Below are 71,319 nucleotides of genomic sequence, written 5' to 3'. Positions count from 1 at the left end.
TTCACACACATCTTCTACTCCCTCAACGAATCGGCTCATCCTCGTGAGGTGTGCTCTGTATACCACCTTCAGCTGTATCAGCCCCAACCTCGCGCACAAGGTTGAGGCATTCACTCTCCGTAGCACCTCACACCAGAACCCCTCCTCCATAACCTCTCCCAACTCCTCCTCATACTTTGCTTTGATCCCTTCCAGTGGTGCCCTCTCCTCTTCCAAAATAGCTCTGTAAACCGCTGACACTACCCACTTCTCCAATCCCCCTGTCGTCAGCCCGTCCTCCAGCAATGTGGAGGCTGGCTCCTCAGGGAAGTTCTGTATCTCCTTTCTGTCAAAATCTCGAACCTGCATGTATCAAACATTTCCCCCTGCGCACACCTAGGAATTTGAAGCTGTCAACCATCTCCATCTCATTTTTAGAGCGCAGTCGGGGGAGGGGGGGGGGGGGGGGCAGAGGGTTGGCGCTACCGAACTTCTGTAGCTACTACTGGGCGGCTAATGTAGCCATGATTAGGAAATGCGTAATGGAGGAGGGGTCGGCGTGGAGACGACTAGAGGCAGCGTCATGCAAAGGCACCAGCCTAGGGGCACTGGTAACGGCACCGCTGCCATTCTCGCCGGCACAATATACCACAAGCCCGGTGGTGACTGTGGCATTGGGGGTCTGGGGTCAGTGGAGAAGGCACAGGAAGGAGGAGGGGGCCTCAGTTTGGACCCCGATATGGAACAATCATAGATTTGTCCCGGGCAAGATAGACGGAGGGTTTCAAAGTTGGCACAGGGCAGGCATTAAAAGGATGGGGGACCTTTTTATAGATGGGACTTTGCCTAGCTTGAAGGCACTGGAGGAGAAATTCAATCTGCCCCCTGGAAACGTCTTCAGATACCTCCAAGTCTGCGCTTTTCTCAAAAAACAGGTGGGGACATTTCCGTTGCTACCCCCTCATAGGATACAGGAAAGGGTGGTCTCTGGCATCTGAGTAGGGGAAGGGAAGGTGTCGGGCATTTTCCAAGATCTGCAGGAGGCTGAGGAAGCCCCAGTGGAGGAACTGAAGGGTAAGTGGAAGGAGGAGCTGGGCGAGGAGCTGGATGAGGGCCTGTGGGCTGATGCCCTCGGCAGGGTGAATTCCTCCTCATCATGTGCCAGGTTCAGCTTAATTCAGTTTAAGGTGGTACATTGGGCACACATGACGACGGCGAGAATGAGCAAGCTCTTTGGGGTTGAGGACAACTGTGCGAGATCTTCAGAGAGCCCAGTAAACCATGTCCATATGTTCTGGTCATGCCCGGCGCTATTCTGGCAGGGTTTTGCGAAGGCTATATCCAGGATCTTATACACGCGGGTGAAGCCGAGTCCAGAGATTGCGATCGTTGGGGTGTCAGAGGATCCGGGAGTGCAGGAAGCAAAAGAGGCCGAGGTTTTGGCCTTTGCCTCCCTGGTAGACCGGAGACGGATGTTGTTAATGTGGAGAGACTCGAAACCCCTGAGTGTGGAGACCTGGGTTAGTGACATAGCTGGGTTTCTCAGTCAGTGACATGGCTAGGTTTCTCAGTCTTGAGAGAATAAAGTTTGCCTTGAGAGGGTCCTTGCTGGGGTTCGCCCAGCTGCGACACCGTTCCTTGACTGAGAGGGGGGCGGTGAGGTGGGGAATTGTTCATTTAATATGGGGCCTCACGGTAGCATGGTGGTTAGCATCAATGCTTCACAGCTCCAGGGTCCCAGGTTCGATTCCCGGCTGGGTCACTGTCTGTGTGGAGTCTGCACGTCCTCCCCCTGTGTGCGTGGGTTTCCTCCGGGTGCTCCGGTTTCCTCCCACAGTCCAAAGATGTGCGGGTTAGGTGGATTGGCCATGCTAAATTGCCCGTAGTGTAAGGTTAATGGGGGGATTGTTGGGTTACGGGTATACGGGTTACGTGGGTTTAAGTGGGGTGATCATTGTTCGGCACAACATCGAGGGCCGAAGGGCCTGTTCTGTGCTGTACTGTTCTATGTCTATGTCTATGTATATTCTCTTTTTGTATAACAATAACAGCCACCTTGTTTTGTTAAATATCCGTCTTTTTTTTCATTGGTTATGTAAAAATTCTGTTTGAGAAAAAACTTCCTGCCATCAACACACATTTTCCACAGTCTCTCCTGGAGTTTGAGACAAAGCTGCTTTCAAAATAATGCAGGGTTTCAGCCAATGAGGGAGATCCGGGCTCAGCCCAGCCCCTCATTCACTCTGATTGGTTGGAGGACCGGCTTCTGCCACTCGGTCCTCCAGCCGCGCCCCCTCTTCCTATTGGTCAGGAGCTGCCGTCAATCAACCGGGCATTGTGATGGAGAGCATGCGCAGTGCGGGTAGGAGCTGGGCTCGGCAATCGCGGAGCTCCGAAGCCGATGAGAAACTGCGCGGTGAGACGAGAGGGATGGAGCCGGCGGGTGGGTTGGATATGAGGGCTTCCCAAACACCCGCAGCACGCTCCAAACCCCCAATATGAAGCTCAAATTCCTGCCTTTGCCTCCGAATGAGAAATAGCTGAGTTCGTTGCCGCCATTTTCGTAGGGGCGAGGCTGAGCCGGGCGCATGCGTGGTCGCCATTTTTATAGGTGGCAATCTCTGGTCAAACAGCCAATGAGGGATCTTCCGGTACCTGCCCCGCTGCTGCGAGACCTGCTTCCAACACACATTGTGATTGGTCGGAGGACCTGATAACCTATTCGTCCTCCAATCCCGCCCCTTCGCAATCCAAACAGAAACAACTGATTGAATTGTGGATGAATGGTCTCTGCTTAACCCCTGACTCTCCCACCATCTACCCTGTCTGTTTCTCTCCCTCACCTTGGTCACTCTTTCCCAGTGTCAATCCCACAAATTATCAGATTAATTCAACTCGATGTGTTTTATATCTTTGTTTTTGTGGGTTCTCTCTCACTCCCTTATTTCTGTTTTAAATCAATCTCACAGGTTACAGTAAAGAGAGGATTTGCAATCGGGAAAGAGAAACTAATCCAAACATCACATCAGGACCTGACAGACTCAATTCATCAGGAGTGACGATCACCAGCCTTCGAACATGGCAGCAAAAATTACTATTCACCCAGGGACAAAACCGTGTAAATGTGGAGACTGTGGGAAGAGATTCAGTTACCCGTCTGAGCTGGAAATTCATCGGCGCAATCACACCGGGGAGAGGCCATTCACCTGTTCCGGCTGTGGGAAGGGATTCACGAGTTTCTCTTCCCTGCAGAAACACCAGCCTGTTCACGCTGACAAGAGGGAGTTTAAATGCTCTGACTGTGAAAAGAGATTTAAAAGCCTAAATGTACTGCGGATGCACCAGCGCATCCACACTGTGGACAGGCCATTCAGCTGCTCACAATGCGGGAAGAGGTTCAGGGCATCATCTGAGCTGCTGATGCACCAGCGAGTTCACAGTGACAAGAGATCTTTCAAATGTCCGGAATGCGAAAAGTGCTATAAAAGGTCAGAGGAACTGCGGCGCCATCAACTTGTTCACACTGATGAGAGACCGTTCAGATGTTCTCAATGTGGGCATGGATTCAGGCGATCAGCTGACCTTGTTCGACATCAGCGCACTCACTCTGGGGAGAAGCCTTTCACCTGTTCTGAATGTGGGAAGGGATTTGCTCAGTTATCACACTGGCGAACACACCAGCAAGTTCATACTGAAGAGAGACCTTTTAAATGTCCAGACTGTAGGAAGTGCTTTAAAAGTTCAGAGAAACTGCGGATCCATCAACGTGTTCACTCTGACAAGAGACCGTTCAGGTGCCCTCACTGCGGAACTGGGTTCAAGCAATCAGGCAACCTCATTATACACCAACGCACTCACACTGGGGAGAGGCCTTTCATCTGCTCAGAGTGTGAGAAGGGATTCATTTGTTTATCCAACCTTATGAGACATCGGCGAGTTCATCAATGATGCAGAGTTTAGATTCTGACAGCTGGGGTTTATTTCTGATGTCATTTTCACCCATTAGACTTATCCTATACTCCACACCATGCTTCATTCATATCGCAATAGACCATTATAGCTGTAAACATCCTTTTAAAATTTAAATTTCTTAGTAACTGTATTGAACTAAAGATGAACAATAAACAGATCCCAGTCCAATCCTGCAGCTCCATATTGACAGGAGAAAGTTTGTTCTGTAACTTGAGGTTGAGGTGGTAAACTCTGAATGTTGGTAATCTCATCTGTAGGCTTCTTAGACAGGCTGTTAACTTCTCAGATGTTAAAGGGATCACTCTTAAAGTATAATCACCAATTTATAACCTGAGACTGGACCCTGCTGTAACTAATAGCATCTATTTGTGCTGATTTACAGTGAAAATCCTGTGGAATCTTTGTTCCTTGTTTTATGAAATAGCTCCCTCCGTTAGTGCTGAAATTCTGGATAACTCTGATTACGTTCAGATATGTTTACAGTCTATGGAAAATCTTGTGGCTCAAGCATCCCTGCCTCTGAGCCAGAAGCTCTGGATTTGAATCCCACCCCAAGACTTGATGGCCAAGGAAGGAACGTTTGTAACACAATCAAACAGGTTTAGTGTCAACCTCCAAAATTCTCCCAAACCCGCCAATGGCTGGCGGTAAGAGTGGGAGAGAATCCTGGTTAGCCATGCTTGATGTGGAGTGGCACCCCTCAAGCTATAAGCCTCTGGCGATAGACTAGCGAGTTGCTTCTGGAATAATTAGCTATGGAAACAGATTAACAGATAACAGAAGAGAATTGGAATAAATGGTCTGTGTGCTCAGATTTAATTGTAATGTGGAACCAATGGACAAGTCAGTCTTTCCTGACTTGTACTCTGGTGTCTTGGCGATTTGTGAAGATTTAATTCACTCACTCAACAGCTTGAGAGGAATCACACTGAGGTTTCAAGAACATTAAAATAGGACTAGAAATGGGCCATTCAGACCTTCGAGTCTCCTCTGCTATTCAATACAATTATGACTGATCTTCACCCTCCCCATGATTCTTAATTCCCTTCGTATCCAAGATTTTATTGTCCCCTCTCTTAAATATAACTGAGGCTTTACAGCTCCCTGGAATAGAAAATTCCAAAGATTCAGAATCCTTTAAGGGAAAGAATTCCTTCTCATCTCCGTCCTAAATGGTTGATCCCCGACTCGGAGACTAATCGCCATATTATAGGTTCCCCAGACACAAGAAACATTTTCTCCGCATCTACCTTGTCAGGCCGATTAAGAATTTAAAATTTCAATCAGATCACCTCTCAATCTTTCAACCTCCATCAGTATCAGTCCAGCGAATTCAATTTTTCCTCTTGGGTCAATCCCCTCCTCCCAGGAACCAGTCCATAGAACTGCTCCTCAAGCCCCCTCGGTAAATATGGCCTTCCCTGGGTAAGGAGACATAACCTGTGCACAGTCCTCCAGGTGAGGCCTCACTAATGCTCTGCATAATTGAAGTAAGACATCTTTACTCTTGTACTCCAAGCCATTTCACTGAAAGCTAAAATACCATTTGCTTGCTGTGGCTCCGTGTTAACTTTCTCTGCTTCCTGTACAAGGGCACCCAGGTCTCTGTCAATGCCAGGGCTGGTTTAGCTCACTGGGCTAAATCGCTGGCATTTAAAGCAGGCCAGCAGCACGGTTCGATTCCCGTACCAGCCTCCCCGGACAGGCGCCCGAATGTGGCGACTAGGGGCTTTTCACAGAAACTTCATTGAAGCCTACTCGTGACAATAAGCGATTTTCATTTTCATTTCATTTCATGCAAACATTTCGCAGTCTCTCACCAATCAAACAATGTTCCACTTTTTAAAAATTCTGAAAATGCCGGTGTATTCTCACTCTCTGTTTTCTGTCAATCAACCGATCCACAATCCAGTGATAAGTTATTAACCCGAATCACACGAGCCCTAATTTTGTGTAATAACCTCTTGTGTGGCACCTTCTCAAATTTTTTTAAAAATCCAAATACACGATATCCACAGATTTCCCACGTTACCCATTACATCTGCAGAAACATTTCCACACATTTGTCAAATGTGATTTCTCTTTCATAAATCAGTGAAATCAGTTGGAGTGCAGCTCCAACAACACGCAAGAACTCAACACCATCCAAGACAAAGCAGCCGGATGGATTGGCACCCCTTCCTCAAATATTCACTCCCTCCACACCGACGAATAGTGGCAGCCTTGTGTACCATCTACAAGATGCACTGCAGGAACTCACCAATGTTCCTTCGGCAGTACCTTCAAAACCCACGACCACTACCATCTAGAAGGACAAAAGCAGCAGATACCTGGGAACCTCCCCACCTAGAGGTTCCCCTTCAAGTCTCTCACCACTCTGACTTGGAATTATATCGCCGTTCCTTCAATGTTACTGGGTCAAAACCATAAAACTCCCTCCCTAACAGCATGGAGGGTGCACCTACACCAAAGGGGCTGCAGCTGCCCAAGCAGGGAGCTCACCACCGCTTTCTCAAAGGCAATTAGGGAGAGGGCAATAAATCCTGGCCTGGCCAGCAATGCCCACATCCAGTAAATTAATTTTTGAAAAGTTAATCATTTTCTAAGTGTCCTGTACCCATCTCCCTAATAACAGGTTCTAAGGGGCACCACGGTGCTGCAGTGGTTAGCATTGCTGCCTCACAGCACCGAGGTCCCAGTTTCGATCCCGACTCTGGGTCACTGTCCGTGTGGAGTTTGTACATTCTCCCCGTGTTTGCGTGGGGTTCGCCCCCACAACCCAAAGATGTGCAGGTTAGGTGAATTGGCCACGCTAAACTGCCCCTTAATTGGAAAAAATGAATTGGATATTTTAAATTTATTTTAAAAAAATAACAGGTTCTAGCATTTGCCAACTACAGATGTCAGACTCGAGTTCCCATTTTATCTTCATAGAATTCACAGAATTTACAGTGCAGAAGGAGGCCATTCGGCCCATTGACTCAGCACCAGCTCTTGGAAAGAGCACCCTACTTAAGCCCACACCTATACCCGTAACCCCACCTAACCTTTTTTTGGACACCAAGGGCAATTTATCATGGCCAATCCACCTAACCTGCATATCTCTGGACTGTGGGAGGAAACAGGAGCACCCGGAGGAAACCCACGCAGACACGGGGAAAATGTACAGACTCCACACAGACAGTGACCCAAGTTGGGAATCAAACTTGAGACCCTGGAGCTGTGAAACAACCGTGCTAACCACTGTGCTGCCCCCCTTTTTTTGAGAAGTGAGATTATGTTTGTGAACTTCGGTTCATTGGGAACCGTTCTAGAATGCAAGGAATTCTCAAAGATCAAACCTAATGAATCCACCATCTTACAATCCCTGTGGTGGTCAAAGAACAAAAAGAACCACAGTTACCGAATGACAAGAAGAAAACCAATGAACAAGGTTTCACTTTTTATACATTTTACTTTCACAATCAAACCAAAAGAAACACACTAGATATGAATTTAAATTCAGTCAACATTAACTATAAATTACACATTAAATAGCAGATGTAACAAAGATAAATCTCCTGTATTTTCCAGGCAGTCCATTAAGCTGGAATGATGCCACTTTCTGCTGCAAAGTCCTTAAAGGCTCTTAAATTCCCTATGCAGAAACCCAACTCCTTTTCTTTGAGGATTTTGCCACTGGTTTCTGGGAACTGGTTGTTTTTCGAAGGTAAGATTTTTACTAAAATGACAACACAGACTGTGTCTACCCATCGATCTCTCTGGACTAACCTGTGCCTCACAGTCAGGATTACGTGTTTATGAAGAGGAGGTTATTGTCCAGTATCTCCTAACCAACTCTCGAAGTTATATGAAAATGAAAATCGCTTATTGTCACGAGTAGGCTTCAATTAAGTTACTGTGAAAAGCCCCTAGTCGCCACATTCCGGCGCCTGTCCGGGGAGGCTGGTACGGGAATCGAACCATGCTGCTGGCCTGCTTTAAAAGCCAGCGATTTAGCTGAGTGAGCTAAACCAGCCGATAATATATTGTCTTCCTTCCAGGCACTTCCATCTTCCTAAAGTCTCTTGTGTGGAACTTTATTGAATGACTTTTGGAAGTCACTATGATAACATTCATAGACATTCCCTTACCTACCATATTAGTGACCTCCAAAATACAACATGGTTAGTTAGACATGACTTAATCTTTAACAAGTCCATGCTGTCTCACTCTGATCAGTCCATATTTGTCAAAGTGAGAATGGGGTGAATGATGCAGATGGCATAAACCCCTGAATCTCCTGTTTATGACTCCATTCCAGGCTCCTGTTAAACACATTTGCTGAGTGGGTTTAAATTGGGTTTACAAGCTTGATGTTCCATTCACACATCGAAGGTGAGAGAGATGCTGTGGGATACACGCTCAGTCCTGTAGCTGAAAATGACTGGGATTTATGTCGAGAGATCTCGGAATTCCTACCAATACCTTCCCTGGGTCTCAAGGCGAGGAGAAAGACTCTGAAAGGTGTGGGGAGTTGGGACTTGTCTGAGGGAGCAATAAGGTATGAAAATGAAATAATCTAGAGTTGGACAGGAGGAAAGTCCCAGAAATGGAGCAGTGTGTAACAGGACATCAATTAGTTGCCTCTTTTCCTGGAGAAATTAAGGATCAACAAAGTGTGTGTCTGAAACAACATTAATTCATTTGACAAATATCAAAACATTACACCCCAACCAGTTACAGGGATTATCAGCAGAAACAAACTCCAGCTGTCAGAGGGAATGCGCTTCAGTCCCAGGTGTGATCACAGCAATAACAGCAGAATCCAATCCCTGCAGTCACTCGTGAAGTCTCTGGTGTCTCAGCAGATTGGATGACCAAGTAAATCTCTTCCCACACACAGAACAGATGAACGGCCTCTCCCCAGTGTGAGTGCATTGGTGTTTCAGCAGATCAGATGTAGTTTTATAGCTCTTCTCACAGTCAGAACATTTAAACGGTCTCTGATCACTGTGCACAAGTTGATGTGCAGCAAGGTTCCATACGTGAAGGAATCTCTTCCCACACTCGGAGCAGGTGAACGATCTCTCTCCAGTGTGAACTCTCTGGTGTCTCTGCAGGTTAGATAAATGATTAAATCTCTCCCCACACACAGAACAAGGGAACAGCCTCTCCCCCGTATGACCTTGTTGGTGTGTGAGCAGGTTGGCTGACTGAGTGAATCCCTTCCCACACTCGGAGCAGATGAATGGCTTCTCCCCGGTGTGAACACGTTGGTGTCTCAGCAGATCCATTTCGCTTTTGAAGCTCTTCTCACAGTCAGAGCATTTAAGAGATCTCTTATTACTGTGTACAAGTTGATGTTTCAGAAGGTGTGCTGACTGAGTAAATCCCTTTCCACACAGAGAGCAGGTGAACGGTCTCTCTCCAGTGTGACTGCGTTGATGAGCTTCCAGCAGGGATGGAGATTTGAACCCCTTCCCACAGTCTCCACATTTCCACCGTTTCTCCATGGTGCCGATGTCCTTGTGTCTCTCCAGGTTGGAGTCTCATCCATACACAAAACACTTGTACGGTTTCTCCCGACTGTGAATGGTGTGATGTTTTTCCAGGTTGTGTAACTGGTTCAGGCTCCACAGTCAGTTCACTGGAACATTCACTCAGGTGTGTGTGTCTCAGTGCTTTTCCAGTCACACTGATGTTTGAAATCTTTTCCCACAGATAGAACAGACAAAGATTTCTCCTTCCACATTGAGGGGTTGATGATATTCATATCCTGACAAATCAAAAGGCTCTCTAATCTTGAGTTTGATGTCTGCAAATGTTTCCATTCTAATACCCTGTAAAAGGAGATTAAATAGAATGATACTCAATATACAGCAACAGGTAATTGTGCCCAGTGCCAATGGGTCTATCGCTTCTCTCAGCAGGTCTTTCTATTCCTTTCTCTCTCGTGTCTGCAACTTGTTAAGTGCATTCATGTTTTTTTCCTCAACTCGTCCCTGTGGCAGCAAGTTCCACACCCTCCGGAAAAAGACAATGGGCTGGATTCTCTGCACCGCAACACTGAAATTGCAGCCGGCGCAAGGACTGGTGCCGGTTCACCGATTCTAAGGGCCCCGAAAAGCAGCGTACTCCCCGCCTGGGACCTACCTGGAGCCATTGCCAGAGGCCCGCTCTGCCCCTGACCGGCCAAAGTCCCGATGGCATGGAACTACTGTGCTCCAGCCGGTCAGGATACTCGCGTGGTGGTCACGGACTGAGTCTGTGGCTGCCCTGGTCAGGGGCGCTCCAATTGTAGGAGGTGGGGGGGGGGGGGCCTTATAGGCGGCTGGTAAATGCTTGTGCAGGGATTGAGCGTCGGGTGCGCGGCCGATTGGGGGTTTCTTTTTTGCGTCCAGCTCCACGGTCTGAGTTCACCATGGAGCACGGCGCGGCGACTTGAGGCCGTCATCGTGCGCATGCGCAGCCACTGAGCCGGAAGTGCGGGGGCCCGTATCTGCAGCAAAAGCTGCGCGATCTACTCCGGGTCCCTGCAAACCCCCTGCAGGACTAAGAAGTTGTGTCCCATTAATGTCAGTTTTTCTTCCGTAAAACTCTACCGTTTCGACACTTTTTTGAACAAAAATTTGTTTTGAGTAATTTTCTTTTCGCAAATCTAAATTTGCAGAGTATGGCATGGGAATTTGCATAAAAACAACTTAATTAACACTTGGGGTTTTATTCTCAGCCTCTCGTTTTGATGGATGGCTTGCCTGTTCAATCCGAAAGCGGCAGCGGTTTCTTTGTAGGCGGGTGACTGCTGCTTTTCGGCCGATTGCAAGGCCGGGCCACACATGCTCCTGCCGCTAAATTACATTGTTGCACACCCATTTTTTCGGGGGGAAAAAGAGAAAAATAAAGAACGAGAGTTGCAGTGTTTCGACATCAGGCTGCACCACCATGCTGCCCGTCTTAAGTGGTTCTTGATGGACAGTGCACTCTTTGCATTTAGTGAAATGGCCAATAACGATTTTGGATTTTATTTTGGTTCCATCCAGGTTTAGAGAATCACAGAGGTGCATTGCACAAGAGGTGTTCAGCCCATCTTTCCTGTACTGACTTTTAGACAGAGCATACTTGTTCAGTCCCTCATTCCCATTTCGTGTTCCGAGCCCTGCAACCTCCTCATCCTCAGGTAACTGTCCACCTCTCTTTTGAAAGTAATTACGGAATCAGATCACACTGCCTTTTCAGGCAGATCCTGAAACTTACTGAGTTTTACTCGACTGCCACGGTGATACATGATTTACAGAGGACGGTACGAGAGTATTTCAAAAATATCAACAGAAAAATATGTTTAAGTATTTAAATTATTAGATGTGTGAAAGGAGCTGGTCCAGGGTCCAGAATGATTTTTCTCCTGGTCACTGGGACCCCGAAGCCTCCACTTCCTGTTCCCTCACCAAGATGGCCGCACATGCGCAGTCACTTTGCTTCTACCAAGATGGCGACCGGTTACCCTGGGTCAGGGCGGCTGTCAACCTGGTCTGTCACCGCGGGGTTAACACGGTGCCTGTGGGCTCTTAGTCGAGGCTTTAGGCTTCCACCGGTGTTTATGAACATTTCCAGCCCCCTCCCGATTCCCCTTCCACCGCGACCCCCACAATCCCTTTACCGCCTCCGGGAACCATCTCTTCCGCCTTAGTCCGTCACAGCCACTGCCATCGCGCATGCCCAGACCACCAGTTGATACTGCGCCGACGCACCTGAGCCTGTAATCATTGATAGGGGACTTTCTGACCCGCGGGGGCCGCTGGGTTAATAAACTGCCATTTAACTGTGAATAGCCTTCAGGAAAAATTGTTTTGTCATCCCCTGGAGATTACAGACGGAGAGGCAATCATCGAAATCAATTTATAAAATATACAGAAATGTACGATGGCTCCCACTTTTCAGTTACTAATTCCAATCATTATAATAGCTAAGTGTTTTTTCGCTGTGTTTTTGGAATCCAGTGCAGGCCTGTCGTTAAGAGATAAAGTTAGGAGGCCTCGTTTTTTTGTTCCTATCATCGAAAGCTCTCTTTGTGCCTTAAATCAATTGGTTGAAATATATTTTTCAAGGTGGAAAGGGGGTGAAAACCCTATTGCCAATGCATCATCCATGCGACAGAGAAATCCACTGTATCAATCCACCTGCTACAGGGCTTAGTGTCGACTCCAACCACTCACTGGTCCATTGTCTCTGCAGAATGTACAGTCGACAAAATATGTTGAGTCCAAGTCTAGGAAGTAGAATGAATGGAGAGATGGCTACAAAACAGGACTCTATTTAGAGGTGTTTCTCTTTGTTACTGGAACGCTCAGTTTTCTGGATCTCACGCCCTGGGATGGATTAATTATCCCGTTGTGGGAACAGAGGGGTGGAATAATGTTCAGTCCATAGTGCACCTATCTTGGGAGAGTAATGCCCAGGATATTCTATTGCGGCACCTTATTTAAATATGTACCATTTACATGCAACACAGTGGTTATGTCAGCAGAACTTCCTCAGTACCAGTTCCTGCTTTGGAGGACTATGTGGAGTTTGTATGTTATCCCCATTTCTGCATGTGTTTCCTCCGGGTGCTCTGGTTTCTTCCCATGGTCCAAAAATATGCAGGTTAGGTGATTTGACCATGATAAAACACCTTAGTGTGCAGGTTAGGTGGGGTTGCAGGGGATAGGGTAGGGGAATGGGTTGGTAGGGTACTCTTTCAGATGGCTGATGGAGCTTTTGCACTGTAGAGATTCTATGTTTCTATTTAGTTCATACTGCCTCTCTTCATTTTTCCTTCCAAAATCCATAATTGACTGATCACTTTGATATGCTCGGAGGGTGCTAAACGAACACGAGAACTTTTGTTCAGTTTTGTAACTGATATAAAGTTGTAGATAAAAGCAAACTACTGCGGATGCGGGAATCTGAAACCAAAACAGAAAATACTGGACAATCTTAGCAGGACTGACAGCATCTGTGGAGCGAAAAGGGAAGCTAACGTTTCGAGTCTGGATGCGTCTTTGTCAAAGCTGCCTTGGGTCACTGTCTGTGCGGAGTCTGCATGTTCTCCCTGTGTCTGTGTGGGTTTTCTCCAGGTGCTCCAGTTTCCTCCCAGTGTAAAGATGTGCAGGTTAGGTGGCGTGACTGGGATAGGACAGGGGAGTGGCCCTATGTCGGGTGCTCTTTCATTGGGTTTGTGCAGACCCAATGGGCCGAATGGCCTCCCTCTGTACTCTAGGGATTCAATGGACTAACCCCATATATGGTCCACAAGGAAGGCAGTGGGACCAAAGTCCATGTTTCAATTACCACCAAAAAGACTTGATTAATCAGTCTGATTTTGGTTAATGTATTTTATTCCAAACTTAAATAAAAGTTACAAAACATAAACAATTCGGAATTGAACTTCCCAGCACATTATAGTTTGTTCAAATTTTCCCCCTTTTCACCCCCCCCCCCTCAAGGAACAGCTCCTCAAAAATGGCCACAAACATCCCCCGCCTTGCCTCAAAACCCTCCACTTAAACCCTTAATTCATATTTGATATTTTCCAGCCAAAGAAAGTCTTACAAGTCACCCAGCTAGGCTGCTACACCCGGCGGTGTTGCTGATCGCCACTCCAATAAAATTCACCGGGAATAAGGGAGGCGAAGGCCTCAACATCGGCCTTCCTCCCCTCCATCAGGTCCGGCTTCTCTGATATGCCAAATATCGCCCCAAAGGCTCCGGCTCAATCTCCTCCACTATCCTTGTTAGCATCGCAATCTCTCCCTCTCAGAAACCCTCCAACTTTTCGCAGCCCCAGAACATTTGTGCATGGTACCCGCCCACACTTCTCATGCTCATCTGCTACCCCCTGGAAGAACCCAATCATTCTTGCCCGAGTCATGTGCACCCTGTGTACAATCTTGAACTGTATCAGGCTCATCCTTGTGCACGAGGCAGCTACTTTTACCCTTTATAATGTCTCACTCCATACTCCCGAACTTATCTCCCTCCAACCTTCCCTCCCACCTCTCCTTAATCTTCATCACCTGCTCACCTCCCTGCTCTCCCAGCCACCTCTATATGTTCTCAGTCCTGCCCTCCGTTCCGTGTCCGGAAGCAGCAATCAATCCAACAGGGTGTACGTCGGTAACCTGGGAACCTCTTACCAAAGTTTCCGCGCATCGTCTCTTACCTATGGGTACTTAAATTAACTTCCTCTCGGGATCTCTACCCTCTCCTTCAGTTCCTCTGCACTGGGAAACCTCTCTTCCAGGTACAGAACCCTCACCTGAGCCAGCCCCACTTCTCTCCACTTACTATACATACCGTCTATTCCTCCCCCACCCCCTCCGCCCCAGCTTGAAACTATGGTTTTCACACAGCGGCGCCAACAATGACATCCCTTGTATCCTGAAATGCCTCCTCAGCTGCTTCCAGACCTTTACTGTAGACTGCACCACTGGGCTCTACACGTATTTCCTTGGCACCATTGGCAAAGCCGTCGTCACCATAGCCCTCAAGCTGGATCCCCGATTGGATTCGTCGTCCACCCTAACCCATTCTGCCCCCTCTCCTTTCCGCCACTGCCTCACCTTCTCCACATTTGCCTCCCAGTAATAATGCAGCAGGTTCAGCAAAGCCAACCCTCCCTTCTGCCTGTGTCTACATAACAGGGTCCTCTTACCCTTGGCCCCTTCCCTGCTCATACAAAATCTGAAATAATCATATCCAGTTTTCACAAGATGGCCTTCGGTACAAATATCAGAAGTGTCTAGAATATGAATAGGAACCGCAGCAAAATTCTCATCTTCACCACTTGGACCCTTCCTGCCAGAGTAAAATGCAGCGTGTCCCATTTCTTCAGATCCTCCCTAACCTCCTCCACCAGCTTTGTTAAATTCCATTTATGTAGCATCGCCCATTGCCTCGCTACTTGAATCCCCAGATACCTAAACCTGTCTCTAGCTACTTTGAATGGCAACCCCACCTGGGTGGCTCGCTGACCCAACGCGTTCACTGGGAACACTTCACTTTTCCCTACGTTTAACTTATATCCTGAGAACGCCCCGAACTTCCCCAACAGGCCCATAATCCTCTCCATGCTCTCCAGCGGGTCCATTATATACAATAGCAGTTCGTCCGCATATAGTGACAACTATGCTCCCTATGTCCCCTCATAATCCCTTGCCACTCTATCAACCCCCTAAGAGCCATTGCCAGTGGCTCCATAGTTAGTGCAGACAACAATGGCAACAGCAGGCATCCCTGCCTTGTCCACCTGTGCAGTTCAAAGTTTCACGAACCCACATTGTGGGTCCGCCACCGTTGCAACGTATAACAGGCACCCCTTCAGTGGTATCAATGTGATTGTTTCCTGCGTCATCTCCGGCAGCTCCCCCTTCTCCAACACCTCATTAAACACTCACAAGAGATATGGCACCAGGTCCGTCACAACCTCCTTATAAGATTCCGCTGGGTAACCGTCGGGCCCAGGGGCCTTCCCTAACTTCATACCCCTTATACTATCCATTTCCTCCCTCAGCCCCAAGGGCTCCTCCAGCACTGCCTCTTCTTTTCCTCCAACTGTAGAAACTCCAGTCCATCTAAAAACTGTCCCATGTCCCCCTCTTCACACCCCGGGTCTGCCCTATACAGCTCCTTATAATAATCCCTAAATGCCTCATGGCTCCAAGGCCACATCCCCTGCCTCAGTCTGTAGCCCCCAAATTTCCCTGGATGCGGCCTGCCTCCGTCACTGATGTGCCAACATTCGACTTGCCTTCTCCCCATATTCGTATTGCCCCCCTTTGCCCTAATTAGCTGTCCTACCGCCCTCCCCGTCGTCAACCTATCAAATTGCCTCTGTAACTTTTTCCTCCTCACCAATCCCTCCGTGGTGGGGCCCTTGAGTCCTCCCCATCTACCTCAACTATCTTTCATTAACCGCTCATATACCTCCCTCCTTTACCTGTCCGCATGTGCCTTGAACAAGCTAATCTCCCCTCGGACCACCACTTTTAGTGTTTCCCAAAGTGTAGCCACCGACACCTCCCCATTTTGGTTCAATTCTGCATAATCTTTAGTCATAGTCTGCACTTTATCACAAAACCCTCGATCTGCCAACAACCTCGAATCAAGCCTCCACCCCAGACTCTGCTCCCATCCCGATCTCAGCTGTATCTCCAACCAATGGGGCGCGTAGTCTGGGATTACCATCCCTGCGTACTCTGCCCCTCCACCCTGACCAAGACCCACCGGCTCACCACAAAGAAGTTGATTCTTGAATATACCCTGTAAACATGAGAAAAATGAATACTCCCTTCCCCCTGGGTTCTTGAAGCGCCACAGTAATCAGTCTGATTGCAGTTTGTGGAATCTTATTTTGAGCAAAATGGCTGTTGTGAAACAGTAACAACATGTATCTATATAATGCAATTAATGGAATAAAATGTTTCAAGGGACTGGTTTAGCACACTGGGCTAAATCGCTGGCTATTAAAGCAGACCAAAGGCAGGCCAGCAGCATGGTTCAATTCCCGTATCAGCCTCCCCGAACAGGCGCCGGAATGCAGCGACTAGGGGCTTTTCACAGTCACTTCGTTGAAGCCGACTTGTGATAATAAGCGATTTTTATTTCAGAGGAGGTTCGTAAAGAATAAATTGATGCTGAGTCACATAGGGCGATATTTGGGTAGATAACCAAAACCTCGATTGGAGAGGAAGGAATAACAGGAATCTTTCATCAGGAGAGGGAGCTGGAGAAGTTTCGGTTTTATTCCTCGGCCCCACCACCAATAGTAAAGTAATTAAAATCAGGGATGACAAAGAAGCCAGACTGAGAAGAATGTCGATATCTCAGAGGATGGTGGGACTGGAGATTGTAGAGATAGGAAGGGACAGGACTGTGGAGGAACTTGAAAACAATGATTCAAATTTTTAAATCAAGGCATTACTTCACTTGGAGCCAATGGAGGACGGTGAATGTGACTTGGATGTGAGAAAGTACAAGGGCAGCAGAGATTAGGATAATCTCACATTTCCATGTGGGAGTGGGGTGAATGGGAGAGGCTGGTTAGGAATGTATTGGAATCAGGTCTAAAGGTAACACAGACATGGATGAGGGTTCAGCAGCATCTGAGTGGGGATGGGGGTGGAGACAAGCTAGAGTTTGGAGATTGAAATATCTGGTATTAGTGATGGTCTGGATATGTGATCACAAACTCATCTTGGGGTCCAATCTGACCCGGAGATTGTGCAGAGTGTGGTTCAGCCTCAGACAGTTCCCAGGGAGAGGGATGGACTTGGGAGTTAGGAAAGGGAATTTCTAATTGTGACTGAAGACAATGGCTTTGATCTTCCTAATTTTTAATTGGAAGAAATTTCTGCTCATTCAATACTGGATGTGGGATAAGCAGTTTGATAATTTAGTGATAGTGGACGAATGGAGAGGGATGGTGGTGAGGTGGAGCTGGGTGTTATCAGTGTATGAAATGAAAATGAAATTAAAATCGCTTATTGTCACAAATAGGCTTCAAATGAAGTTACTGTGAAAAGTCCCTCGTTGCCACATTCCGGCGCCTGTTCGGGGAGGCTGGTACAGGAATTGAACCGTGCTGCTGGCCTGCCTTGGTCTGCTTTCAAAGCCAGCGATTTAGCCCTAGCATAGATCTGGATAGTTGTGGCCCCATCACTAATCCCAGGGGTAGTCCATTAGTTACAGTGTGCCAATTTGAAAATGACCCATTTATCCCAACTCACTCTTTGCTGATAGTTCTCCAAACCTCGATCTGTGCGAATATATCACCCCCAACACCACGAGCTCTTATCTTCTGCAGTAACCTTGTATGTGGTACCGTACTGAAAGCCTTTGGAAATCCAAACACACATTGACTGGTTCCCTTTATCCACCCTGCTTATTATATCCTCAAAGAATTCAAGGCTCCTCTGTCTTTCTGGAGGGGAGGATAGGGAATAGAGGGGAGAGGGAGATCCCTTTAAAAGGAACTAGCTTGTGTTGGAGATATTAAAAAGACCTAACACAATGTGTGCTTAGCACAAAACTGATTTGACTGTTAACTGGAATATTCATTCCTATAACAGGGCTGGACTTTCTTAAACTCCGAAACAAACCCCAAGGACAAATGGATAAACAGCAAAATCCAATCAAAACAGTTATTTGTGAGCTCGCTGGTGTCTCAGCAGGGTGGATGAGTGAGCAAATCCCTTCTGACATATGGAGCAGGTGAATGGCTTCTCCCCAGTGTGAACTCGCTGGTGTGTCTGCAGGGTTGATGACTGAGTGAATCTCTTCCCACACGTGGAGCAGCCAAATGGTCTCTCCCCGCTGTGAATACGCTGATGTTCCAGCAGGTCAGTTGACCCAGTGAAACCCTTCCCACACACAGAACAGGTGAATGGCCTTTCCCCCGTGTGAACTCGCTGGTGTTTCAGCAGTGCTGAAGAATTAGTGAATTCCTTCCCACAAACAGCGCAGGAGAATGGTCTCTCTCCAGTGTGAATTCGCTGGTGTGTCATCAGGCGTGACGACCGACTGAATCCCTTCCCACACTCGTTGCAGGTAAATGGGCTCTCTCCAGTGTGAATTCGCTGGTGTACAGTGAGGTCAGATAATTGCCTGAATCCAGTCCCACAGTCAGAGCACCTGAAAGGCCTCTCGTCACTGTGAATACGTTGATGGCGCATCACTTCCCCAGAACTTTTATAGCAATTCCCGCAGTCTGGGCATTTAAAAGGTCTCTCATCAGAGTGAACACGCTGGTGAGCCAACAGATTGCAAGACAGACTGAATCCCTTCCCACATGTGGAGCAGGTGAACGGTCTCTCCCCGGTGTGACTGCGCCGATGAGTTTCCAGCTCAACTGGATAATTGAATCCCTTCCCACAGTCTCCACATGTCCATGCTTTCTCCCCATTGTGTCTGCACTTGTGGTTCCAGAGGTCAGATAATTGGCTGAAGTCTCGTCCACACACAGAGCACGTGTTCAGTTTCTCCCAACTGCGAATGGTCCTTTCTCCTTCCATATTCAAAATCCAAAGATATTCAGGTTACGATAAATTGGGCGACTCAATCAGATCCTGATGTGATATTTGGTTTCAGTTTCCAAACTGCAAATTGTCCCTTTCTAATACCCTGTGAAATTGATTAAAAATAGAAAATGGTGTAAGAGCAAACCTACAAACAGACAAAGGCAGGTTGTAAAACTGAGCCGAATGAATCTGGTCACTTGTGAGGCCGGCACGAGGAATAAGTGACCATAAAAACTGCTGGATTGTTGTAAAAACCAAACTGGTTCAGTGATGTTGTTCAGGGTAGGGAACCTGCCAAACTTGAGTTCATCCAAATATCTGCTACCATGTTCTCTGAACTGGGTCCCACTCACTCATCACCCCTGTTCTCACTGACCTACTGGCTCCGGTTAAGTAACATCCTGGTTTGCAAATCTTGCTCCACCCTATTTCCAGCTGCACAAATGTTTAAATCTTTAACCTTCTGTAAAACAGAAACACTTACATTTGGGTACTGATGAACTAAGTGACTCTCAGTTTTTGAAGTGAATCTTGGGTGAGTTTTCAACCTTAAAATTCTGCTCTTCTAATGTCCTGTAAAAAGTCATCACTGTCAGTGCAGGATTAAAAATTCAGAAGAGAAAAATATTTCTCTTGGTTTGAGTTTACTGTGTGTAAATCCTCCCCTTCTAACCCCCTCTGAAAGGAGTTTCCAGAATCCATCCCTGTCAGTCCAGGAGAGTAATTCACCACATTCTCTCCTCCTGCTGACAGGACAGGGAGCACCACGCATGCGCACTGTTCCCTCCCCAAACAAATGGGTCCAGTCTCCTGGATGTTGTCCCGCAGGATTGAACATTAGATTCATAATCTTATCCTGGCATCTCCACAGTGTGTTTATGGAGCCTCCACATCCATTCCGCCACCTCAATTACCCCCCCCCCCCCCTTTAATCAGCCGTTATTTACCGCTTGAGGCATTTCCCATCCATTAGCAGATTTAGATGACGATCAACGTGTCAAAAATTTTCTCTCCTGGTCACTGGGATCCTGAAGCCCCGCCCACTCGAGCTAGGTACACAAAATAGTCCCGCATGCGCACTGCTCCAGCTGAAACAAGATGGTTTTTAAACCTGGGCCTATTCTCAGGAAAAAGCCTCCGACCTACAAACTCCGGACCTGCGAGGTGATATTTGGGCTTGGGGCCTATCCCGGGTGTTTATGAAGCCTCCGCTCCCTCCCCACCCTCACCTCCCGACTCCATTCCTCCCATTCCGCCCGCTCTCTCCCATTAACAAAAACCCCTCCCGCACTCACCCGCCTTTGGGCAAGGCGACACTGCGCATGTTCCGGAGAGCTCAGCACTGAGCCTACGCACTGACCTCCCGCAGAGTGAATAGGGCACATTCACAAGCACATGGAATGCTGGGTAACCGCAGCGCCATTGAAGCATCGAAATAGAAGAAAAATAATTTTGTGAAGCAATTGAAGCGAATTAATAAATACAACACATAAATTATTGTGAATATCTGCGCTGCTATATTCCATTTCTAAAAGACCTCTATTTTCCTATCGGTACACGATGAGTTTTTAAAACTTTTTCCAACTTTTCCCTGACTCCTTCTCTCAGGGTGCTTAGTCTGTCTGCGTCAATCTCACAGTCACTGGTTCCTCTCCTTCTCTATTTACTGATGTTGAACTGCAAATCAATGAGGGAAAATGTGATATTGTTCATTTTGGAAGAATGAATGAGAAGGCAGATTTTTGTTTAAATGGTGAGACTGCAGAAAGCTGCAGCACAAAGGGACTTGGAGTTCTAGTTCATGAAACTCAGAAAGCTAGCCTACAGGAGCAGAAGGTAATAGGGAAGGCAAATGTGATGCTGCTGTTTAGTTCAAGGGAGATTTGGTCCCCTCATTTAAGGAAAGATATAATATAATTGGAGGCAGTATTGAGGAGATTTACACCAATGATCCCAGGTATGGAGACATTTCCATATGAGTAAAGATTAAACAAGTTGGGTCTGTACTCCTGGGAGTGCAGAAGTATGAGAAATGATATGATTGAAACATACAAGATTTGTAGAGGGTTAGACAGGGTAAATATTGGGTGGATGTTTCCACTCATGGTAGAATGTAGGACCAGAGGACATAGTTGCAGAATAAGAGCATTTGAGGAAGAATTTCTTCTTCCAAAGAATTATTTCCCCTGGGAAGCTTTGGAGGCCGAATCTCTGAAAATTTTCAGTGCTGATATCAATAGGTTTTTAATAATTTACGGAAATCTGGGTTATAGAGAGAAGGGAGGAAAATGGACTTAGTGTTGGATCAGCCATTTTCTTATGAAATGGAGGAGCAGGCTTGAAATGCTGAATGGCCTACTACTGTTCATGTTGAATATTAATTATTCTATGGAATGATACAGCACAGATGGAAACTATTTGGCCCATTATACCAGTGCTGGCTCTTTGGAAGATTCCTGCAATTAATTCCAGTCATAATAATGATAATCTTTATTATTGTCAAAGTAGGCTTACATTAACATTGCAATGACGTTACTGTGAAAAGCGCCATGTTGTCACATTCCGGCGCCTGTTTGGGTACACTGAGGGAGAATTCAGAATGTCCAATTCACCTAACAAGCACGTCTTTCAGGACTTGTGGGAGGAAACCAGAGCACCTGGAGCAAACCCACAAAGGCACGGGGAGATCGTGCAGACTCCACATAGTGACCCAAGCCAGGAATTAAACCCGAATCCCTGGCGCTGTTGTGCTAATGTGCCGCCCATTGATTAACACAAACTGATTTGACATGATTTTTATTCAGAATTTAATTTCTTACAACAGGGTTGGAGTTTATAATAATCTTTATTATTGTCACAAGTAGGCTTATAGGAATACGGCAATGAAGTTACTGTGAAAATCTCCTAGTTGCCACATTCCAGCCCCTGTTCGGCACTGTTCTGTCATGGCACCGTGGCTGGCTCTGCTGCACAGCAGGGCAGGAAGAAAAATGGCAGGGCTATAGTGATAGGGGACTCGATCGTAAGGGGAATAGACAGGCGGTTCTGTGGACGCAATCGAGACTCCAGGATGGTATGTTGCCTCCCTGGTGCAAGGGTCAAGGATGTCTCGGAGCGGCTGCAGGACATTCTGGGGGGGGGGGGGGGGGGGGTGAACAGCCAGCTGTCGTGGTGCACATAGGCACCAACGATATAGGTAAAAAACCGGATGAGGTCCTACAAGCGGAATTCAGGGAGTTAGGAGTTAAACTAAAAAGTAGGACCTCAAAGGTAGTAATCTCAGGATTGCTACCAGTGCCACGAGCTAGTCAGAGTAGGAATGTTAGGATAGATAGGATGAATGCGTGGCTTGAGAGATGGTGCAAGAGGGAGGGATTCAAATTCCTGGGGCATTGGGACCGGTTCTGGGGGAGGTGGGACCAGTACAAACCAGACGGTCTGCACTTGGGCAGGACTGGAACCGATGTCCTAGGGGGGGTGTTTTCTAGAGCTGTTGGGGAGGGTTTAAACTAATGTGGCAGGGGGATGGGAACCAATGCTGGAAGTTGGAAGGTAGTAAAACAGGGACAGAAACAAAAGGAAGTAAGGGGAAAAGTGCAAGGCAGAGAAGACATAGTCAGAAATCCATAAGGGCGACAGTACAAGGTACAGTAACTGAGGGGAGCACAGTGAATAGGCCCAGTAATAACAAAAGGAATAAAACTGGAGATGTTACGATTCAAAACAGGTAAAAAAACCAACATAAGTGTACTTTACCTGAATGCTCGTAGTATTCGGAATAAAGTAAATGAGTTGGTGGCACAAATCATCGTAAATGACTATGATTTAGTGGCCATTACTGAAACATGGTTAAAGGATGGTCACGACTGGGAGTTAAATATCCAAGGGTATCAAACTATTCGGAAGGACAGAGTGGATGGTAAGGGAGGTGGTGTTGCTCTGTTATTTAAGGATGACATCCGGGCAATAGTAAGGGATGACATCGGTGCTATGGAGGATAAGGTTGAATCCATTTGGGTGGAAATCAGGAATAGTAAGGCGAAAAAGTCACTGATAGGAGTAGTCTATCGGCCACCAAATAGTAATCAGATGGTGGGGCAGGCAATAAACAAAGAAATAACTGATGCATGTAGAAATGGTACAGCAGTTATCATGGGGGATTTTAATCTACATGTCGATTGGTTTAACCAGGTCGGTCAAGGCAACCGTGAGGAGGAGTTTATAGAATGTATCCGCGATAGTTTCCTAGAACAGTATGTAATGGAACCTGAGGGAACAAGCGGTCCTAGATCTTGTCCTGTGTAATGAGACAGGATTGATTCATGATCTCATAGTTAGGGATCCTCTCGGAAGGAGCGATCACAATATGGTGGAATTTAAAATACAGATGGAGGGTGAGAAAGTAAAATCAAATACTAGTGTTTTGTGTTTAAACAAAGGAGATTACAAGGGGATGAGAGAAGAACTAGCTAAGGTAGACTGGGAGCTAAGACTTTATGGTGGAACAGTTGAGGAACAGTGGAGAACCTTCCAAGCGATTTTTCACAGTGCTCAGCAAAGGTTTATACCAACAAAAAGGAAGGACGGAAGAAAGAGGGAAAATCGACCGTGGATATCTAAGGAAATAAGGGAGAGTATCAAATTGAAGGAAAAAGCATATAAAGCGGCAAAGATTGCTGGGAGATTAGAGGACTGGGAAATCTTTAGGGGGCAATAGAAAGCTACTAAAAAAGCTATAAAGAAGAGTAAGATAGAGTATGAGAGTGAACTTGCTCAGAATATAAAAACAGACAGTAAAAGTTTTTACAAATATACAAGACAAAAAAGAGTGGCTAAGGTAAATATTGGTCCTTTAGAGGATGAGAAGGGAGTTTTAATAATGGGAAATGAGGAAATGGCTGAGGAACTGAACAGGTTTTTTGGGTCGGTCTTCACAGTGGAAGACACAAATAACATGCCAGCGACTGATAGAAATGAGGCTATGACAGGTGAGGACCTTGAGAGGATTGTTATCACTAAGGAGGGAGTGATGGGCAAGCTAATGGGGCTAAAGGTAGACAAGTCTCCTGGCCCTGATGGAATGCATCCCAGAGTGCTAAAAGAGATGGCTAGGGAAATTGCAGATGCACTAGTGATAATTTACCGAAATTCACTAGACTCTGGGGTGGTCCCGGTGGATTGGAAATTAGCAAACGTGACGCCACTGTTTAAAAAAGGAGGTAGGCAGAAAGCAGGAAATTATAGGCCAGTGAGTTTAACTTCGGTAATAGGGAAGATGCTGGAATCTATCATCAAGGAAGAAATTGCGAGGCATCTGGATAGAAATTGTCCCATTGGGCAGACGCAGCATGGGTTCGTAAAAGGCAGGTCATGCCTAACTAATTTAGTGGAATTTTTTGAGGACATTACCAGTGCAGTAGATAACGGGGAGCCGATGGATGTGGTATATCTGGATTTCCAGAAAGCCTTTGACAAGGTGCCACACAAAAGGTTGCTGCATAAGATAAAGATGCATGGCATTAAGGGTAAAGTAGTAGCATGGATAGAGGATTGGTTAATTAATAGAAAGCAAAGAGTTGGGATAAATGGGTGTTTCTCTAGTTGGCAATCAGTAGCTAGTGGTGTCCCTCAGGGATCCGTGTTGGGCCCACAATTGTTCACAATTTACATTGATGATTTGGAGTTGGGGACCAAGGGCAATGTGTCCAAGTTTGCAGATGACACTAAGATGAGTGGTAAAGCGAAAAGTGCAGAGGATACTGGAAGTCTGCAGAGGGATTTGGATAGGTTAAGTGAATGGGCTCGGGTCTGGCAGATGGAATACAATGTTGACAAATGTGAGGTTATCCATTTTGGTAGGAATAACAGCAAAAGGGATTATTATTTAAACGATAAAATATTAAAGCATGCCGCTGTTCAGAGAGACTTGGGTGTGCTAGTGCATGAGTCACAGAAGGTTGGTTTACAAGTGCAACAGGTGATTAAGAAGGCAAATGGAATTTTGTCCTTCATTGCTAGAGGGATGGAGTTTAAGACTAGGGAGGTTATGTTGCAATTGTATAAGGTGTTAGTGCGGCCACACCTGGAGTGTTCAGTTTTGGTCTCCTTACTTGAGAAAGGACGTACTGGCGCTGGAGGGTGTGCAGAGGAGATTCACTAGGTTAATCCCAGAGCTGAAGGGGTTGGGTTATGAGGAGAGGTTGAGTAGACTGGGACTGTACTCGTTGGAATTTAGAAGGATGAGGGGGGATCTTATAGAAACATTTAAAATTATGAAGGGAATAGATAGGATAGATGCGGGCAGGTTGTTTCCACTGGCGGGTGACAGCAGAACTAGGGGGCATAGCCTCAAAATAAGGGGAAGTAGATTTAGGACTGAGTTTAGGAGGAACTTCTTCACCCAAAGGGTTGTGAATCTATGGAATTCCTTGCCCAGTGAAGCAGTTGAGGCTCCTTCATTACATGTTTTTAAGGTAAAGATAGATAGTTTTTTGAAGAATAAAGGGATTAAGGGTTATGGTGTTCGGGCCGGAAAGTGGAGCTGAGTCCACAAAAGATCAGCCATGATCTAATTGAATGGCGGAGCAGGCTCGAGGGGCCAGATGGCCTACTCCTGCTCCTAGTTCTTATGTTTTTATGTTCTTATAGATAGAATTTACAGTGCAGAAGGAGGCCATTTGGCCCATCGAGTCTGCACTGGCTCTTGGAAAGAGCACCCTACCCAAGGTCAACACCTCCATCCTATCCCCAAAACCCAGTAACCCCACCCAACACTAAGGGCCATTTTGGACACTAAAGGAAATTTATCATGGCCAATCCACCTACTATACAGAGGGAGAATTCAGAATGTCCAATTCACCTAACAAGCATGTATTTCGGGACTTGTGGGAGGAACAGACCCCAATGAATATGGTTCAGTCCAGGCTGCGATTCCCAAAACAATCCAATCACCAAAGTTGCTTGTGAACTTGCTGGTGCATCAGTAGGTTGGAATCTGAGTGAATCCCCTCCCATGCTGGTAGCAGGTGAATGGCCTCTCCCCTGTGTGAAGACGCTGCTGTACAGTGAGGTGAGATGATTGTCTGAACCCAGTCCTTTGAGTGGTAAGCTGCTGATTGGGTGGCACAGTAGCACAGTGGTTAGCATTGTTACTTCACAGCTCCAAGGTCCCAGGTTTGATTTCTGGCTTGGGTCACTGTCTGTACGAAGTCTGCACATTGTCGCCGTATCTGTTTGTGTTTCCTCCGGATGCTCCGGTTTCCTCCCATAGTCCAAAGATGTGCAGGTTAAGTGGATTGGCCATGTTGATATGCCCTTACTGTCCAAAAGGTTTAGGTGGGTTTACTGGATTACGGGGTTAGGGTGGAGGCTTAAGTCGGGTGCACCTTCCAAGGGCCGGTGCAGACTCGATGTGCCAAATGGCCTCTTTCTGAACTATAAATTCTATGATACAGTGAGAGCATCTAAATGGTCTCTCTTCAGTGTGAACATGTTAATGGGACATCAGTTCCCCAGAATCTTTATAACACTCTTCACACTCTGGGCATTTAAATGGTCTCTCCCAGTGTGAACTCACTGGTGTCTCAGCAGATTGGAGGAATGAGCAAATCCCTTCCTACATTGGGAGCAGGTGAACAGCCTCTCCCCAGCGTGAACATGTCGGTGTGCGTGCAAGTGGTATGAGTGTGTGAATCCCTTTCCATGCTCAGAGTACGTGAAAAGTGACTTCCCAGCGTGAGTGCACTGATGAACTACTGGCTGGGATGGCTAATCAATTCCCTTTCCATAGTCCCCACAGTTTCTCCCCAGTGTGACTGCATTTATGTTTCGAAAGGCCAGATGATCAACTGAAGCTTCATCCACTCACAGAACACATGTACGGTTTCTCCCCACTGTGAACGGTGCTTTTTCCTTCCAAGTTCAAAATCCGACGATATTCAATTAACGATAAATTCGGTGAGTGTTAGATGCTGATGTGATGTTTAGTTTGTGTTTCCTAACTGCAAATCCTCCCTTTCCAAGACTAACTATATTAACACCTATAACTGAGCTGGAGGTATTCTTTAATTCAGCAGAAACAGACTCAAATGAACATAGTTCAATCCTGAATATGATTAACAGCATAATCCAATCATAACAGTTACTTGTGAATTTGTTGGTGTTTCAGCAGGTTGGATGACTGACTGAATCCCATCCCACACACTGAGCAGGTGAATGGCCTCTCCCCGGTGTGAATGTATCGATGTGCAAGTAGGTGGGATGATTGTGTGAATCCTTTCCCACACTGGGAGCAGGTGAATGGCCTCTCCCCAGTGTGAACTCGTTGGTGTCTCAGCAGATTGGCTGAGTGAGTGAATCCCTTCCCACACTGGAAGCATATGAATGGCCTCTCCCCAGTGTGAACTCGCTCGTGTGTCCGCAGGGTATATGAGTGAGCAAATGTCTTCCCACACTGGGAGCAGGTGAACGGCTTCTCCCCAGTGTGAACTCGCTGGTGTTATGCCAGGTTGGATGACCAATTGAATCCCAACCCACACACAGTGCACATGAATGTCCTCTCCTGAGTGTGAATTTGCTGGTGTCTCAGTAGAGTGAATGTGTGACCAAATCCCTTCCCACACTGGGAGCAGGTGAATGGCTTCTCCCCAGTGTGGCTGCGTCGATGAGTTTCCAACTGGCATGGGTAATGGAATCCCTTCTCACAGTCACCACATTTCCAAGGCATCTCCCTGTCGTGACTGCAATTATGTTCCAAAAATCCAGATGATTGGTTGAAATCTTGTCCACACACAGGGCACAGTTTCCCCCCACTGTAATCGGTGCTTTTTCCTTCCATGTTCCAAATCCAATGATGTTCAGGTTACAATAAATTGGCTGTCTCCATCAGATTCTGATATCATGTTCGATGTCAGTTCCCCAATTGCAAAGCCTCCCCTTGTAATACCCTGTGAAATTGATTTAAAACAGAAAAATGGGAGTGAGCGAGAACCCACAAAAACACAAAGGCAGGTTGTGAAATTGATCTGAATCGATCTGGTAATTTGTGGGGCCGGCAAAAGGAAAACGTGACCATGAAAACTACTGGATTGGCATAGAAACCCAACTGGTTCACCTCTACTGGAGTAGAGAGAGAGAGTGAAAGGGTCTGTGGAGGAAACCGGTGCACCCGGAGGGAAACCCACAAAGATGGGGAGAATGTGCAAACTCCACAGTCACCCAAGGTCGGATTCGAACCCAGGTCCTTGCACTGTGAGGCAGTAGTGAAATCAACTGTGCCACCTCCCCACCCCCCCCCCCCCTCCGGCCGTTCTTTCTTCTCTGCCGCTACTCTGCCTCACCAGTGAGACATTGGGACTCAATGATCGATTGGCTGAGATACATAGAAGGAGGCCAATCGGCCCATCGAGCCTGCACCGACCCACTTAAGCCCTCACTTCCACCCTGTCCCCGTAACCCAATAACCCCTCCTGACCTTTTTGGACACTAAGGGGCAATTTATCATGGCCAATCCACCTAACCTGCACATCTTTGGACTGTGGGAGGAAACCAGAGGTCCCGGAGGAAACCCATGCAGACACGGGGAGAAGGTGCAGACTCCACAACAAACAGTGACCTCGGGGGAATGGAACCTGGGACCCTGGTGCTGTGAAGCCACAGTGCTATATACGGGTGCTACCGTGCTGCCCACACTGAACAACCGGTAACAATCCTCCATTCTGAACAATGGGTTACAAACTCCTCCCAGTGGGGAGCAGAGGGGAGTTGGTGTTGGTTAGCTACAATGTTGGATTTTTTGTTGATTTTTCTTCTGCTTTGGTTTATTTTAATGAAAATGCCTGAAGATATATTTTTTTAAATGCTCCTCCGGGTCATTGGACATTTCGCCCCATAAAGATGGCGATCACGCATGCGCCCTGATGCACATGGAGTCTATTAAATATGGCGGCCGATAACACAGGCTGAACGTGAGGATCTGAAGTCCCGCTCGGTACAAACTGGGTGGTCCAGTCAGCTCTTTTCGGAGGTTTGTAACTCACACAACATATTTACGCAGCGTTTCCGCAGAGTCACGTGATTCCTCGCTCCGTCCGTACTTACCAATTGCGGAGCTGAAGAAGAAGCCACCCTCTGTCGCCATTACGCACACTGCAATCACAGCGGGCCACGCCCCTCATTCACCCCGATTGGTTGGAGGACCAGCCGCTCTCAGTTAGTCCTCTAAGCCCGCCCCTCCTCCTCCTATTGGGCGGGAGCTGCCGTCAATCACCCGGGCATTGTGACGGTTACAGATACGCAGAGAATTGAGTCTCCAGATAAAACCTGCTGATGGCCACAAGCTGAGAATAAAAACCTGCTGGTCCCAATTTTTTCCCCGGGAACAGTCACAGGCTATTGGCTGCCATTTTGATTCAGGGAGGAGCAGAGTGGTGAGGGAACAGGGAGTGAGTGGGGCTTCTGGGTCTCAGTGACTGGGAGAGAAAATTATTGAGTCGTTAACTTCACTCTCAGTCTGCACACTGGTTAGAACTGAACCGAGCCAGAGTAGAGGGTGGAAGAAAACTGGGAGTGGAGGCAAGGAATGGTGGAGATGGGACAATGAGTTTATAATAATCTTTACAGGGCAGCACGGTGATGCAATGGGTTAGCACTGCGGCCTCACGGTGCCGAGGTCCCAGGTTCAATCCCGGTTCTGGGTCACTGTCCGTGTGGAGTTTGCATATTCTCGCCGTGTTTGCGTGGGTTTCGCCCCCACAACCCAAAAGATGTGCTAGCTAGGTGGAGTGGCCACGCTAAATTGCCCAATAATTGGAAAAAAATATGAATTGGGTACTCTAAATTTCTTTTAAAAAAATAATAATCTTTATGACAAGTAGGCTTAAATTAACACTGCAATGAAGTTACTGTGAAAAGGCCCTAGTCGGTACACTCTGGTGCCTGTCCGGGTAAACTGAGGGAGAATTCAGAATGCCAATCCACCTAAAAAGCACATCTTTCAGGACTTGTGGGAGGAAACCCACGCAGACACGGTGCGAACGTGCAGACTCCGCACAGACGGTGACCCAAGCGAGAATCAAACACGGGACCCTGGTGCTGTGAAGCAACACAGCTACCCACTGTGCTACCGTGCCACCTACACGGTTAACAGTTATTCGATTTAATTAGGATCAGAATATTACAGGCCTTTGAATGTGGAAGGAGCAATGTTAAGTCTATTCTGCCCATGGGAAAAGATTTCAAATATTATTGTGACTGGAAACGTGCCAATACACACACACTCAAGTGAGTGTTTCAGTGAACTGACTGTGAAAAGAGCTTCAGCCAGTTACACAGCCTGCAGAAAGATCATACATCGAGTAAGTCAGTGGGAAATATTTGGCAGATCTTGGGCGGGATTCTCACATTCGGCGTCAGAGTGTCCACGCCGTCGGGAACGTCGTCGCGTTTAACGACAGCATGAACGGGCCACGGAGAGTACCAATTCTGGCCCCTACAGGGGGCCAGCACGGCACTGGAGCAGTTCACGCCGTTCCAGCCTCCCATCCCGGCGTGAACCGTGCGCCGCGCCAACCCGCGCATGCGCGGTGGCCTCCCTCAACGTGCAGGCCCCGATGCAACATGGCGCGGGAGTTCAGGGGCCGGTGCGTAACAAAATAGGCCTGGGGAGCGAGAGGCTGACCCGCCGATCGGTGGGCCCCTATAGCGGGCCAGCCCCCCCCCCCAGAGGTCAGAGCACCCTCCTCCACAGGCCGCCCCCCGACCCTGAGCGCAGAGTTCCTGCCAGCTGCGAGCAGGTGTGGACGGCGCCAGTGGGACTGCCTTTTCAGAGCGGCCGCTCGGCCCATTCGAGCCGGAGAATCGTTGGCCCGGCCGCGTACAGCAGCCTGCAACCGGCACCGCACCAAACACGCCGATGCCAATTCTCCGGGGAGCACAGAATCACGTGCCGGCATCGGGGCGGCGTGGTGTGGTTGCAGGGATTCTCCGGCCCGGGGCTGGGAGAATCCCACCCAAAGTACAATTTGGGGAAAAAGTGAAGTTGTCCCATGTTGGGAATAATAATAATAATTTAAATAGAGAGACTGCAGAATACCACAGTCGAGAAAGTTGTGTGTGTCCTTGTACACGAACCACAAGTGTATTTATTCCCTCACACTCCTCCAGATTGATCTCCATTTGCTGCCCAGCTGATCAGTCTACTGATATCTTCCTGTAGTCTCCAACTTTATTCCTCACTGTCAATCACACACTGCAAATGTCTCAACCATGTCCCTATGTTAAAGTGTGAATCATTCATGCATACCACACAAAGCGTGGAATCTTGTCCAGAACAATCCAGAACTCCGCTGGAAACAGTCTCCAGTCACAAAAATACCTCTGGACCAATCCCCTTTGCTTCCTGCTGCTCCAGCTGATGACATTTCCAGCGCAATGGAAGTGCCCTGGCTTTCCCACATGGAACTGGATGTGTATTCCACTGGGCTGGGATGTCCTGCCGTGTCTTTATTTATTTAATTATTAACATTATTAACCTCTCATTATCCAAATTTCCATTTACCATTTTTCTCTCCGCCTGACCTAGTCCATAGCTTTCTCCTTCATTGTCTAAAACACATCAGCAACTTTTGTATAATCCTGGTGCATTAATTTCAGTCTAAATCATTGATATATACCGGAAAACTGTGGAGCCCAACTGGAAATAGACGTCCAGGCATCATTCAGTCCTGGATATGACTAACATCACCAACAACAGCCGAATCCAAACCCTGCTGTTGTCTGGGAACTTGCTGACGTCTGTGCAGGATGTTTGACTGAGTGAATCACCTCCCACACGCGGAGCTGCTGAACAGCCTCTCCCAGTGACTCCCCAGTAATGTTTCCATGTGTGGGCAGTATGGTAGCTCAGTGGTTAGCACTGTTGCTTCACAGCAACAGGGTCCCAGGTTCAATTCCTGGCTTTGGTCACTGTCTGCATGGAGTCTGCACGTTCTCCCCGTGCCTGCGTGGGTTTCCATCGGGTGCTCTGGTTTCTTCCCACAAGTCCAAAGAGGTGCAGGTCAGGTGGATTTTCCAGGCTAAATTCCCCCTTAGTTTCCAAAAAGGTTAGGTGGGGTTACGGAGTTATGGTGGAGGTGTGGGCTTAAGTAGGGTGCACTTTCCAAGGGCCGGTGCAGACTCAATGGGCCGAATGCCCTCCTTCTGTACTGTAAATTCTATTATTCTGTTTCAGTGTGAAGTCGCTGGTGTTTCAGCAGATTCGGTTTACTTTTAAATCTCTTTTCACAGTCAGAACATTTAAAAGGTTTCTGATCAGTGTGAACAAGTTGGTGTGTAGTCAGGTGGGATGACTGAGTGAATTTCTTGTCACACACGGGGCAAGAGTACGGCCTCTGCCCAGTGTGAACTCGCTGGTGTTGCAGAAGGTTGGATGAATCATTGAATTCCTGCCGACACATAGGGCAGCTGAACGGTCTCTCCCCAGTGTGAACACGATGGTGTCTCAGAAGGTGGGCTGACCGAGTGAATCCCTTCCCACATTTGGAGCAGGTGAATGGCCTCTCCCCAGTGTGAACGCGTTGGTGTTTCAGAAGATCCCTTTTGCTTTTAAATGTTTTCTCACAGTCAGAACAATTAAAAGGTCTCTGATCAGTGTGAACAGATTGATGAGTTAGAAGCTGGGATGAACAAGTGAATCCCTTCCCACACACAGAGCAGGTGAACGGCCTCTCTCCAGTGTGAGTGCGTTGATGTATCATTAAACACCGTTTACTTTTAAAGCTCTTCTCACAGTCAGAACATTTAAAAGATCTCTTATCAGTGTGAACATGTTGGTGTGTCCGGAGGTTCGATGACTGAGTGAATCCCTTTCCACACACGGAACAGGTGAACGGCCTTTCCCCAGTATGACTGCGTTGGTGGAACAGTAAATCCTTCCTGCTTTTAAAGCTCTTCTCACAGTCAGCACATTTAAAAGGTCTCTGGTCAGTATGAACATGCTGGTGTGTGATGAGGTTGGATAACGTAGTAGATCGCTTCCCACACACGGAGCAGGTGAATGGCCTTTCCCCAGTGTGAATACGTCGATGAGTTTCCAAATCAGACGGGGAATTGAATCCTTTCCCACAGTCTCCGCACTTCCATGGTTTCTTCATAGTTATTGACAGGTTATCAGGTATAGGTGGGATGCAGATTTTAGGTCACTATCAGATCAGCCGTGATGTTATTAAATGGTGGAACAGTCTCAAGGGGCTGAATGTTCAATTGCTGCTTCTTGATTCCTGTGGTGCGAATGTCCTTATGTCTCTCCAACTTGGATCATCAGTTGAAGCCAGAGTACGGTGTCTCCCTGATGTAAATGTTGCAATTTCATTTCATGCTGTGTGATTGGTTGAAACTCAGTTCCAGCTAACTGTGGAAAATTACTTAGATGTCTGTGTCTTGGTGCTTTTCCAATCAAAGCGATTTTTAACATTTTTCCCCAAAGACAAAACAAACATTTCTCCTTCCACGTTGAAAGGCCGGTCCTGATGAATCAAGTGACTGTCAGATCTCGACATGATGATGCTTCTGCAAATATTCTGTAAAAGGTGATTACATTGAATTACTGTGAATATATAAGACACAAACAGGCCATTCTGGCACAGATTCTGCTGCTGTCCATACTTGGCACAAATCTCGTACTGTCCCACCAATCTCATCTTTCCATGGTAATGAGTTGCACATTCTAAACCTGTAAGTAAATACATTTGTCTGTATTGCCCCCTTTGATTTATTCGTAACTATCTTGTATTTATGACTAGTTATTTATTGATGGTCACTCTCTCACATCACCCCTCTCCAAACTACTGATAATTTTTAAGATTTGTATCAGGTCACTGCTTAATTCCTTGTTTTCAATAGAAAAAGGCCCCACTCCATTTAATATTTCCTGATCGCTGAAATCTCTCATTTTACAAAAGTCAATGCAGGATAGAAATCGCAAAGAGACAAACCTTTCTGTTGGGTTCAGTTTGTTGTGTGCAAATTCTCCAATTCTAATCCCCTGTAAAAGGAGTTTACAAAAGCCATCACTGTCAGTCCAGGATAGAAATTCTGAACAGGCAATTCTAGTTTCTCTGGAACATTTTTCCCTCTCTTGTTCCCCCAAAGCTGTAAATCCCCGTCCCACACACTCTCCCTCCTCCCTGGGCTGAAATCCAAACCCATCTCACCATCTGCACCATTTCTTTCCTCCACTCCCAGTTTTCTCCCTCCCTCTCCTCTGCCTGCATTCAGTTCTCCAGCTCCTGTCTGCAGACTGACAATAAAATCAATGGGTCTTATTGGGGGCTTGGGTTTGCAGCTATTTCGCACAGTGGGCTCAATCGCTGACTTTGAAAGCAAACCAAGGCCAGCAGCATGGTTTGATTCCCGTAACAGCCTCCCCGGACAGGCGCCGGAATGCTTTTCACAGTAACTTCATTGAAGCCTACTCGTGACAATAAGCGATTTTCATTTCATTCCATTTCCAGCGGATGTTTGTGAATCCACCCCGCCCACCTGCCAGGATTTCCTTCCTTCCCAGAGATCAGAGTAATCGAATCATAGAATTCACAGTGCAGAAGGAGGCCATTCGGCCCATCGACTCTTCACCGGCTCTTGGTAAGAGCACCCTATCCAAGCCCACACTTCCTCCCTTTCCCCATAACCCGGTAACCCCACCCAAAACGAAGGGCAATTTTGGACAAGGAAACCCACGCGGACACACGGAGAACATGCAGACTCCATACAGCTAGGAGTCTAACCTGGGACCCTTGAGTTGTGAAGCAATTGTGCTAACCACTATGCCACCACGCTGTCCTCATTGATTTGAATAAAAAATGTAAGCTCTTATTTATTATCCCCCCTCCCCCATCCTGTGATGTGACCCACCCTCCAGTGTGTGAAGCAGGATGGTGCCCGTTAACCTGGGCCTGTTCCCGGGAGGGAGGGAGAAGCTCCGCAGCTGCAAACCAGGGAGCTGACAATGATGGTGAAGGGTTTGCTCCAGCTCACAATGCCCGGGGACTGATTGACGGCGAGTTCGGACCAATAGCTTGATGACCGAACAAAAGCGGCTGGTCCTCCAATCAATCAGAGTGAATGGGAGGCGGGGCAAACCCGAGGCTTTCCCTCCCTCCGCATGCGCACGGCCACCCGGGCCTGTCTCGGGGATAAGCCTGAGCAGCTTTCGCTGGTTTAACTGCTGTATCCTAGCTTCATATTCGGGGGTTGGGCTACACGGAGTGTTTATGAAGGTTTCCGACCCATCCGCCGGCTCCATCCCTCCCTCATGACTCACCCGAGCGCGACCTGACCGGTTCAAGATTTCCACCCGGCCACTTGAATACTGAACTATAATCGGTACTGCGCATGATCGATATCACGTGAGAGACCGGGCTCAGCCCCGCCCCTCCTTCACTCCGATTGGTTGGAGGACCCGCTGCAACCACTCGGTCGTCCCCACCCACCCCTCTCTTCCTATTGGTCCCGAGCTGCCGTCAAGCAGTCCCTGGGCATTGTGAGCTGGAGCATGCGCAGTGCCGATACTGGACTCGGCCGGGAGGTTTCACTGAAACCCGGTGGAGGCTGCAAATCCCAATAAGAAGTTTCCGGGCCCGGGTTTGCATGGAGCGGGGGGACAGCTGCGGCCTGCTCCCGGTGACAGCCCTGAGTTAACGGCCGCCGTCTTTTCGAAGCTGCAAACTCGCAGGGGGCAAAAAATCCGAGATAGAGTTTGTTGTGAAACCAATGGGATATTGTAAAACAGGAGGTCAGGGTTACAGTCAACAACAACAACTTCTATTTATATAACACCTTTAACATCTTAAATCATCCCAGTCAACTTCACAGGAACATTATAAAATAAAGTGACACAGCCAGACACAAAAGGAGATATTAGGGCAGGTGACCAAAAACTTGGTCAAAGAGGCGAGTTTTAAAGAGTCTGAAAGGAGGTAAGTGAGGTGGAGATGGGGAGGTTCAGGGAGGGAATTCAGTGCTTGGGGCCAAGGGAACATAAAACCATGGTGGAGTAATTAGAATCGGGGTTGGACAAGAGTACAGGATCAGAGGTGTGTACATATCTCAGGGGGTTGTGGAGCTGGAGGAGATGACAGACACAGGGAGAGACGACGCCATGGAGGGATTTGAAAACAAGGGTGAGAATTGACTGGGAGCGAATGCAAGTCTCGGAGCACAGGGATCATAGGGGAAAGGAACTTGCTGTGAATTAAGACATGGGGAGCAGCCTTGTGGATCGCTTGAAGTTTCCAGAGGTAGAATGTGGGAGAGCAGCCAGGTGTGTAATGGAATTGTCGAATCGGGAGGTGACGATGGTAAATTGCCTTAGTATCTAAAAAGGTTAGGGGGAGTTACGGGGATAGGTGGAGGTGTGGGCTGAGCTCGGGTGCACTTTTCAAGGGCCGGTGCCGACTAGAATGGCCGAATGGCCTCCTTCTGCATTGTAAATGCTCTGAGGGCAGTAGATCATATTGGATCAAGTGTGAAACCAAATTTACAGAGCCTGGCTAAGCCTCAGACCAGGGGTGGGCAAACTTTTCTGTGCAAGGGCCACATTCAGAAATTCACAATTTTAAAGGGCCGCATAGTATATTAAGTAAAATAATTACTTCACCCGGTTATGATTCTGGGCGCCTCATATAGAACATAGAACAGTACAGCACAGAACAGGCCCTTCGGCCCTTGACGTTGTGCCGAGCAATGATCACCCTACTCAAGTCAACGTATCCACCCTATACCAGTAAGTAACCCAACAGCCCCCCCCCCCCCATTAACCTTAAAATAAAATAAAAAAAATTTAAATTAAAAAAAAAATTTTTTTTTTTTTTTAATGACTTGGTGGGCCGCATAAAGACCTTTGGCGGGCCGTTTGCGGCCCGCGGGCCGTAGTTTGCCCACCCCTGCCTCACCCTGTTGCCAAGAAGATGGATGAAGTCGGTATGTCAGGAATGGAGATTGGAGCAGGGACCGAACAGTGGATTCAATCTTCTCCATATTTGATTGAAGTTATTTAGTCAGCAGGAAGAGAACCAGAATGGACTCTGAGTCTGATATCCAATATAATTAGTTTGAGAGGGAGAGGAAGAACAAAGGAAATCCTGGAAGATTTGGAGAAATGATCTTCGCGATTGCTCATCCAATCTCCACACAGTCAGTTCTGGACACAAGGTTCACATCTGTTATTCTGTCGGCTCAGTCAGGGTGATTCAGATTAATGTCTGTCACAAGTCATGAATGAAGTAACTAATAAAGCATATTCTTACCTCTAATTATATAACTTTGGTAAAAAGATACAGAAATAATGATCTAATACTTTATTTGGCTTTCAGCCCAGGGAGGAGGGAGGAGTGTGTGGGACGGGGATTTACAGATTTGGGGAAAGAAGAGAGAAAAAAAGGTTCCCCAGAAACTGGAATTGTCTGTTCTAAATTTCTACCCTGTACTCATAGTGTGGCCTTTGTAAACTCCTTTTCCAGGGCATCAGAAGAAGATTTTCAGATAGGAAATAAACCAAATATCAAATTAAGATCCGACAGCGTCACTTAATTGATCAAGACCTGAATACCATTAGAATGTGAATGTGGAATCAAAAGTATTTGTTCTGTTTGTGGGAAAATATTTTCCCACAAACAGAACAAACATTTTTCATCAGTGTGACTGGAAAAACACTGAGACACACACACACCCAGTGAGTGTGTTCCAGTGAACTGATTGTGGAAAGAGCTTTGGCCAGTTACAGCCAGCGCCGGCCCTAGGGTTGCTGGTGCCCCGGGCAAGCTGAACTTCGGCGCCCTTTGGGGGGAGGGGGGGGGGGGGGCCGAGGCCGAGGGGGGCGGACCCGAGGGCGGGGCAGGGCGGACCCGAGGGCGGGGCGGACCCGAGGGGGGTGGGCGGGGGGAGCGGACCGAGCCGGGGGGGGGCGGACCGAGGGGGAGGGCGGCCACCGCGCATGCGCTGGTTGGCACCGGCCCAACTGCGCATGCGCGGGACCCGAGTCTCTGGCGCCCCCTAGCACATGGCGCCCCGGGCGACTGCCCGTGTTGCCGGTGCCTTGAGCCGGCCCTGGTTACAGCCTGGAGATTGTGGAAGTTGGACGTTCAACAGTTTAATGAGAATCGAGCCAAAGGAGCAAAGGGTAAGTATCAGAGACAAGATGAGCTCAGAGAGCATGATGGGAGATAGCAGGAAAAGACAGGAAAGATGTGAGTTCAGAATTTGGACAAGAAAGGTCTTCAAGGCAGTTTTACTGAGTGGTTTAGTGAAAGAGGAGCAGCAGAATCAGTTGATCGGATTGTTTCAATGGGTCTGGTTTTCCAGTCCTTCCTGCTGGCTGGATCTTCCAGTCCCACAGATCTCTCAGTCTGCTGTTCTGGTTTACTGGTTGTCTCATTGGGTTCACTGTCGGCCTCCTTGGGGTTGTGGAAGAACTCCTGGAGACTCATTTGCCTGATGAATTATCTGGAGCGAAAAAATTACGACATCTTCGCAGCCTTCAACATGTCATTGATGAAGACGAACATCTTGCCAATGCCATCCCCATACCCTCACTACTTACTATCAAACATCCGCTCAACCTCAAACAGACCATCGTTTGCAGCAAACTACCCAGCCTTCAAGAGAACAGCGACCATAACACCACACAACCTTGCCATGGCAACCTCTGCAGACGTGCCAGATCAGCGACATGGGTACCACCATTACATGTGGTAACACCACCCACCAGGTACGCGGTACATACTCGTGCGACTCAGCCAACGTTGTCAACCTCATACGCTGCAGGAAAGGATATCCAGAGACGTGGTACATTGGCGCGACCATGCAGACGTTGTATGAAGTTACTGTGAAAATCACCAAGTCGCCACATTCTGGCACCTGTTTCGGTACGCTGGTATAGGAATTGAGCCCGCGGTGCTGGCCTTGTTGTACATCATAAACCAGCTGTCTAGCCCACTGAGCTAAACCAGCGCATGACAATCGCCAGGCAGGAATGTTCCCTTCCAGTCAGGGAACACTTCAGCAGTCAAGGCCATTCAGCCTCTGATCTTCGGGTAAGCGTTCTCCAAGGCCACCTTCAGGACGCATGGCAATGCAGAATCGCTGAGCAGAAACTGATAGCCAAGTTCCGCACACATGACTACGGCCTCAACCGGGACCTTGGATTCATGTTGCATTACATTCACCACCCACCATCTGGCCTGGGCTTATGAAATCCAACCAACTGTCCTGGCTTGAGACAATTCACACCTCTTTAACCTGTGATTATCCCTCTCTCCGGTTGCACATCTGGACCTGTAAAGACTTAATTACCTGCAAAGACTCGGATTCAAAGTACCATCTCGCATCACTGAATTTTTCTGTATATGTGTTTGTGGAACCCACATCTTCATTTACCTGTGGAAGGAGCTGCGCTCCGAAAGCTAGTGATTCTAAATAAACCTGTTGGACTTTTAACCTGGTGTTGTAAGACATCTTACCGTGCCCACCCCTGTCCAACGCCGGCATCGCCACATCATAAATGTGAAGCATTTAGGGCAGCACAGGGCACAGTGGTTAGCATTGCAGCCTACGGTGCTGAGGACCTGGGTTTGAATCCCGGCCCTGGGTCACTGTCCGTGTGGAGCTTGCACATTCTCCCCGAGTCTGCATAGGTTTCACCCCCACAATCCAAAGATGTGCAAGTTAGGTGGGTTGGCCACGCTAAATTGCCCCCCCCAAAAAATTTTTTAAATAAAAAAAAGAAGCATTTAATGCTTCTGACAGTGTTGAATCAGGAACCTTTTGCGCGTTAGGTGAATGTGATAACCTCCACGCTACGAAACAGCTGGAAGCATAGTACCAATGGTCCTGTGCAATGTTCAACTGCACAGTCTTGCTGCAGATGTCAATGGTTCGGCTGGGAGGCCGGGTCACTGATTACATGAAGACAGCTGTTCCTTTAAAACTGATGTCTCAACTTGTAAGACCATAAGCCATAGAATTTATATTGAACTTTAGCATTTGATCTGTCTGGACTGTACGCAGAACAATACTTTTCACTGTACCTCGGTACACGTGACAATAAATCAAAACCAATCAAAGAGACAGTTTCTTACTCGTCTTCAGATTGAACAATGAGCCGCCTTAAAAATTATTCATTCATGGGAGGTGGGGGTCACTGGCTGGATCAGCATTTACTGCTCATTCCAATTGCCCTTGAACTGAGTGTCTTGTGAGGCTATTTCAGGGGGCACTTACAAATCAACCACGACATTGCTGTGGATCTGGAGTCACGTGTAGGCCAGGCCACGTAAGGAGAGCAGATTTCCTGAAGGACATTAGTGAACCAGATGTGTTTTCACAACAATCAAGGATGTTATCATCAGACTTTTAATTCGATACTGTTATTCAATTTCAATATGTGTCATAGGCAGATTCGATCCCAGATCCCCAGAGCATTAGAACATAGAACATAGAACAGTACAGCACAGAACAGGCCCTTCGGCCCTCGATGTTGTGCCGAGCAATGATCACCCTACTCAAACCCACGTATCCACCCTATACCCGTAACGCAACAACCCCCTCCTTAACCTTACTTTTTAGGACACTACGGGCAATTTAGCATGGCCAATCCACCTAACCCGCACATCTTTGGATTGTGGGAGGAAACCGGAGCACCCGGAGGAAACCCACGCACACACGGGGAGGACGTACAGACTCCACACAGACAGTGACCCAGCCGGGAATCGAACCTGGGACCCTGGAGCTGTGAAGCATTTTTGCTAACCACCATGCTACCGTGCATTAACCCGGGTCTCTGTATTACTAGCCCAGTAACAATACCATTACTCCACTGCCTGGCCCACACAGTCTTGGCAGAATATGATGTCTTGGAACTTCTCAAATTTACAAAGTAATTTATTTTTTCAAACAAATTCTGAAAGCTCTGCAGTTTCTGGAAACATTTTGGTTGATGATGTTTGTTTTTTAAATAAAGATCTAGCCTTTACAAAATAATTACTGAATACACCAATTCGCTAATGATAATCAATGTTCACTACAGAATAATCATTAATATAATTGGTGTTTTTTGTTATGAAATAAATATATAGTTAATATAGAAAAGGTACAAAAGGTGAAATGGCTGCAGAAAAACACATGTTAGATGTATAAAAGGGCTTCCTTGACCTTGTTACTAATGACAATTTTATAACTAAATGTGATCACACATGGTACTTACAGTTTCCTACATTACAACAGTGAATATATTTCAAAAGAACTCCATTGGCTTTGAAACACTTTAGGAGGTCCAGTGGTAGTGAGAGGTTTTATAGAAATGTGACTTGTTCTAATTGTCCACAAACCCGGATACATTATACTTGGTGTCCTCTCCAGAATCATTGATAAAGGTTGAGTCTTAATTTTGTGTAATAACCACAGCGTTGACACCATTTTAAATGCTCTGTGAGCCTCCAGACACGCCATAAGCACAATTATTTGTTGTAAAACACAGCGAGTTGTTGTGATTTGGAATGCACTGTCCATAAATGGAGCTAGAATCTCATTGGACTGTAACTTCCAAAAGGGAATTTGGTACATTCTGAAAAAGAAAACAAAAGTCGAACTATGGGATTAAATGAGTGGCTGTACAGAGAGCTGGCATGGGAAAAATGGGCCAAATGGACTCCTCTGTGCTCTAGGAGCCTCATTTACATATAAAGCGATTGGTAATGACCTGGAACCTACTGCCTATGAGGGTAGGAGATGCAGAGATGATGGAAGGATTTCAATAGGAAATTGGACGGGCACTGAGAGAAATAAACACACAGGGATTCAGGGACAGACTGGCTTGCTCCACAGGGAGCCAACACGGTCCCAAAGGGCTGAATGCCTCCATTCCCCACCCTCCAGATGCTGTGATCTCAGGAGAGAAATTCAGCTGCTCCAGTCACTCCAACTAACTGGAGTCCTTCATCTCTGGTGCCATTCTTGTAAATGTCCTCTACTCCCTAACTAAGAACTTCACATATTTCCTGAAGTGTGGGGCCCATATCTTGGGTTCCATTCTAGAGGGATAGAATTGAAAAGCACGGAGGAAATGTTCAACTTGTTTAAAACGATGGTTCGACGACACTGGGAGCACTGACAACATTGGTGATCTCCATTGAGAAAAATGAAATAGAGGCACTGGAGAAGGTGCAACAAAGATTCATAATATACAGAACTGAGAGCATTTAACACTCAGGAAAGGCTGGGGCTGCTTTTTTCTGAAAAACAGAAGGTTGATGGAAGTCTTTGAGATTATGAAGGGATTCAATAATCCAATAGGAATTTCAGTCGAAACCTCTTTACCCAAGTGGTGAGAATGTGGAACTGACTAACACAGCGAGTGGTTGAGGTGAACAGCATGAATACATTGAACGTAAAGCTAGATACATACATGAGGGAGAAAGGAATAGAGGGAGATGCTGATGGAGGGAGATGTAGAGGGGTGGATGGAGGATCATGTAGAGCATAAATACTGACACAGACCATGGCTAACCTCAGCCGGTATGGGAATTTAACCTGTGCTGTTGGTGTCACTCATCACAAACCAGCCAACTGACCTAACTGATCCCAGTGTAAATCTGTAATAACTCCTTAAATATTACTGATTGCCTGAATCCGCCATACTGTTTAATGTTGTTCCCCAGTGCACTTCAGACAACTTGCCACTCATACCCTGATAGTTTTCTTCTGTGAGAAGCACCAAGATCAATTAAACAGAAGAACCAAGGCGCAGGCTTGGAGGGCCAAAGGGCCTGTTCCCATGCTGGTCCTTTCTTTGTTCTTTTGTCACTAAGCATGCAGGTACAGCAGGCAGTAAAGAAGGCAAATGGTGTGCTAGCCCTCAATGCGAGCAGATTCAAGTGCAGGAGCAGGAATATCTTGCTGTCATTGTACAGGGCCTTGGCGAGGCCGTACCTGGAATATTGTGTGCAGTTTTGGCCTCCTTATCTGAGGAAGGATGTTCTTGCTTGAGAGGGAGTGCAGCGGTTTTCCAAGCTGATTTCTGGGATGGTGGGATTGACGTACGAGAGATTGAATCAGTTAGGATTGTATTCGCTGGAGTTCAGAATACTGGAGTGGGGGGAGGGAATCTCATAGAAACCTATAATATTCTAACAGGGTAGATAGGGCTGGTTTAGCTCAGTGGGCTAAACAGCTGGTTTGTGTTGCAGAGCAAAGCTAGCAGCGCGGGTTCAATTCCCGTACCAGCTTATCCAAACAGGTCTCAGAATGTGGTGACTAGGGGCATGTCACAGTAGCTTCATACTTGTGACAATAAAAGATTATTATTATTATTAGATGCAGGTAAGATTTTCCCGATGGTGGGAGTGTACAGAACCAGAGGTCGCAGTCTGAGGATACGGGGTGGACCATTTAGGACAGAGATGAGTAATGTCTTCATCAGAGAGTGGTGAGCCTGTGGAATTTGTTACCACAGGAAATAGTTGAGGCCCATACATTGTATATTTTCAAAAAGCAGTTACCGGTAGATACAGCACTGAGGGCGAAGGGGATCAAAGGAAATGGAGGGGAAAGCGGGATTAAGATATTGAGTCGAATGATAAGCCATGATCATAATGAGTGGCAGAGCAGGTGCAAAGTGCCAAATGATCTGTTCCTGCTCCTATTTTCTATATAATCCGTTCCCACACTAAGAGCAGATGAATGGTCTCTCTCCCGTGTGAATTCGCTGATGTTTCCGCAGGTTGGATGAATCAATGAATTCCTTCCCACACTGAGAGCAGGTGAATGGCTTCTCCCCAGTGTGAACTCGCTGATGTTTCCGCAGGTTGGATGAAAGGCTGAATCCCTTCCCACACTGAGAGCAGGTGTACGGCTTCTCCCCAGTGTGAACTCGCTGATGTCTCTGCAGACTGGATAACTGTGTGAATCCCTTCCCACACTGAGAGCAGGTGAATGGCTTCTCCCCAGTGTGAATTTGTTTATGTTTCCACAGGGAGGATGAATCAATGAATCCCTTCCCACACTGAGAGCAGGTGAATGGTCTCTCCCCAGTGTGAACTCGCTGGTGTGTCTGCAGACTGGATAACTGTGTGAATCCCTTCCCACAGAGGGAGCAGGTGAATGGCTCCTCCCCGGTGTGAACTCGCTGGTGTGTCTGCAGACTGGATAACTGTGTGAATCCATTCCCACAGAGGGAGCAGGTGAATGGCTTCTCACCAGTGTGAACCCGCTGGTGTGTCTGCAGATGGGAGAACTGTGTGAATCCCTTCCCACAGAGGGAGCAGGTGAATGGCTTCTCCCCATTGTGAACTCGCTGGTGTGTCTGCAGACTGGATAACTGAGTGAATCCATTCCCACAGAGGGAGCAGATGAATGGCCTCTCCCCAGTGTGAACTCGTTCGTGTTTCCGCAGGTTGGATAAATCACGGAATCCCTTCGCACACTGAGAGCAGGTGAATGGTCTCTCCCCAGTGTGAAATCGCTGATGTTTCCGCAGGTTGGATGAATGGCTGAATCCCATCCCACACTGAGAGCAGGTGAACGGCCTCTCCCCAGTGTGAATTCGCTGATGTTTCCGCAGGGTGGATGAATCAATGAATCCCTTCCCACACTGAGAGCAGGTGAATGGCCTTTCCCCAGTGTGAATTCGTTGATGTGTTTGCAGGTGGAATACTCGAGTGAATCCCTTCCCACAATGAGAGCAGGTGAATGGCCTCTCCCCAGTGTGAACTTGCTGGTGTGACTGCAGGGTGGAGAACAGAGTGAATCCCTTCCCACACTGAGAGCAGGTGAACGGCCGATGCCCAGTGTGACTGCGTCGATGAATCTCCAGCACAGATGGGGCTCTGAATCCCTTCCCACAGTCCCCACATTTCCACGGTTTCTCCATGTTTTGGGTCTCCTCGTGTCTCTCCAGGTTCGACAATCAGTGGAAGCCTTATCTACACACAGAACATGTGCACTGTCTCTCCTCACTGTGAATGGTGTGATGTTTTTTCAGGCTGTGTATCTGGTTTCGGCTCTTTCCACAGTCAGTTCACTGGAACACTCTCACTCGGGTGTGTGTTGTGTGGGTCTCGGTGCTTTTCCAGTCACACTCACTTTTAAAATCTTTTGAAGCCAACAGATCGGACAAACATTTCTCCTTCTCGCCGATGATATTCAGATCAGAAGGAATAGAGCAAGTTTGTCACATCGAGACATGGTGATTGAGATTTCTGTCTATAATTCCTCCTCTTCCAACATCCTTTAAAAACAATTTACAAAGTCATCAGTGAGCACAGGATAGAAATTCACAATAACTTCATTGCAATGTAAGCCTACATGTGACGATAAAGATTATTATTATTAAAATTCAGCGCAGACAATTCTAGTTCCGATGGAACATTATTTCCTCTCTCGTTCTCCAAAAGCTGTAAATCTCCATCCCGCACACTCTCCCTCCGTTCTCACTCTGCTGTATCTAATATTCACCCTCCCAATTCTCCTGAAGGTGCTGATTCAGGCTGATTGACAGATCCCAGCTCAGCTCACTGTTTCCTGACCAGGACACAGAGATTAGAATAGAAGCAAGAGTTGGCCATTCGGCCCACCGAGTCTGCTAACCATTCAATGAGATCCTTGGCCGATCTACCTCAGCACCATTTTCCCCACACGATCCCCATATCCCTCGATATCTTCAATATCTGGAAACCTAGCAACATTTGTCTTGAACATACCTAATGTCTGAGGCTCCACATTCCTCTGGGGTACAGAATTCCAAAGCTTCACCACATCCTCGAGTGAAGAAATCCTTCCTCATCTCAGCTTTCACTCTATTTTCCTACCTGTTCCCCATAACCCTGAACTCCATCGTCAATAAAATATCTGTCAAACTTGTGCTTCAATATATTCAATAACGCCCAGATACAACCGGTCCCTGTGGAAGAGAAATCCAAAGACTAACAACCATCTGAGGGAAGAGATGACTGGAAATCTATAACGTAGCTACAGTCTTATATTACAAGAGAAGAAATAATAATAAATTTACTTCATTGCAGAATGGTAAATAATATATCTTATCTGTGCCATGTAACAACACTGTCTGTCGGAAAAGATTTTCAAGATCAGTGTGACTAAAAAAACCCGATACACACTCGACTCAAGTGAGAGTGTTCCAGTGATCTGACTGTGGAAAGAGCTTTAACCAGTTACACCGTCTGAAAAAACATCACCATTCAGAGCGGGGAGGGACCGTACACATGCTCTCTGTGGGGACAAGACTTCAACTGATCGTCAAACATGGAAAGCAAAAACAACACCAGCAGCATGCTGAAACCATGGAAATATGGGGACAGTGGGAAGGGATTCAGATCCCCATGTGAGCTGAAGACTTATCACCAGGCATACCAGCGACAGACCATTCACCTGTTCGGAGTGTGGAAAGGGATTCACCCAGTTATTCCAGTGAAGATTTATCCTCGAGGTGGGCAATATCATCGTCTTTTTCTTTTTGTTCTCAGAGGGGTTGCCCTGCCAGAAGTAAGCTGGTGAATGAGAGTGAGGTGGGGGCTGCAGTTGTTGAACCAGTTTTGGCTGGTTTTGTCTGGGTCAGAGCCTGGGGGGGGGGGGGGGGGGATTTGGTTTCAATTTGTGTATCTGGGTGGGACATTGGCAGGAAATGGGGGGAGATGGGGTGAGCTTGCTGGTGATGACTATAGAACTGTTTTTGTTTTTCTCTCAGGGTGTGTGTGGCGGCCATCTTGTGTGGGCCCTTGGCCTGTACTTTTTGAAGATTTACTCGATCGTCCCTCACGGTGGAACCGGCTGATTCCATGATGGGGAAGTGGGGGTTGGAGACCCCGGATTCGGCTGGTCACCTATAATGTAAGGGGATTGGGTGGAACAGTGAAGGGGTTGTGTGTTTTCGCTCACTGAATGAATCTAAATGCTGGTGTGGTGTTCTTGTAGGAGACTCACTTGCGGGTTAGAGATCAGACCAGGGTGGCACGATGGCACAGTGGTTAGCACTGCTGTCTCATGGCGCTGAGGTCCCAGGTTCAATCCTGGCCCCGCATCATTGGCTGTGTGGAGTTTGCTCATTCTCCCCATGTCACCATGGCTTCGCCCCACAACCCAAAGCTGTGCAGGTTAGGTGGATTGGCCACGGGAAATTGCCACTTAATTGGAAAAAAAATAATTGGGTACTCTAAATATATAGAAAACAAAATAAAGATCAGACCAGATGGCGGAGGGGTTAGCCAAGTGTTTCACTCGGGCATTGACAAAGGGCTCGAGCTGCTGCAATTCTAATCAATAAAGAGATTCCTCTTTCGATCACTGGGCTCGTTCCTGACACTAATGGGAGATACATGGTGGTCAGCGGGTCGTAGGCAGGTACATTGGTGGTGCTGGTGTATGTCTATGACCCTAACTGGGTAGCACGGCAGCCCAGTGGTTAGCACTGTTGCTTCACAGTGCCAGGGACCCAGGTTCAATTCCCGGCTTGGGTCACTGTCTGTGCAGAGTTTGCACGTTCTCTCCGTGTCAACGTGGGTTTCCTCCGGGTGTTCCGGTTTCTTCCCACAGTTCCAAAAGACGTGCTGTTAGGTAATTTGAACATTCTGAATTCTCCCTCAGTGTACCTGAACAGGCGCTGGAATAGGTGTCCAAGGGATTTTCACAGTAACTTCATTGCAGTGTTAATAATAAAGAATGTGACAATAATAAAGATTATTATTATGTGGCATTTGGGAAAAAATTGTTGGGATCCATCCCAGACCTGGATACAGATCAATTATATCTTGGAGGGGACTTCAATTGTGTTCTGGATCCTAAATGGACTGGTCCAAGCTCATTCAACCACAACAAAAACATGAAAAAGGAATTAAACCAGACAGACACCCAGCATCAACAATAGCAAACGCAGCAAAAGATTTTTTAAAAGTGTTCCCATCAGCAGATTGTAAAAGGATTACGGGACACAGATTTAAGATTGTGAACAAGATCTACAGGAGAGATAGGAGGTAGTAATTTTATACAGTAAGTGATAATGATCTGAACTCGATGCTTACACCCAAGGTCGATAATCTCCAGGTCCTGATAACCCGAATGGTGCTGTCAGAATTTGATGTGAGGATTGGTTGTGAGTTTCCTGTCTACAAATCCCTTCCTAATCCCCCGTGAAAGAAGTTTACAAAGGCATCACTGTCAGTCCAGAAACGTAATTCAGGAAAAATAACTATTTCTCCTGGTTTGCATTTGCTGTGTGTAAATCCTCCCCTACTAATCCCCTGTAAAAACAGTTTCCAAAATTAATCACTGTCAGTCCAGAATAGAAATTCACAACATTCGCTCCTCGTGCTCCCTGGTCCAGGATGACCGCTCGTGCCCCCCGCTGCACACTGACCCGCTTTTCCATTAGCAGTCCCCAGATTTGAGGGTGATGTTGACTCAGGATTGTGAGTTTCTGCCCTGGGTTTTCATGTGGCTGAACAGAGCCGCAGAGCTTTGGACACATGGGACAGAATGTCTAATAAGACAGTGAAATCCGGAGAGCAGGATTGGCTTCCTTTTCTTTCCATCTCTGCCACCGCTTTGCATCATCAATAAGACATTGGGACTCAAAGACTAATCCAGTTTGATGGACAAGTTGTCTCCATTCTGAACAATGGGGAACAGGCTCCTCCCACTCATTGAAACATCGCCCCGACAAAGATGATTAACGCGCATGCGCCCTGATGCACATCCAATAAAGATGGCGGCCGTTAACCCGAGCCGAATATGAGGAGCTGCAGCTCCGCTCGGTACAAACTGGGACCCGCAAACTTTTCGAAGGTTTGCGATTGCAACAACTTTACACACCGTTTCCGCCCGCACCCGCGATCTCTCGCTCACTCCATATTGTTAAACGCTCTTTACCAATTCCGGATGTGAAGACACAGCCGTTCTCCTTCGCCATTACCCACACTGCGCATGCTTCAATCACCGGGCCCCGCCCCTCATTCACTCTGATTGTTTGGAGGACCAGCCGCTCCCGGTCGGTCCTCCAGGCCCGCCCCTCCTCTTCCTATTGGTCGTGAGCTGCCGTCAATCACCCGGGCATTGTGACGCTTCCAGATGGTGAGAGCTGCCGCAAACTCAGGCGGACTCGCTGATTCTCCAATAATAACAGTGAGAGTCTCAGTGGGACAATCAGACAATAATAGTGGAGATGGGGCCCAGAGGGGAAACAGCAAAGGATTCACTCACTTTGAGAGTAACAAACACAGTGCCTGTTCCCATAATCTGGCTGCAGTGTGTCAGTGAACATATAGGATCCAATGTGGAATCACAAGAGTTCCTACAGTGCAGAAGGAGGCCATTCGGCCCATTTAATCTGCACCGCCCTATGAAATATCACCCTACCTGGGCCAATCTGGGACGTCGTGGTAGCACAGTGGGTAGCACTGTTGCTTACCAGATCCAGGGTCCCAGGTGACAACTCCGTCACTGTTATTATTAGACAATAACCTGCCTGTCATTCCAATTCTGGTGAATGAAAATCGTTTATTCTCGCAAGTAGGCTTCAATGAAGTTACTGTGAAAAGCCCCTAGTCGCCACATTCCGGCGCCTGTCCGGGGAGGCTGGTACGGGAATCGAACCGTGCTGCTGGCCTGCTTGGTCTGCTTTAAAAGCCAGCGATTTAGCCTTGTGAGCTAAACCAGCCCCACTGTGTGTACACTGTGTGTATTACTCTGTCACTGTTATCAGTAGACAGTAATAGGAGGGCAAGATGCAAGGTAGCAATGTTAATTTTTTGTTTCTGTGTTATAGTCAGTGTCACTGGGAGGTGTGTGATAAAATAGGAATGGAAACATCATGACAGAGGGACGTGTGACTGACTCCACCTGATTCAGAGCTGTTCTACCCAAGGTGAGAGCAATGAGGACATGGGGAACTCCAGAGATTTCTCATATCTGAGGTGCATCTGTAGAGGAACTGAAATCATTCTAGTGGTTCTCGATTTATACAGGAAATATATCTGACAGCTAAAACCAAAGTTTCTATCTTCTCTTTGAGATACATTGTGATTGAAAAGATCAAATGTTAAAACATCAGGAGAGGAAAATTCAGACTGTCACAAAGGGCATCATTGCTACCTCACAGCACCATGGACCCTGGTTCAATTCCGGCCTTGGGTGACTTTCTCCCAGTATCTGCATGGGTTTTCCTACCTACCAGTCAAAGATTTGCAGCTCAGGTGGATTGGCCATTCCGCTTAGTGTCCAAAAATGTGTTGGTTAGGTGGGGTTACAGGGATAGGGTGGGGGTGGGCCTAGGTATACTGCAAACTGAATGGGCCGAATGGCCTCCTTTTGCACTGTAGAGATTCTATGAGTGAACTGTCGAATTCATTTGACTCACCATAACACTGCCAATTTACTCTCTACAAGTGTAACTCCCGTTGAAAGTTACTGTAAATCTGCTTCCAGCAGCCTGTCAGTGTGAATTCCAGATCACATCACTGTGTAAAAACCATTCTCCTCATCACCCCCTTGGGTTCTGTTGTCAAATATCTTAAATCTCTGTGTCCTCTGGTTACAATCCCTCCTGCTCTTGGGAAACAGTTTCTCCCCATCGACACTATCACAAATCCTTCCACATTTTAAAAACCTCTATTAAATCTCCCCTTCACCTTCCCCGATCTCAGAGGGACAATCCCAGTTTCTCCTGCTCTGAGTCACAGGGACTCGAAACGTTAACTCTGTTTCTCTCAGTACCGATGCTGCCAGAACGGCTGAGTTTTTCCAACGTTTACTGATTTTCTCCCTCTTTCTGTCTTTAATCCATTACAACTCGTTCATGAAATTCAACACCTCAATTAAATAGGAACATACAGATATCGAGAGAGAGAGATACAGAGGAAAGGAGAGACAGAGGAACTGTGAGAAAAACTGAGATTTTAAACAGCAGAAAGATGAGGTGGCGAGAGATAAAAGCTGAGAAGTAGAGGAAACAAGTAACACAGAAAGAATGATATAAAATATAAGGGAGCAGGTTATCAGTTCCCAGCTACAGAGAGCAGAGGGAACTCAGTGTCTGATCCACAGACACAGCCGGTTCTGTCCGGGAATGGAGACTCTGAACAGAAATAACCGGCTCATTTGTAAATGTCACCACAATGTGATCTGTGTGACTCTGCCCTGACTCTGTGGACAGATATAAGCCGCACTGACAGATGTTCTCACCAGATTGTGGTCCCTGGATTTATTTTCTGCTCAGAAGTGAGATGTGTGGTTTGGAACCGGCAGCAGAGAAACAGGAAGTTGTGTTACCTGAGAATGAAACAGCAGGCGTCAGTTTCATGTTATCACCGTGAACAGTCTTCCTGCCTGTGAGGGTGACCTCACTGTGACAGCATCAAGAATACCCACACAGATTGCTGCCGGCCTCAGCATTACATTCACCTCACTTCCCATTTTAAACATTAAAATATGAGGTTATTTAATTTTTTTTAACAATTCACTGAATTGGAAGATGGACTGAGGATTATCACTGGGAGAAATGAGGGGACATTATAGAAACTTAAATTTTCCTCAAAGAGGGTTATTAGAAAATAGGAGATTAAAAGTGAGTCAGGGCCAGTCAGGGAGAGAGAGAAAGTGAGAGGTAGAGGGAGAAAGGATTGAGTCTCCATAAATGAGATGTTCACTCAGAAAGTGGAGAGGTTCAGTGTATTCGGTGCTTCTTCAGAGAGAGATAATGAGAGAGAGAAAAGTTTAGTGAATTTAGGCGCTCTGTGAAATAGAAAGGTTAAAGGAGAGAGTGGCAGAGAGAAAGATAGAGAGGTGGGAGGTATGTGAAACGAGTGAGTGTGAGAGCGGAGAGAGGTTAAGTGAGAATCTGAGAGAGAACAGAGATATGAATGAGAGACAGGAGAGCAGGTTCACATACCCGAGGATCACTGAGAATGATCAGAATAAGGAGACCACCCAGAAAACAGCCAATAGGAATTTTCAGCTGAACACATCACTCAGTCTTAAAGGGACAGCCGGGGCTCTGACAATGTTCAGCTCCCCAGTTAAAGGGGCAGACACAGCTCCGCCTTTTTCTCTATTATGTTTATGATTGTTTAAAGCTGGTAGGGGTGAGGTTTATTTAAAAGGACGGAATGTGGGAAGCACAATAAAATCAATAAAAGTGGGAATTCTTGGACACAAGCTGCAGCTCCTTCCTTATCTGGGAATGAAACTATTGTCTAATTCTCCCTGCGGTTACCAGGTTCCTGTGATACCCTCCTCCTGCTATTTTAATGCAAACTTCAAGCAATCTATTTAAGTAGGTTTCAATTCAAGGAATTCATTGTGACTGTCACACAAACACATTAAAATATTTTAGACAGATTCCGATGCATTTTCAGCCTGGAAACTGAAACCAGCTGCTTTACATTCAATCAGGAACATCACAGTTTTACACCAATCTGATTTGACAGCACAGTGGGCTAAACCACTGGCTTGTAATGCAGATCAAGGCTAGCAGCGCGGATTCCCATACCGGCCTCCCCGAACAGGCACCGGAATGTGGTTTTCACAGTAACTTCATTGAAGCCTACATGTATAAGCAATTATTATTATTACATTTCCAGCATTCACCATTGTTCTTCCCGACTCTGAACACAGTTGTAAAGACTTCTGTTCCATGTCTCGGGGTTCTGAGATGTGGAAGAGAGCGGTTGGAATACATTTCGTACACACCCCAGGATTAACCCACACGGGGACTTTGCTGACAGTGAAGAGAGATGAGAAAGAGCAAAGTGTCATTTGTCCCTCTCAGTGTGACCCTGAAGGATTGTGTCCAGGCTGAAGTTCTGTTCCTGCCGTGTGATCCTCCCCCAGATTGTCCTTTCTGAGCTCTAGACAGGTCACGTTCAACACTCAGGTGGGAAAGACAAAAATCTGCAACAGCATTGCAAACAAAGTTGATTTATTTCACATTTATTCAGAATAATAAACCTTATCAGCAGATTAAGACAATCAGAGTGAACATTATTCAGTCCTGGACTTGATTAACAGTATCTTTCCAAGAGCCGGTGCAAACTTGATGGGCCGAATGGCCTCCTTCTGCACTGTAAATTCTATGAAAATCAATAAGGGCATAATCTAATCCTTGTAGTCGCTTGTGAACTCGTTGGTGTTAGCTTGTGGGATGAGTGAGTAAACCCCTTTCCACAGACATTGCAGTTGAATGGCCACTCCCAGTGTGAACTCGATGATGTTTCAGAAGATGAGATAAATGAGAAAATTCCTTCCCACATATGGAGCAAGTGAACGGCCTCTCCCCAGTGTGAACTCGCTGGTGATTCAATAGGTTGGATGACTGACTAAATCCCTTCCCACACACTGAGCAAGTGAATGGCCTCTCCTCACTGTGAACCTGCTGATGTGTCAGAATGTTGTCTGAATGTGTGAATCCCTTCCCACTTTCAGAGCAGGTGAACGTTCTATCCCCTGTATGAAGTTGCTGGAGTGTCAGAAGGTTGGATGAATTAATGAATCCTTTCCCACAATCAGAGCAGGTGAATGGTCTCTCCCCAGTGTGATCATGTTGGTGTGTTACTAAATCCTTGTTGTTTTTAAAGCTCGTCTCACAGTCAGGACAGTTAAAATTTTTGTTATCAGTGAACAAGTTGATGTGCCTGCAGGTGGGATGACTGAATGAATCCTTCCCCACACACAGAGCAAGTAAATGGTCTCTTTCCAGTGTGAATACATTGAGTGTCAGCAGATCCTTTTTACATTTAAAACTCTTTTCACAGTCAGGACATGTAAATGGTCCCTTATCAGTATGACCAAGTGAATCCTTTCCCACACACCGGGCAGGTGAATGGACTCTCCTAAGTGTGAACTCGCAGGTGTGTGCGAAGGTTGTGTGAATGGGTGAATCCCTTCCCACAACTGGAGCAGATGAAATGTCTCTTCCCAGAGTGACTGCGCCGACGAACCTCCAGTTGTGATGGTAACTGAATCCCTTCCCACAGTCCGCCCATTTCCACGGTTTCTCCATGGTGAGGGGTCTTTACGTCTCTCCTGCTTAAAGCCTTGTCGACACACACAACAGAAGTATAGTTTCTCCCGGCTGTGAATGGTGTGATTTTCTTTCAGGCTGTGTAACTAGTTGAAGCTCTTTCCACAGTCAGTGCAATGAAACACTCTCATTCGGGTGTGTGTGTGTGTGTGTCTCGGTGCTTTTCCAGTCACACTGATCTTTGCAATTTTTTTCCTTAAACGGAAGAGACAAACATTTCTCCTTCCAAATTCAAAGACTGATCATATTCAGCTCCTAATGAAAAGAGTGGCTGTCAGATTTCGATGTGTTGTTTGTTTTGAGTTTTCTGTCGGCCAATCCTCCACTTCTAATATCCTGTAAAAGGAGTTTACAAAAGCCATCACTGTCAGTCCAAGATAGAAATTCTGAACAGCCAATTCTAGTTTCTCTGGAACATTTTTTCCTCTCTTGTTCCCCCAAAGCTGTAAATCTCCGTCCCACACACTCTCCCTCCTCCCTGGCCTGAAATCCAAACCCATCTCACCATTTCTTTCCTCCACTCCCAGTTTTCTCCCTCCCTCTCCTCTGCCTGGGTTCAGTTCTCCAGCTCCTGTCTGCAGACTGACAATAAAACCAATGGGTCTTATTGGGGGGTTTGGGTTCTCACCATTGTCCCCGCTCGCGGCGGCTCTCATTCAGCCTCTGGGAGCCACTCTCACTGCGGCTGCGCTCAGCCCGGAGCACCTCCGCGCATGCTCTGCACAGAGAGGCGATTTCCGGGGGGGCGGGGTATACCGGCGCCTGCGCGTTCTGGCTCCTGTGATGGAGATAGGGCGTATTCCTCCGCGCCCGGCATTCTGGGTAGCCTTATCCGCCATTATTCCATTCAGTTCCTCAGTGTGATAAATTGGTTCCGGCAATTTTGATCCAGTTCGGTGTTTGTACCGAATGGGGCGGCGGCATCGATGTTTTTCTGTCTGGTCGGCCCCTGTTAACGACTGTCATTTGTTGAGGGGCGATAGGCAGCAGGGCGCCTGCGCGGTCATCATCTTTCTGACTGGAAATGTGCAACAGGGTTCATGCGCAGCCATCCAGGAACCGGAAGCCAGGAGAGAATCTCCTGAATTTCTGTCCGGGACTGAGAGTGAAATTCTTTCGGAAACTCCTTTAGAAAGAGGAGGATTTACTGACGGGAACTTCAAACCAAACATCACATCATCCTCTGACTGAGTTACCCGATTCATCAGGACCTGAATATCATTGGGAGGTAAAATGGTTTGTCTGTTCTGTCTGGACAAAGATTTCAGATATCAGAGTGACTGGGAAACTTTTAATGACCATTCCAGGTTAAATTTGAGACTAATTACACCGATCACATTGGGGAAGATAAATAGGTTGCTGTTGTACTCTTTGTCGGGATGATGTTTCAATGAGTGGGAGGAGCTTGTTCCCCATTGTTCAGATTGGAGACAACTTGTCCATCAAACTGGATTAGTCTTTGAGTCCCAATGTCTTATTGATGATGCAAAGCGGTGGCAGAGATGGAAAGAAAAGGAAGCCAATCCTGCTCTCTGGATTTCACTGTCTCATTGGACATCCTGCCCCACAAAGCTCTGCGGCTCTGTTCAGCCACATGAAAACCCCGGGTAGAAATTCACAACCCTGAGTGAACATCACCCTCAAATTAGGGGACTGCTGATGACAAGAGGGTCAGTGTGCAGCGGGGGGAGGGGGCAGAGCTGTCATCCTGGACCAGGGAGCAGGAGGGGAGAATGTTGTGAGTTTCTATCCTGGACTGACAGTGATTAATTTTGGAAACTCCTTTTACAGGGGGTTATTAGGGGAGGATTTACACACAGCAAATTCAAACCTGGAGAAATATTTATCTTTCCTGAAGTTTATTTCTGGACTGACAGTGATGCCTTTGCAAACTTATTTCACAGGGACTTAGAAAGGGATTCGTAGGCAGGAAAGTCACAACCAATCCTCACATCAAATTCTGACAGCACCATTCGGGTTATCAGGACCTGGAGATTATCGACCTTTGTGTGTAAGCATTGAGTTCCATATCATTATCACTCACTGTGTAAAATTTCTTCCTCATATCCTCCCTGTAGATCTTATTCACAATCTTAAATCTATGTCCCATAATTCTTTTACAATCTACTGATGGGAACAGATTGATTTATCTTTTTTCCGGGTTTGCTGTTGTCGTTTCTGGTGCCTGGGTCATGCCAGATGGTCTGTCCAGATTCCACTCTGTTATTGTGTATTTATAGCGGTTGAATGGGCTTGGACCAGTCCATTTCCAGATCCAGTACACAAGTGAAGTCTCCGCCAAGCATTGATTGATGTGTATCCAGGTCTGGGATGGATCCCAACAATATTTTTTACAAATGCCACATCGTCCCAGTTAGGGACTTAGCCATTCACCAACACCACCAATGTACCCGCCAATGACCCACTGGCCACCACGTATCTCCCATTAGTGTCCGCAATGATCCTGGTGACTGATGACTGAAAGAGTGACTGTTTATTGATTAGAATTGCAGCACCTCGAACCCTATGTCAAAGCCCGAATGAAACAGTTGGCTCACCCTTCCACAGTCTGGTCTGATCGCTAACCCGCAATGAATCTCCTGCAAGAACACTACACCAGCATTTGGATTCTTTAGGTGAGTGACAACCCTTGACCTTCAATGGTCCACCCAATCCCCTTGCATTCCAGGTGACCAGTTGAATCAAGGGTCTCTGTACCAGCCCCCATCACGGAATCAGCCATTTCCACCGTGTGACGAGTCCCCAGCTCACATGGGGACTTGAATCCCTTCTCACAGTCCCCACATGAAAAATGAAATGAAAATCGCTTATTGTCACAAGCAGGCTTCAAATGAAGTTACTGTGAAAAGCCCCTAGTTGCCACATACTGGCACCTGTTCGGGGAGGCTGGTACCGGAATTGAACCCGCGCTGCTGGCCTGCCATGGTCTTGCTTTAAAAGCCAGTTATTTAGCCCTGTGCTAAACCAGCCCCTATTTACACGGTTTCAGCATGCTGCTGGTGTCCTTGTCCCTCTCCACGTTTGATGATCAGTTGAATAATAAATAATAAACATTATTAGTGTCACAAAAAGGCTTACATTAACACTGCAATGGTTACTGAGAAAATCCCTTAGTCACTGCACTCCGGCGCCTGTTTGGGTACTCGGAGGGAGAATTCAGAATGTCCAAATCACCAAACAAGCACGATTTTTGGGACTTGTGGGAGGAAACAGGAACACCCGGAGGAAACCCACACAGACACGGGGAGAACGTGCAGACTCCGCACAGACAGTGACCCAAACCGGGAATCAAACCGGAGTCCCTGGCGCTGAGAATCAACAATGTTACCCACTGTGCTGTTGTGGCACCCTTGTCCCCACAGAGAGCATGAGTACGGTCTCTCCCTGCTCTGAATGGAGTGGTGTTTTTTCAGACTGTGTAACTGGTTAAAGCTCTTTTCACAGTCAGTTCACTGGAACACTCACTCAAGTCGAGTGTGTGTGTATCGGGTTTTCTTACAGTCACACTGATCTTGGAAAATCTTTCCCTACGGCCGGACCAGACAAACATTTCTTCTTCCACATTCACAGGTCAATGATATTCGCGTCCTGTTGGATGGAGTGACTCTGTTAAATCTTGATGTGAAGTTTGATTTGAGTCTCCATCTGTAAATCCTCCCCTTCTAACCCCCTATAAAAGGAGTTTACAAAAGCCATCACTGTCAGTCCAGGATAGAAATTCTGAACAGGCAATTCCAGTTTCTCTGGAAAATGTTTTCCTCTCTTGTTCCCCAAAGCTGTAAATCCCCGTCCCACACACTCTCCCTCCTCCCTCGGCTGAAATCCAAACCCATCTACCGTTTCTTTTTTTTTAAATTTAGAGTACCCAATTCATTTTTTCCAATTCAGGGGCAATTTAGTGTGGCCAATCCACCTACCCTGCACATCTTTAGGTTGTGGGAAGAAACCCTCGCAAACACGGGGAAAATTAGCAAACTGCACACGGACAGTGACCCAGAGCCGGGATGGAACCTGGGTCCTCGGCGCCATGAGGCAATAGTGCTAACTACTGTGCCACCATGCTGCCCTTCTGCACCATTTCTTTCCTCTACTCCCAGTTTTCTCCCTCCCTCTCCTCTGCCTGTGTTCAGTTCTCCAGTTCCTGTCTGCAGACTGACAATAAAATCAATGGGCCTAATTGAGGGTTTGGGACCTCCAGCGGGTTTTTGTGAATCCTCCCCGCCCACCTGCCAGGGTTTCCTTCCTTGCCATCGGAGAGACCTCTGATTTATTGTTCTCCCTTGTGGTCCAGGTCTCTCCCTCAGCTTGACATATTTATTTGTCTGGAGAAAAGGATGGTCTCTTTCCTAATGTTCACAATTAAATGTGTAGGTTCCCCAAGAGATGGCTGACATTTCAGGGCAATTAAATGAATAATGGACAGAGATATGTTACATGGTACAGGTTAGATATATTATTTACGGTTCTGTAATAAGTTATATTTATTATTATTTCTCGCCTTGCAATATAAGACTGTAGCTACATTATAGATTTCCAGTCATCTCTTCCCTCAGTGGGTTGATAGTCTTTAGATTTCTCTTCCACAGGGACCAGTTGTATCTGGAAGTCATTGAATATATTGAAGCACAAGTTAGACAGATGTTTTATTGGCAATGGAGTTAAGGGTTATGGGGAACAGGTAGGAAAATAGAGATAAAGATGAGATGAGGAGGGATCTCTTCACTCGAGCATGTGGTGAAGCTTTGGAATTCTCTACCCCAGAGGAATGTGCAGCCTCAGTCATCAGGTATGTTCAAGACAAATATTGACAGGTTTCTAGATATTGAAGGATATGGGGATCGTGTGGGAGAATGGTGCTGAGGTAGATCGGCCAAGGATCTCATTAAATGGTTGTGCAGACTTAGTGGGCTGAATGGCCTACTCTTACTCCCATTCTAATCTCTGTGTCCTGGTCAGGAAGCAGTGAGCTGAGCTTGGATCTGTCGATCAACATGAACCAGCACCTTCAGGAGAATTGGGAGGGTGAATATTAGATACAGCATAGTGAGAATGGAGGGAGATTGTGTGGGACGGAGATTTACAGCTTTTGGAGAACAAGAGAGGAAATAATGCTCCATAGGAACTAGAATTGTCTGTTCTGAATTTTCATCGTGTACTAACAATGATGACTTTTGCAAATAGTTTTTAAAGGAAATTGGAAGAGGAGGAATTATGGACAGAAATCTCAAACTGCACACCTTGATGTGACAATCGTACTCAATTCCTTCTGATCTGAATACCATTGTGAGAAGGAGAAATGTTTGTCCGAACTGTCAGCTTCTAAAGGTTTCAAACATCAGTGTGACCGGAAAAGCACCGAGACCCACACAACACACACCCGAGTGAGAGTGTTCCAATGAACTGACTGTGGAAATAGCTTCAACCAGTTACACAGCCTGAAGAAACATCACACCATTCACAGTGAGGAGAGACAGTGCATATGTTCTGTGTATAGACAAGGCATCCACTGATTGTCCAATCTGGAGAGACATGAGGAGACCCAAAACATGGAGAAACCGTGGAAATGTAGGGACTGTGGGAAAGGATTCAGAACCCCATCGAAACTGGAGACTCATCGACACAGTCACACTGGGGAGAGGCCATTCATCTGCTCTCAGTGTGAGAAGGGATTCACTCAGTTGTCTCACCTGAAGACACATCAGCGAGTTCACACTGGGGAGAGGCCATTCGCCTGCTCCGTCTGTGGGAATGGATTCAGACAGTTATCCATCCTGAAGACACACCAGCGACTTCACACTGGGGAAAAGCCATTCGCCTGCTCTCAGTGTGGGAAGGGATTCACTCAGTTAACCAGCCTGCGGAGCCATCAGCGAATTCACACTGGGGAGACGGCATTCACCTGCTTTGAGTGTGGGAAGAGATTCACTGGTTTATCCAGTCTGCGGAGCCATCAGCAAATTCACACTGGGGAGACGGCATTCACCTGCTCTCAGTGTGGGGACGGATTCAGTGATTTATCCATCCTGCAGAGACATCAGCGAGTTCACACTGGGGAAAAACCATTCACTTGCTCTTAGTGTGGGAAGGGATTACATAGAAAATAGGAGCAGGAAGAGATAATTTGGCCCTTTGCACCTGCTCTGCCATTCATTATGATCATAGTAAATGAAATGAAAATAGTTTATCATCCAACTCCACAGCCTAATCCCGATTTCCCCTCCATTTCCTTTGATCCCCTTTGCCCTCAGTGCGATATCTAACTGCTTCTTGAAAACATGCAAGGTATTGGCCTCAACTATTTCCTGTGTTAACAAATCCCACAGACTCACCACTCTCTGGGTGAAGAAATGTTTCCTCATCTCTGTCTAAATGGTCTACCCCGTATCCTCAGACTGCGACCCCTGGTTCTGTACACTCCCACCATCGGGAAAATCTTTCCTGCATCTGCCCTGTCAAGTCCTGTTAGAATATTGTAGGTTTCTATAAGATCCCTCATTCTTCTGAACTCCAGCGAATACAATCCTAACTAATTCAATCTCTTATACATCAGTCCCACCATCCCAGGAATCAGTCTGGTAAACCTTCGCTGCACTTCCTCTCGAGCAAGAACATCCTTCCTCAGATAATGAGACCAAAACTGCTCACAATATTCCAGGTGTGGCCTCGCCAAGGCCCTGTATAGAACAAAGAACAATACAGCACAGGAACAGGCCCTTCGGCCCTCCAAACCTGCGCCGATCACGTGTTCTATCTAGACCAACCGCCTGTATCCTTCTATACCCCGTGTGTTCATGTGCCTATCCAGATAAGTCTTAAAGGTCGCTAACGTATCTGCCTCAACCACCTCACTTGGCAGTGCATTCCAGGCCACCACCACCCTCTGTGTAAAATACTCTTCCCGCACATCTCCACTGAACCTTTCCACCCTCACCTTGAATTTGTGCCCCCTTGTAATTGCCATTTCTGCACTGTTCACTCTGTACCCCTAATAATTTTATAAACTTTTATCAGGTCACCCCTCCACCTCTCTCGGGAAAACAATCCCGTTTATTCAATCTCTCCTCGTAGCTAATCCCCTCCATACCAGGCAACATCCTGGTAAACCTTTTCTGTACTCTGTCCAAAGCCTCTACGTCCTTCTGGTAGTGCAGTGACCAGAATTGGGACACAGTATTCCAAATGTGGCCGAACCAAGATTCTATGTAATTGTAACATAATTCTTGAGTTTCTATCCTCAATACCCCGTCCTATGAGGGCAAGCATGCTATCTGCTTTCTTCACCACCATTTCCACCTGTGCTGCCACTTTTAAGTATCTGTGGACCTGCACGCCCAGATCTCTCTGTGTCTCTTTGCTCCTGATGGTCGGCATCTCCACATGATGAGTGTTAAATGCTCTCAGTTCTGTCTATTATGAATCTTTGTTGGACCTTATCCAGTGTCTCTATTTTCTTTTTCTAAATGGAGATCACCAATGTTGTCAGTGCTCCCAGTGTAGTCTAACCCTGGTTGTAAACAAGTTGAACATTTCCTCCGTGCTTTTCAATTCTATCCCCTATGGAACCCTAGATATGGGCCCCACACTTTAGGAAAGATGTGAAATTCTAAGTTAGGGTTGTAGAGGACATTTACGAGAATGGCACCAGAGATGAGGGACTCCAGTTAGTTGTAGTGACTGGAGCAGCTGAATTTCTCTCCTGAGATCACAGCATCTGGAGGGTGAAGAATGAGATCATTCAGCCCTTTGACACCATGTCGGCTCCCTGTCGAGGAAGCCAGTCTGTCCATTGCTCCGTTCTATCCCCGAATCCCTGTGGGTTTATTTCTCTCAGTGCCTGTCCAATTTCCTATTGAAATCCTTCCGTCATCTCTGCATCTCCTACCTCATATGCAGTAGGTTCCAGGTCGTTACCACTCGCTTTCAATGTACACAAGGCTGCTAGAGCACAGAGGAGTCTATTTGGCCCATTTTCCCCGTGCCAGCTCTTTGTACAGCGACCCATTTAATCCGAGTTCTATTATTTTGTTTTATTTTTCACAATGTATCAAATTCCCTTTTGGAAGTTACAGTGCAATGAGATTCCAGGACCATTTATAGACAGTGCATTCCAAATCACAACAACAGTAGCATGGTGGCTAGCACAATTGCTTCATAGCTCCAGGGTCCCAGGTTCGATTCCGGCTTGGGTCACTGTCTGTGTGGAGTCTGCACATCCTCCCCGTGTGTCCGTGGGTTTCCTCCGGGAGCTCCGGTTTCCTTCCACAGTCCAAAGATGTGTGGGTTAGGTGGATTGGCCATGCTAAATTGCCCTTAGTGTCCAAAATTGCCCTTGGTGTTGGGTGGGGTTACTGGGTTATGGAGATAGGGTGGAGGTGTTGACCTTGGGTAGGGTGCTCTTTCCAAGTGCTGGTGCAGACTTCATGGGCCGAATGGCCTCCTTCTGCAGTGTAAATTCTATGAACTCGCTGTGTTTTACAACAAATAATTGCATATGGTGTGTCGTAGTTTCACAGAGTATTAAAAATGGTGTTAACACCGTGGTTATTACGCAAAATTAAGACTCCAAACTTTATCAATGATTCTGGTGAGGTCCCTGAGTGTAATATATCCTAATTTACGAACAATTAGAACAAATGTACATTTTTATAAAACCTCAAACCCACTTGACCTTCTAAAGTGTTCTAAAGCCAATTGAGTACTTTTGAAACATATTCACTGTTGTAATGTAGGAAGCTGTAAGTACACATGAATAATCACATTTAGTTTTAAAATTGTTATTTTCATAGTGTATTCACTGTCATTAGTAACAAGGTTAAGGAAGCCCTTTTATACCTCAAACATGTGGCTTCCTGCAACCATTTCACCTTCTGTGCCTTTTCTATATTAACTATGTATTGATTTCATAGCAAAAAACAACGATTAAATAATGATTATTCTGTAGTGTACCTTGATTATCATTAGTGAATTGGTGTATTCGGTAATTATATTAGAAACACTAGATCTTTGTTTTTAAAAAAACATTATCAACCTGAAACTGCAGAGCTATCCGAATTTGTTTGAAAAAATAAATTTGTTTATCATTTCGTGAAGTTACAAGACATCATATTCTGCCAAGACTATGTGGGCTAGGCAGTTGTATAATGGTATTGTCACTGGGCTAGTAATCCAGAGACCCAGGTAAATGCTCTGGGGATCTGGGATCGAATCTGGCTACGACAGATACTGAAATTGAATAAAAGTCTCAAATTAAAAGTCTCATGATTGTTGGGAAAACCTGTCTGGGTCACAAATTCCTTTCGGAAATCTGCTCTCCTGATGTGGCCTGGCCTACATGTGACTCCAGATCCACAGCAATGTTGTGGTTGACTTGAACGTGTCCCCTGAAATAGCCTCACAAGACACACAGTTCAAGAGCAATTGGAATGAGCAGTAAATGCTGGTACAGCCTGTGACCCCCACCTCCCATGAATGAATAATTTTTAAGGTGGCTCTTTGTTCAATCTGAAGACTAGTAAGAAACTGTCTCTTTGATTGGATTTGATTTATTGTCACGTGTACCGAGGTACAGTGAAATGTATGGTTCTGCATACAGTCTAGACCGTTCCATACATGAAAAAAAAGTGCGGGTCTTGGCAGTTTGCTCCAGTTCACAAAAGAATTTAATGGCTTTGTAGACGCAGATTAATATTTTAATCACCGCCAAAGCATATTGAATGGTAATGTGTACTCACATAGACAGAAATGAATTGGAGGAAATAGCAGAGATTTAACTGGACCACCTTTTTGAAAGATTCGGCCATAATGATGGAGAAACAGGAAAAGCCACTCAGGGAGATGAGGAAATCCAGGCTCAGTGCGGATTTGCTGTCACCCCTCCTTTCTTATACATGAACGGTATTTAGGCTGCAGAACGTTTCACACCAAAACACAGGGGTCACATATCGGCGGCATAATTCTCATTTCTCTTCCATTTGACTATATTTGACTTTGTTCAAAATCTGGGGGGGGGGGGCAATTTAGCGTGGCCAATCCACCTAACTCACACATCTTTGAGTTGTGCGGGTGAAACCCACACAGACACGGGGAGAATGTGCAAACTCCACACTGACAGAGACCCAGGGCCGGGATTCGAACCCAGGTCCTCAGCGCTGTAGGCTGCAATGCTAACCACTGTGCCACATGCCACCCTAAATGCTTCCCATTTATGATGTGGCGATGCCGGCGTTGGACTGGGGCGGGCACGGTAACGTGTCTTCCAACACCAGGTTAAACTCCAACAGGTTTGTTTCGAATCACTAGCTTTCGGAGCGCAGCTCCTTCCACAGGTAAATGAAGAGGTGGGTTCCACAAACACATATGTAGAAAAATTCAATGATGCGAGATGATACTCATTTAAAAAAAAAATTTTCATTGGAATTTTTTGAAAAATATATATCAACAAAACAATAATAATAATAATAAACACCCCCCGGCACCCGTCACAACGCATATAACAAACCCCCCCCCCATCCCCAATAAACAACAAAATAAATTAACAATAAGCAAATTAACTCCTAAAGAACCCTTGTACCTACCCCCTCAGGGCGAATTTGACCCTCTCCAGCTGAATGAATCCCGCCATGTCATTGATCCAGGTCTCCACGCTCGGAGGTCTCGCATCTTTCCACTGCAGCAAGATCCTCCGCCGGGCTACTAGGGACGCAAAGGCCAAAACATCGGCCTCTTTCGCCTCCTGCACTCCCGGCTCCACCCCAACCCCAAATATCGCGAGTCCCCAGCCTGGCTTAACCCTGGATCCCACCACCCTCGACACCGTCCTCGCCACCCCCTTCCAGAACTCCTCCAGTGCCGGGCATGCCCAGAACATATGGGCATGGTTCGCTGGACTCCCCGAACACCTGACGCACCTGTCTTTGCCCCCAAATAACCTACTCATATTAGATCCGGACATGTGGGCCCGGTGCAGCACCTTGAACTGGATGAGACTAAGCCTCGCACATGAAGAGGAGGAGTTCACCCTCTCCAGGGCGTCCGCCCATGTCCCCTCCTCAATCTGCTCCCCCAGCTCCATCTCCCACTTTGCCTTCAGTTCCTCTACCAACGCCTCCCCCACCTCCTGCATTACCTGGGAGAGGTCAGACAGCTTCCCATCCCCAACCCACACCCCCGAAAGCACCCCATCCCTTACCTCCCGCGGGGGCAGCAAAGGGAACCCCTCCACCTGTCGCCTAGCAAACGCCTTGACCTGAAGGTACCTGAACATGTTCCCCGGGGGGAGCTCACACTTCTCCTCCAGTTCACCAAGGCTCGCGAACCTCCCGTCAATAAACAGGTCTCCCAACTTCCTAATGCCCGCCCTGTGCCACCCCAGGAACCTGCCCTCCATGTTCCCTGGGACAAACTGGTGGTTCCCCCGCAGCGGGGTCTCTACCGGGCCCCCCACTTCCCCCCTGTGTCGCCTCCACTGCCCCCAAATTTTGAGGGTAGCCGCCACCACCGGGCTCGTAGTGTGCGAGATGGTACTTTGAATGCGAGTCTTTGCAGGTAATTAAGTCTTTACAGGTCCAGATGGTGCGACTGGAGAGAGGGATAATCACAGGTTAAAGGGGGGGTGAATTGTCTCAAGCCAGGAAAGTTTGTAGGATTTTGTAAGCCCAGGACAGATAGTGGGGGGAGTTAATGTAATGCGACATGAATCCAAGGTCCCAGTTGAGGCCGTAATGATGCGTGTAGAACTTGGCTATCAGTTTCTGCTCAGCGATTCTGCATTGCCATGCGTCCTGAAGGCTGCCTTGAAGAACGCTTACCCGAAGATCAGAGGCTGATTGCCCTTGGCTGCTGAAGTGCTCCCCGACTGGAAGGGAATATTCTTGCCTGGCGATTGTCGTGCAGTGGTTTAGCTCAGTGGGCTAGACAACTGGTTTGTGATGCAGAACAGGTCCAGCAGCGTGGGTTCAATTCCTGTACCAGCTTACCCAAACAGGCGCCAGAATGTGGCGACTAGGGGCTTTTCGCAGTAACTTCATTCAGCGTCTGCATGGTCTCGCCAACGTACCACATCTCGGGACATCCTGTCCTGCAGTATCTGAGGTTGACAACGTTGGCCGAGTCACACGAGTATGTACCGCGTAGCCGGTGGGTGGTGTTCCCGCGTGTAATGGTGGTACCCATGTTGATGATCGGGCACGTCTTGCAGAGGTTGTCATGGCAGGGTTGTGTGGTGTAGCTGTTCTGAAGACTGGGTAGTTTGCAATGGTCTGTTTGAAGTTGCGCGGTTGTTTGAAGGCAAGTAGTGGGGGTGTGGGGATGGCATTGGCAAGATGTTCGTCTTCATCGATGATGTGTTGAAGGCTGTGAAGATGATGTCGTAGTTTTTCCGCTCCAGGGAATTCATCAGGCAAATGAGGCTCTGGGAGTTCTTCCACAGATCCCAGGAGGCCTACAGCGAACCCAATGAGACAACCAGTGAACCGGAACAGCAGTCCGAGAGATCTGTGGAAGATCCAGCCAGCAGGAAGGACTGGAAAACCAGACTGTAAAACCAGACCCATTGAACCAATCCAACCAGCTGATTCTGCTGCTCCTCTTGCACGAAACCACTCAGTAAAACCGCCTCGAAAGTCCTTTTTTGTCCAAATTCTGAACTCACATCTTTCTCCTCTTTTCCTGCTATCTCCCATCATGCTCTCTCAGAGCTCATCTTGTCTCTGATACTTACCCTTTGCTCCTTTGGCTCGATTCTCATTAAACTGTTGAACATCCAACTTCCACATGTTTCCACGGTGTCTCCATGGAGTCAGTGTCTTTGTGCATTTCCTCTTTAGACAATCAAGTGAAGCTCTGTCCTCACACAGAACACATGTATGGTTTCCCCCCCCCCCCCTTAGTGAATGGTGTGGTGTTATTTCGGGCTGTAACTGGTTAAAGCTCTTTCCACAGTCCGTCCACTGGAACACACACACTCAGGTGCGTGTGTGTCTTGGTGCTTTTCTAGTCACACTCATGTTTGAAATATTTTCCCACAAACAACAAACATTTTTCATTCCACATTCGTAGTCTGAGGATATTCAGGTCCTGATTAATTAAGTGATACTGCCGGATCTTAATGTGATATTTGGTTTGTTTCCTAATGCCCTGGAAAAGGAGTTTACAAAGGCCACACTATCAGTACAAGATAGAAATTCGGAGCAGACAATTCCAGTTTCTGGGGAACAGTTTTTCTCTCTTCTTTCGCCAAAGCTGTAAATCTCCAGTCCCACACACTCTCCCTCCTCCCTGGGGCTGAAAACCAAATAAAGTATTAGATCATTATTTTTGTATCTTTTTACCAAAGTTATATAATTAGAGGTAAGAATATGCTTTATAAGTCACTTCATTCCTGTACCAGCCTCCCCGAACAGGCGCTGGAATGTGGCAACTAGGGGCTTTTCACAGGAACTTCATTTGAAGCCTACTTGTGAAAATAAGCAATTTTCATTTTAATTTCATTTCATTCATGACTTGTGACAGACTTTAATCTGAATCATCCTGACTGAGCAGACAGAATAACAAATGTTAACCTTGTGTCCAGAACTGACTGTGTGGAGATTTGATGAGCAATCGCAAAGGTTGTTTCTCCAAATCTTCCAGGGTTTCCTTTGTTTAACCTCTCCCTCTTGAACTAAGTTATACCAGATATCAGACTCAGGGCCCATTCTGGTTCTCTTCCTGTTGACTAAATAACTTCAATCAAATATGGAGAAGACTGAATCCACTGTTCGGTCCCTGCACCAATCTCCATTCCTGACATACCGACTCTATCCCTCTCCCTGGCAACAGTCTGAGACTTAGCCAGTCTCTTTGTAAACTTGGTTTCACATTTGATCCCAATATGAGCTTTTGACCTCATAGAATTTACAGTGCGGAAGGCCATTCGGCCCGTTGAACTGCACTGGCCCTTGGAAAGAGCACACTAGCTAAACCCACACCTCCACTTATCCCTGTAGCCCCCGCTAACCTTTTTCGATACTAAGGCAATTTACCATCTTCACCTCCCGATTCGACAATTCCATTACACACCTGGCCGCTCTCCCACATTCTACCTCTGTAAGCTTAAAGCCATCCAAAAGTCTGCGATCCATGTCTTAATTCACAGCAAGTTCCTTTCCCCTATGATCCCTGTGCTCCGATACGTGCATTCGCTCCCAGTCAATTCCCACCCTTGTTTTCAAATCCCTCCATGGCCTCGTCTCTCCCTGTGTCTGTCATCTCCTCCAGCTCCACAACCCCCTGAGATATCTACACACCTCTGATCCTGGACTCTTGTACACCCCCGATTCTAATTACTCCGCCATAGTTTTCAGTTCCCTCGGCCCCAAGCACTGAATTCCCTCCCTAAACCTCCCCGTCTCCACCTCACTTACCTCCTTTCAGACTCTTTAAAACTCACGTCTTTGACCAAGTTTGTGGTCACCTGTCCTAATATCTCCTTTTGTGTCTGGGTGTCTCACTTTGTTTCATAATGTTCCTGTGAAGTTGACTGGGATGATTTATGATGTTAAAGGTGTTATAAATAGAAGTTGTTGTTGTTGACTGTAACCCTGACCTCCTTTTTTACAATATCCCATTGGTTTCAGAACAAACTCTATCTCTGATGTTTTGCCCCCTGCGGGTTTGCAGCCTCTACAAAGACGGCGGCCGTTAACTCAGGCCCGTCACCGGGAGCAGGCCGCAGCTGTCCCCCCGCTCGATGCAAACCCGGGCCCGGAAACTTCTTTTTGGGGTTTGGAGCGTCCACCGGGTTTCAGTGAAACCTGCCACTTCGCGGCTCTGCCAGAGACCTGCTCCTTTTGCGGCCTGGTGGAGACCGTGGAGCATGTTTATGTTGTCTGTCCCAGGCTGCACTCCCTCTTTGATTTCTTGACGTTGTTGTTGAGGTTTTATTTGCACTTCAGCCCCACGCTCCTGATCTATGGACATCCGGTGCGGCGAGGGGCGGGGAAGGCGGAGGACGTCCTTGTGAACCTGCTCCTGGGCTTGGCCAAACTAGCCATTTATCGGTCCAGCCCGACAGTCTGCCCCTCTTCCGCGGCCTCGTTCGCGGCCGGCTGTCCCTGGAGAGGGAGCATGCGGTGTCCATGGGCACACTGGAAGATTTCCGTGCTCAGTGGGCACCGCAGGGGTTGGATTGCCTTATCTACCCCGATTTTCACTCTAATTTGACGGGTTTTAGATAAGTTTCTGTTCCCTTTCTTGTTCCATTTGGGTTGTGCTCCACTCGTTGTTTTAGCAGCATTCCCTTCTTTTGTTTGAAATGAAAATGAAATGAAAATCGCTTATTGTCACGAGTAGGCTTCAATGAAGTTACTGTGAAAAGCCCCTAGTCGCCACATTCCGGCGCCTGTCCGGGGAGGCTGGTACGGGAATGTTTTATCCATTATTTACTTTATTTTCTTTTGCTTAGTTCTTTTCACACCCAGCATCATGCTAAGGCAGATGCTGGCTTAATCCTGCACATGAACATAAATGTGCAGGTCTCAAAACTCACAAAATCATTTAAAAAAAAACGAACATTTGGGGCCTCACGGTAGCATGGTGGTTAGCATCAATGCTTCACAGCTCCAGGTTCCCAGGTTCGATTCCCGGCTGGGTCACTGTCTGTGTGGAGTCTGCACGTCCTCCCCATGTGTGCGTGGGTTTTCTCCGGGTGCTCCGGTTTCCTCCCACAGTCCAAAGATGTGCGGGTTAGGTGGATTGGCCATGCTAAATTGCCCGTAGTATAAGGTTAATGGGGGGATTGTTGGGTTACGGGTATGTGGGTTTAAGTGGGGTGATCATTGTTCGGCACAACATCGAGGGCCGAAGGGCCTGTTCTGTGCTGTCCTGTTCTATGTTCTATGTTCTATCAACATCAGACATAAACTAAAATAGCGAAGCCCCAAAACAGCTTCAGTGAAACCTCCCGGCCGAGTCCAGCATGGGCACTGCGCATGCCCGAACTCACAATGCCTTGGGAATGATTGACGGCAGCTCTGATCCAATCGGAAGAGAGGGATGGGCCTGGAGGACCGAGTGGTTTGGGCGGGTCCTCCAACCAATCGGAGTGAATGAGGGGCGGGGTCTGAGCCCGGTCTCCCACGTGAGGTGGAGCATGCGCTGTGCCGAGGACAGTTCAGGATTCAGGCGGTGGGCTGGAGATTCCTGGTCAGATCCCGCTCGGTGAGTCATGAGGGAGGGATGGAGCCGGCGGATGGGTCGGGAGGCTTCATAAACACTCCGTGTCACCCCGAATACGAATCTCAGATTTGCAGTTGAACCGGCGAAAGGTGCACGGCCTTTTCACCGAGATAGGCCCGGGTGGCCTGGCGCATGCGTACGGAGCGAGAGTCCCGGCTTTGCTCCGCCTCCCATTCACTCTGATTGGCTGGAGGACCAGCCGCCCCCGGTTAGTCCTCCAGCACCGCCCCCTGAGTTGGAGCAAACCCTTCAGCTTCATCCAACAGATAGAACATAGACACATACAGCACAGAATAGGCCCTTCAACCCACGATGCTGTGCCCAACCTTTGTCCTAGATTAATTCTAGATTATCATAGAATTTACAGTGCAGAAGCGGCCCATCGAGTCTGCACCGGCTCTTGGAAAGAGCACCCTACCCGAGGTCAACACCTCCACCCAACCCCATAATGCAGTAACCACACCCAACACTAAGGGCAATTTTTGACACTTAAGGGCAATTTATCTTGGCCAATCCACTGAACCTGCACATCTTTGGACTGTGGGAGGAAACCAGAGCACCCGGAGGAAACCCACGCACGCACGGGGAGAATGTGCAGACTCCGCACAGACAGTGACTCAAGCCAGGAATCGAACCTGGGACCCTAGAGCTGTGAAGCAATTGTGCTATCCACAATGCTACTGTGTTGCCCTTAAGAACAAATTAATCTACACTTCATTATTCTACACTTCATTATTCTACCATAATCCATGTACCTCTCCAATAGCCGCTTGAAGGTCCCTAATGTTTCCGACTCAACTACTACCACAGGCAGTGCATTCCATGCCCCCACTACTCTCTGGGTAAAGAACCTACCTCTGACATCCCCCCTATATTTTCCACCATTCGCCTTAAATTTATGTCCCCTTGTAATGGTTTGTTCCACCCGGGGAAAAAGTCTCTGACTGTCTACTCTATCTCTTCCCCTGATCATCTTATAAACCTCTATCAAGTCATCCCTCATCCTTCTCCGTTCCAATG

At 47.1% G+C, this 71,319-nt stretch overlaps 3 protein-coding genes and 3 long non-coding RNA genes across 8 annotated transcripts; 2 read left to right on the top strand and 4 right to left on the bottom strand.

Moving 5' to 3' along the window:
* The first annotated feature begins 1,686 nt into the window (after nt 1-1,686).
* Nucleotides 1,687-5,524, top strand: LOC119959392 (gastrula zinc finger protein XlCGF17.1-like). Of its 3 annotated transcripts, none has more exons than XM_038787684.1 (2): nt 1,687-1,720; nt 2,949-5,524. In XM_038787684.1, exon 2 carries the CDS (start codon nt 3,058-3,060, stop codon nt 3,925-3,927), a length of 870 nt encoding a protein of 289 aa, XP_038643612.1. In that variant the 5' UTR covers nt 1,687-1,720; nt 2,949-3,057; the 3' UTR covers nt 3,928-5,524. The 3 variants fall into 3 exon arrangements, with proteins under 3 accessions (XP_038643612.1, XP_038643610.1, XP_038643611.1); XM_038787682.1 differs by lacking the exon at nt 1,687-1,720 and adding an exon at nt 2,298-2,395; XM_038787683.1 differs by lacking the exon at nt 1,687-1,720 and adding an exon at nt 2,298-2,422.
* Nucleotides 5,525-27,035: 21,511 nt separating this feature from the next.
* Nucleotides 27,036-32,007, bottom strand: LOC119959394. Its single transcript, XR_005459190.1, has 2 exons — nt 31,291-32,007; nt 27,036-27,934 (listed from the first exon to the last, which is right to left on the bottom strand). It is a non-coding gene; the product is annotated as an uncharacterized LOC119959394 (long non-coding RNA).
* A 1,407-nt stretch (nt 32,008-33,414) lies between these two features.
* LOC119959395 lies at nt 33,415-35,371 on the bottom strand. Its single transcript, XR_005459191.1, has 3 exons — nt 35,308-35,371; nt 33,980-34,029; nt 33,415-33,565 (listed from the first exon to the last, which is right to left on the bottom strand). It is a non-coding gene; the product is annotated as an uncharacterized LOC119959395 (long non-coding RNA).
* Nucleotides 35,372-43,704: 8,333 nt separating this feature from the next.
* LOC119959399 (zinc finger protein 229-like) lies at nt 43,705-44,898 on the bottom strand (the record flags this gene model as incomplete). The annotated part of the gene is made up of 1 exon (XM_038787688.1): nt 43,705-44,898. A coding segment is annotated over one exon (1,194 nt), but the record flags the coding sequence as incomplete, so codon positions are not given.
* Nucleotides 44,899-53,002: 8,104 nt separating this feature from the next.
* Nucleotides 53,003-54,737, bottom strand: LOC119959396 (zinc finger protein 239-like). Its single transcript, XM_038787685.1, has 2 exons — nt 54,692-54,737; nt 53,003-54,399 (listed from the first exon to the last, which is right to left on the bottom strand). Exon 2 carries the CDS (start codon nt 54,040-54,042, stop codon nt 53,173-53,175), a length of 870 nt encoding a protein of 289 aa, XP_038643613.1. The 5' UTR covers nt 54,043-54,399; nt 54,692-54,737; the 3' UTR covers nt 53,003-53,172.
* Nucleotides 54,738-55,124: 387 nt separating this feature from the next.
* LOC119959397 lies at nt 55,125-59,607 on the top strand. Its single transcript, XR_005459192.1, has 3 exons — nt 55,125-55,291; nt 55,968-56,074; nt 59,275-59,607. It is a non-coding gene; the product is annotated as an uncharacterized LOC119959397 (long non-coding RNA).
* Nucleotides 59,608-71,319: the final 11,712 nt, after the last annotated feature.

Source organism: Scyliorhinus canicula, unplaced genomic scaffold (genome assembly GCF_902713615.1).
Source record: "Scyliorhinus canicula unplaced genomic scaffold, sScyCan1.1, whole genome shotgun sequence".
Lineage (NCBI taxonomy): Eukaryota > Metazoa > Chordata > Chondrichthyes > Carcharhiniformes > Scyliorhinidae > Scyliorhinus > Scyliorhinus canicula.
Note: the sequence above shows the minus strand (reverse complement) of the source record. Positions and strands in the feature narration are given on the sequence as shown.

Excerpts from the sequence above, each read along its gene's own strand:
- LOC119959392 (XM_038787684.1), top strand. The coding sequence starts at position 3,058 with ATGGCAGCAAAAATTACTATTCACCCAGGGACAAAACCGTGTAAATGT.
- LOC119959396 (XM_038787685.1), bottom strand. The coding sequence starts at position 54,042 with ATGGAGAAACCGTGGAAATGGGCGGACTGTGGGAAGGGATTCAGTTAC.